Source organism: Amblyomma americanum, chromosome 5, assembly GCF_052857255.1.
Source record: "Amblyomma americanum isolate KBUSLIRL-KWMA chromosome 5, ASM5285725v1, whole genome shotgun sequence".
NCBI lineage: Eukaryota > Metazoa > Arthropoda > Arachnida > Ixodida > Ixodidae > Amblyomma > Amblyomma americanum.
Window position 1 is genome coordinate 43,169,833 of NC_135501.1, and position 72,089 is coordinate 43,241,921.

General features: G+C 47.0%; 1 long non-coding RNA gene and 1 pseudogene across 1 annotated transcript; one reads left to right on the forward strand and one right to left on the reverse strand.

The window, feature by feature from the left end:
• Positions 1-10,567: 10,567 nt before the first annotated feature.
• On the forward strand, positions 10,568-57,721 carry LOC144134657 (uncharacterized). Its single transcript, XR_013315195.1, has 6 exons — positions 10,568-10,624; positions 12,213-12,245; positions 21,572-21,601; positions 35,340-35,361; positions 37,609-37,706; positions 57,478-57,721. It is a non-coding gene; the product is annotated as an uncharacterized LOC144134657 (long non-coding RNA).
• Positions 12,765-17,474, reverse strand: LOC144133611 (uncharacterized; annotated as a pseudogene).
• Positions 57,722-72,089: the final 14,368 nt, after the last annotated feature.

Sequence of the window (72,089 nt, forward strand, 5' to 3'; positions counted from 1 at the left end):
GATGTTTCAGGCGAAAGTCAGCCTTCTTAAAACCTGTATTTTATTTTTTGAAAACTTCCAGTTTCAGTTTCAGTTTATTTCCCCATACATCCACATCAGACTGACAAGCGACATGTGGTGCGGGGAGCCGGGAAAAGCTGGTTGTTACGAACCTGAACAAGACCGGTACGCAACTTGAACGCAAAGAGCCCTGCAGCGACAACGCGGAAACATTGCTGGTAGCCTCGTCGGCAGAGAATTTCCGGCGCAGAACCTGCTCAATGCTATGTCATAATAAGCCCATCGACGCAACACATATCGCCCTCACAAAAGTAATGGAAAGGAAGAGACCCTAGAGTTCCCAGTAAATACTGAGTCCTCCTGTAATAGTAACAATTACCATGTACATTATCTTTCGAATTCTTTAAACAACATAATTTCTAAATTTTAACGAGGGTAGCCTGAATGAAATATACCTAAAATGAGCTGTGTGAGTATTAAAGTAATGAATACATAGAACCATTAGCATAATCGGAAGCAAAATCTGAAAAATCCTAATGAAAACAATATACCATTGAGGAAATTAGAAGCTACTAATATTAGGAACCACTGAATTATATAAAAAATAAAACAGCTTTAATTTAATATATGAGTCAGAACTATAAATTTATTAGTTGAATGTTAACTAATGGTTGAATGTGGCGAAAAAATCTGCCTCGAGATATGCAGTGAATAAAAACTTTAGGAGAGTTTTAAATTTGTGGCAGGATTTCGTTATCTCTAAATACAGTTGTAGGGTGTCCAACAATATACGAAAAGAGACGGCTCTCCTTAATTCTTGGGTCCTTTTGTAATTGAAAGCTGGGCCGAGGGGCTGTAGATCTTATAGGGTGAAAATTTATAAGTTGAGCCTTAGTAATGAAGGATATTGAAGGATGATTGATTACTGAAGAGGTTTACAGTAACGTCGCTGTAGCAGGTTCTAATACAGATGGCAATATCTGAGGTATGCTTATAGAAACGGTGAAAATTGATTTTAAAGAACAGCGCGGGTGACCTGAACGTACTGTGAATTGAATACGTTGAAATGAGAAGCTTGCGGGATAGGGTAACCGCAGCTTGCACAGGACAAGGTAAGAGGAGAGATATGGGAGAAGCCTTTGCCCTGAAGTGGGCTTGGTCAGGTAGCTGATGGTGACGTTGCCGAAGAAGCTGTCGCCACTTTGACCAACAAGCGTCTCACATCTCAAGGAAAGAAGCTGGTTGCACTACAAAAGAGGCAACAGAAACAACCAGATCCCCAAAACTCCGGCTTCATAAAGAACATTGCCTCAAGTCAGCTAACCCCGCATCAATCCTCGGTCCTCGCAAAAGGGCTTGGGTTCAACATGTCATCGATTCCCGCCCTTCTAAAACTTGTCGCGGCTGCCGATGACGCTATGCAGCACCTGGAGCCACAGATTAGAGAAGTCCGCCTGAAAGCGATTGGGGTCATCTCCAAGGTACCCTCCAAACTTCCCAGTAACGCTTCGCCACTGGAACGAAAGGCACTACGGGGCCTCCGAGACGACACCACCATTGTCGTGCTCCCGGGAGACAAGGGCAACTCAACAGTGGTGATGAACCGCCGCAACTACGTGGAAAAAGCATCGGCCCTGCTGAGCAGTGGGACATATGGCAAGGTTCCCAAGGCTGCGACTTCGACCACTTAAAGAACTCCCAACAGATTTTAGCGGACATATTCAAGCGGCACCGTCATTGAAAAAGGCTTTACCTCCACCTCATCTCCAGAAATGGCTCAGCCCCAAGCTTTTACGGGCTACTTAAAATTCACACACCTGACATCCCACTGCGGACAATTGTGGACTTCACTCCATCTCCTCTCCAAAGTCTTTCCGACTACCTTCACAAGGTACTAGCTCCGCTCTCCGGCAGAACACCCACGCATGTACGGCATTCGGGACACTTCGTGCAACTTCACTCGAACCTGATGATTGGAGAAGACGAAAGCGGGGTCTCGTTTGACGTGGGGTCGTTATTCACCAGTGTTCCAGTGCCCCTGACTGTGGCCGTTGCTCACTGCTCACTCCAAAACGACCAAACCTTTCACGTGAGAACACCACTCAGCGTCGACGAGGTATGCCGCCTTCTTGATTTCTGTCTTCGCAGTAATTATTTCACCTATAAAGGAGAATGTTTCAAGCAAACAACCGCAACTGCCATGGGGGCGTCGATAGCGGTCACAATGACTAATTTAATTATGGAGGACGTCGAAAGCCGGGCGCTTACCACCTTCAATCCCAAGCCAAAGTTGTTCCTTCGATATGTAGACGACTGCTTTTGTGTGGTGGAAACGTCAGAAATAGAAACTCTCCTAATCCATCTAAACTCACCTGAACCGGCCATACAATTTACAGTTAAACGTGAGCAGCAGGGCAATCTGCCTTTTCTCGACGTTCTAGTCACAAGGCACGACAAAAGCTTGCGGTTCTCGGTATACAGAAAACCAGCCCATGCGGGACGGTACCTCCATTTCAGTTCGAATCATCCCACTCCCCACAAGGCATCTGTCATTACATCTTTATTGGAGAGAGCCGACACCATATGTTCTTCACATGAAGAAAATAGAAACAAGAATAACCGAGTAGTCTCCGATCTCCAAGAAAATGGGTACCCCAGGTCATTCATTCGACGCGTCAGCCAAAAAGAAAAAAAAACAAAACACCAAAAACAGCTATATTCCTTCCCCAAGCACACGCTAGAACCGGAAACGTGTTTGCATACCATATGTGAAAGGCGTGAGCGAGACGCACGCTCGAAGTGTCGGTAAAGAAGGGGTGCTAACAACGCACAAACCGGCTACCACCATCGGACGCCTTCTCCCCGTCCGAAAGACCGTCACCCAAAAGAACGGGCCCAAGGGGTTGTATACAAGATTCCCTGCTCAGTCTTCCCGGCATCGTACGTGGGGGAAACGAACTTCGCCGAAAGAATGAGGCAACACAAACGGACGTCCGACAAATGAACCGTCAGCGCAGCGCGGTGGCCGAACACTGCGAGGAATGTGGCCATCGAATTGACTTCGACAGCACTATTGTAATGAAAACCGAAGTTAACCAGCGCAGGAGGCTTCTGCTGGAGTAGTGACACATACATCATACACGAAGATATGTTAATCGCTCCCTGGGGGCATTTTCTTCGTCTTACATCCATGGTTTGTGGCAATTGACCCGGAGGTACTCAACACAAGGGCTTAAAAAGCCAAGCTGCGACTGGCCCGTAGTCACACCGTGAAGAAGGGACCGAGCCGGTCCCGAAACGTCGTGTTTTTAAAAAATTAACCTGGTTGGTGTTAGCCATCTTTCTACAAAATTAATTTTCCCAACCAGACAGACTTCTGTGAAATGTTTTCGTTTGAGACTGAGAATTGGGTCGAAATTTTACTTTTCAGAAATGTATTTCAACGTTTTCTATTATAAAGAGAGGGGACACCCTTAAAAATTTGGTCCAATGCACTATGCCTCCTCTCTGCTGCACACGCTGCAGCATTTGCGATGCATGCTTCAGCTGTATCTGTAAGTGTCAGCTATGGGTGATAAAGGCTGTCAAGAAAAAAAGATTGCTGAGAGTATGCCAGGAAAACAGCAGCGCTTATGCAGGACTGCAAGTTGATTGCCTATTCGTTTGTTTTCCTTGAAGCGACCTCTCGGCTTGTCGCGCTGTTTGCCTGCTCCAAGATAGTCAGTGTCACCTTCCGCTGGATAGTCGGTCACTCTTGGCTGAGACGCATCGTTGCAAGGTATACGCGTCAAGTTCAATCCACACACATGAAAAAAAAAATAGCTGTGGTTTAGCTACTGCTGTACCTGGTTGTAGAGCGAAAGCCGAGGTGTATCGGGCAAGTAGACGCGGCTAGGCCTCAGTAACGTTGAGTATGTTACGCACACTGGATAGGCAACGCGCCCACCCTGCCACTCTGGCAGGTGGCGGTTAAATTAATGGCTCACCGCGAGTGCTTGCTCACCAAATGAACGGTGCGGTCTATTACTGCAGTGTCATGTGTCTGCCTCAACGTTGCCAGCGTTAATGCATGCTGCCCACATCTCTCTTTTACCACCGCCACTTACCTCAAAGCGCGATTGAGGCGTCCACTGACCCAGGGAGGAAGTTATGCGCCCTTCCTTTGCTCAAAATCATCGGAGTCTAGAACGTTGTCAACGCAATCGCCAGTGAACACAATGATCGCCGACGGCCTATAGAAACAAAGGCGAGCGCTCGATTTCTGCGGCGGTGGCGGCGGCTGATTGACGTCATAGCTCTCGCGTGGTTGCTCTTATGTTTAAGTTCAAAGGTCAAATTTAAAGTGGCTTTACCTAGCATAGTGAAGCTTTCGCTCCAAAAGCTGGTGTGCCTTACCTCTTTTAGGCAATACCTGATCGGCTGCCAGGTGACCAATCTAGGTTTTTAACTACATTAGACCAAGCGACAGAGAAGTAATCGTTTTTCCGAGTCCCTTGAGTAGTGTCCGAACTAAAAGTGTTATTAATCGAAAAAAAGAGAAAAGGAGCACGCTAGCACGACCACGAGCAAGCAATGCTCGGTCAGCGAATCCGTGGTGACCGAACACCGTATCTGTAGTTTTACACAGTTTCGTAAAAAAAGTTAAAATATTTTCATAGCGGCTAAATACTCCCATTCCGCATTGCTGAGCGTTTTAAAGGCAATGTCGACTGTTATCTTAGCGGAAAGAGTGTGCCTTTATGACATAGGTGAAATCGTAGGTCATTCCAGGACCATCCGGAAAATATTCAACGCCTTGTTAGCGCCTTTAATTTTTCCAGGCGGCATAATTAGATGAAATGTCAACGTGCTGCCTACTTAAAACCGCAGAACGTAAGCAATCGGCTGAAACAAAAAATGTTAAATGAAGATTTAGTTAATGGTGGATACTAACCATCTCTGCGGTCTGGCTCACCGCTCCTCGCATCCCCAGAGGTAGGATAAAGAAGAAAAAGCATGAGGCAGATTTCAGCAAACATGCTGCGCCTACACGATGCGCTAGCGGAATGATGATCAAGGAGAGAAAACGGGCTTCTCCTGTAGAAAAAGACAAAGGTTTACTTTTTAGCGCATTAATCATTTCCATCCGTTGAACAGAACCAACGTAGCGGAAAAATTTCTCGCGGCGCTTTAAAGAGCTATTCAGTTTTCGGCGTCCCAGCAGTTCTTTTTAATGCGAAAGCATTTCTTTAATCAGTGGCGTGTACAGGACCTGTCAGCTGAGCGTGTCGCAGATCAAGCGTGCCACCAGAGCGTGTCCGCACGAAAAAGATCATTCAAAAAAAGAAGTTCGCCGACATTGCGGTTCGAAGCCAGGCCCTCTGTGTGCCTGGAGGGGAGGCGACGCGTACGCCACTAAGGGCCGTTGGTTCAAGCGTATTAAAGGGGAACAAAGCGGGATTGTTGTGGTGTGTACGGCGGAAAAGTTCGTTGGGGATGTGTACTGATGTTAGACAACGGTGATTTGCAAAAGAAAGTTGCTGGCGTCATCCAAGGGTCACGTGATAAGTGTCACGTGGCAACAAATATTTGAAAAAGTTGTCGACGTCATCCCAGGCTCACGGGATGAGTTTTACGTCACAACGATGACCAAAAAAAATATTGCTGGCGTTCAAACACAAACGCTTTAGCATATCTACAATGCAACAAACTGCAGTGCTTACCAATTTTTGTACGGAGTTCAATTCCCTACTAGTTTCCTTCTTGCAGCCTCAGCAATTCTGATCTACCTCTAAAGGGTTTCAATGACTAAAGAATGCTTGTCTGCATCAGCAATTTTCTTCTCTGAGAAGTTTAAATTTTCTGGTTTAATTTTTTTTCCTCCAATTCAATTTTTTTGTAATTCATTTGCGGTCTCCGTACTCCTGCACAATAAAATTTCTGGCTATTTGCAATTACTGTTGTTACTTTCGTTTTATATCACTAAGTGCACTCCAGTTTATACTCGCACAAATCTACAAAGTTCAGGAATGGCATTTAGTAACGATGCATTGTGTGAGCAGCTCTTTTGTCTTTGTATTCATTCGTGACCAGGGTTCTAATATTAGAACTGGCAACTATTGCTGGTTGCTACTTGTCAACCCTAGTCTCACGAGAATAGCTGCCCATGATGAGCAGGCGAAGCAACGAGTCGGAAAGCTAACCATTCCTAAACATAATCCTGCCTTTATAGAGTGCACCTGGTTGAGTGGCGTGCGTCATCGGCGTAACCGAGCACGGAGCGCATCTAGGGAGGAAAAACGGCGATGGCGAAGAGAGTGTATGGATGGAAGTGAAGTGAGTGTAACGGCAGCAGCGTGAGAACCGAAGAGCAGCGCGAGTCGTCGTCTGCTCACCGATGACGTCATCTAGAAGGTAGGCGCTGCTCGCCAGCGATGGCGCCATAATAGCGCATCTGTAAGCGCGCTGGTCGTTCGCCGGATGCGAGGGTCATCGGCGGCGGAGTGCTGTGCATGCTGCCCAAGTCGAAACCCAGAGCCGCCTACGTTTGGCATTGCGTGTTCTCTATGCGGTTGCCTACGGTTTAAGTACACCAACAGCTGCACTCAAAACAACTTTAACGAGAAGTGCAGCGTTGGCAGACTTTATTTCTTTATTTGAAGCGTATAGTACGTCAAAACACAGCTTGGAACATCAGCGGGCAGTACGCGAGGCAACTTTTCCGAAAAAAATTCGTGAAATCGCGTTCGCAATACAAGAATCTTAGCTCTTTGGCGGCGAGAGGAACACATATTTAACATTTAATTCGATTGACAAATAAGAGTTAATTTTGAACAATTTGCTTGTCGCGGATGTGCATATGCCCTGCAGCCTACATATTTTAAAGACCTAAAGAAAAATATTTAATAAAATCACAGGTGTTGCTTATAAGTTCATATGCGATGTGTTTTTTAGCATTGACAATTTTTTGTTTATTTTAAAAACTGTAGGAGACACATTAAGGCGGTCTCTTTGGTTGGACTGCACAGCAAGGAAGGCGTTATGTACCTTGTTGCTCAAGTAATTATTAGACGGATGATTAATTTAAATTACGTGCATACTTTTCATTTTTTTATTTATTGGTCCAAGAGTATAAAAAAGAAAATGGTGGCCGTCAACATCGAAGGTGAGCCCTGTTTTAAAAATTTCTCAATCAGCAGTGTGCTCGAAATATCGAACATCAAGAACGCGCGTTTGAAATATTTTTGAGTTAGCTTTCCCGAATTACTAACTATAAAATGACATAGCTTCGCGTAGTACAATCGCCGAAATCAATTGAATTTTGCTACATCACCAAATAAGCCAACTTCGCCTGTATTTGGTAGATAAGATGTGCGGTAAGCACAATTTTATAAATTTTCAAAGCCTGAAGGAAAGCGTACTCAATGAGCGTTCAAATGCACATTATGAATGTTCAATACTTCTTATCCTATTAGCGATTAAAAAATATGGGGCCACATCTCAGTAGCGACAGGTCGGAGCATGTTGCTACTATGAACCACCGACGTCAACGTTGTGTACAAGGGAAAGAACTGCAATATGCCGCTTTATGTTGTCGAAGTCAGTGAATCCAGCCTCTTGGTGAGAAACTGGTTTGATGCGCTCCTGATCATGACTGACGACGTCCACCTGACTGGAATGAAGGCAACGTCCGGGTACCTTCAAGCAAAGTGTAATACAGGCTTCGCGGATGACCTCCCAGGACACCCGGGACCTCCCGTCGACCTGAACCTGAAAGGAGCACCGTGAACTTGTTCACCAAGCCGTTCTCCAACCAGCTGCCAACGCCTAGGAGGTAGGCGGAGGGAATAATTTCGCGGAGGGAATAATTTCGCCACCTTAGACAAACGCGAGTATACCAACAGCGGAAGGTGAGCGCAACATCTCAATCGCTTACCCTTCGTACGCTGTGGGGCCTCTATACGAAGTCGAACTACAGTCATGTGGGGCCTGTACCAAGTAGAACTACTGCCATTTGGCATTGCAGCAGCCACAGCAATATTCCATAGCACTTCGCGGAATCCTCAGAACCTGCGCATAAGTATATAGTGTAATCATCACCGGAGCATTAGACGAGCAGCTGCTGCACGCTTGGAAGAAGGGTTCCAAAAGCTCGGCACTGCAGACTTGCGGTTGCTTCGCGCTTGATTAGATTTTACCGTTCTGCCAGTTATATTCTGTATAAGGTGTTAGACGCTTTCATGCCGCGGCATTTCTTAATAAAATTTTCGTCGCCTAGGAGTTTCCCGGCATCCTGAACAGTGTGGAATAATGGCTGTGAGATTATCGTTCATTTCTTGAAGGAAAACGTCATCGTCCTGGGTTAATGCCGAATATCTGTTCTGTAGCGATATGCGCAATTCGTCTACTTTCCCTCTTACCGCTACTCGTTCGTGGGCTTCTTCTTAGTTTTGTCCGTTTCCTCTTGAAGAGTAACCTAATTTCAGACCTTACAACCCTGTGGTTGCGTCGCATCCCCTTTCTCAGGGCCTCCACATCCTGCGCGATGGCAAGGTGTGCGCACAGTATAATTTATACTTAATGTCTATTCTCTCCATTGGGGTTTTTTTACGTCCTCCTTTTCTGTTATCAGGTTTGCAGAAGAAGGTATTCATTAACTGTACATTATTCCTCTCCGCGAACTCTGCTAATAACTCCTCTCTACTATTCCTAGAGCCTAAGCAATAGTCGCCCACTGCCTCGTCTACAAGTTGCTTCATGCCTACCTTCACATTAAATTCGCTCATCAGCACAGTGCACTATGTGTTTTGCATTTACAACTTCATAGAAGCTTCGGACAGTCCGGTCATCATGGCTGGATGCAGGCGCGTACGCCCGTAGCGCATTTAGTTTGTACCTCTTAGTAAGCTTAATCACAACAAGAGCAACCCTTTCTTTAATAATAAGAATTTCTCTGTTTCCAGCTATGTCCTGACCGAAGAGGAATCCCATTTATAATTTTCTTTGGTCAGGAATTTAATGTTAGCAAAGTACGTCAGTGCCATCTGGCACTGTATATGCCCCATCGGTCCTCCTAAGTGCCCTAAGCCCTATGAAATTCCATTCAAGGCCTCTTTATCCTTGAAGAACACTGCTTGACTGGCCTCACTGAATAAGGCTCTAACGTTCAACGTTGCCAGGGTAAGGTTCCTATGGCTGCTTGTCCGGATGTGTAAATGCTTGGCACTCTCCCAATGTCACAAGCGTGACAGCCGCCTTAATCATTTGATCCGCAGCCGCTTGGGAATAAGGGCAGAGCGTTCATTGGAGTATTCATACAGGAGGTCGTGGCAAAATACTACACCAGTGCAGTGAAATAGTAATTTGGTGAGCGTGTGCTTTGTAGGATCTGGTCACCGATCTGAGGCGGCACCCAAGACTTGGTTATGTAATTCAATTGAGACGCGAATTTTTTTTATCCTGTTTAGAACTGTGCGACACTACGATTCGTACCACGGTGCATGCGCGGCGGATGCTCTGCCTTTACACTCATCTCTACTTATATGCTCCCCGCTCGCCATATGCGAACTGTCAAAGGTACTAAGACCAGAGATGTCGTTCCGACAAGTAACGGCTTTTAAGATGTCCCTCTGTAGCAGGTGTCGAATTATCTTCACAGTGGTCTAGCTCCGCTGGATGCCGTGACAAAGATGAACGTCAAAAACTCGTCCTATTTCACGAGCACGGAAAAAGCCGTTGATCATGAAGACATGAACATGCTTGTGGAGTCGGATGTGCGGTTGCTTGTATGAGTGTACATGGTGATCTTGCAGGTGAAGCAAGCAAGCGACATGCTGAGGAAGGCCACTCAGTACGGAGAGGATGCCTTTCAATGGAGCGCACCTATTCCAGCCGTTGTGGTTCGCTCTGGGCAAAATACAATTTTTATGTAAGAGCATCTTTTGCGGGCATACTTTTTGCACACCAATAGGAGCCGCCATATCGGCCACAACAGCAAAGGCTAACATGGAAGTCATCGTGAGCAAGGCTTTCACCCCCTTTTTAGCCGCGGAACTAAACTTTGCTGAGGCACATGACGACCCATTCTGTGTCACTTACAGGAAACAAATCAGCCCTACATTTTTAGACCACTCCAATGACACTGAATTATCACTGGACTTTATCGTTAGGGGAGAGGCCGACGTCTCTCTTCCGCTTCTAGGCACCATTATACTGAGGTCCCCACTTACCTTCTCTTCGCGTCTGCCGAAAGTCTACTCTGTCTGGAAGCTATGTAAAAATGAGTTCCATCGGGACTTCCATCGGCGCTTAGAAGCAGGGCGGGAAGGGCAGTATTCTGAGCTGTTTTTAGACAGGCATTTTTTAATGAAAAGGCAGGAAGTGCTTTTTTTACGCGTCTAGAAACTGCTGGAATTCTCGGAGTTCATCAGCCATCTGAAGATAATACGTATGATACGTATACATATGGCTGTACCTTTCCTTATTAGATCCAGGTTTGACCACCCTTTTTTATTCTGGCGCTCATAGAGCCTGCCGGAAGTCATGTGGAGCCACAGACAATGAGCGGGGTATTCGTGACGAGCATCCACCGGGCACTTGGCTAGAACAGTAAGAAGAAGAAGAAGCAAACTGCGACCCCCTATGGGTAAGTTTCTATTGATTTCATCTCGCGTACAGCAGAGACTACCCTGGCCTCCAGGCGGCCTAAGGTAGCATTCGTATTGTCGCAGGAACCAACGTTCATGTGACGCTAAAAAAAATCTTCTTGGCGCCGCCTGGGAGCTGGCACTCTTGCTTCTGAGCAATATGCGTACTTCCTGCGCTGCTTAAACCTGACGCCAATCTGATAGTGATGTCAGCACTCTCACTAGATAACCTGTGTTTGCAGTTTGCGTATTCTAACCCAAGGTGTGCCCTCCTAGAAAAAGGCGGCTGTTACTGCTGGTGATAGACACGCCGTTGATTTCAAGAAACGAACCTTTCCTGACTTTACCAACCGGTGATGATGCACAAAGGAACAACGTAGTTGTTTGAAACCAGTAAAGCGAAAGGCTTCAGGCTGCACTGAACACTCTCGGGAGCGAGCAGTTGCCGGGAGGCTTCTGTAAGGCTAATCCCTCCGGTAGATTTGCACCGCAAGCACCACCGTGGGTGTACCTACGCATATATTCCTGGTGGAGTACGTTGTCGTGAAGGTGTGAGCCAACGTGTACGCACATGGTTTGGAGTGCTTACAACCCTAGGACTAAGGTGCTCTCCTTTTTATTTAAGTATCTATGAGTGTTATTACCACATACCTACATACGGGCGCCCTGTTCGCGGGCCCAGCTGCTGTGGCAAGCGGTGACCGCCCGTGGGCTTGTATGGCAGTACGCCATACATTTACATGTAGGGGAAATGCACTTCTCATTTCTTCAGACTTAGGAATTTGCTCTTGCAAACTTCGTCCATTCAGAAGCTAACTATTCATTAGACCATTACTGCTAACAAACGGTTGGCTTCTTTCCGGGTTGAGCTATCGATAGTCTTTCGTAATGCCTTCCCTTAATCGCAGAGTTCATGGAGAGCAAAGACTTTTGTAACATTTTTGTTGTCGCTGGTTCGTTCACAGTTATTTTGTAGTGCTTCGACAAGATATGGAGAACAGAACATAAAACATAGTACGTGGCCCCAGCCTCGTGGTTCTCTGCCTTCGTGTGGGTTCCCGTGGTTTCGCTCTCTGAGAGGGAGTCACGTCGTTGAACAGTACCTGCCATCAACCGCTTGTCTCAGCATGGTCACAGGGCTGCCTCTGGGAATTTCGCATCATGTGTGGATGCGACATTTACAACTCGTGCCCTAACAAACATTCTGCGTTATTTTACTACTATACTGTGCACTTTTACGTCGGTCCCGCCTTTCAATATTTCAGTTTCTGAATAAGCCGCTCTCTTTTCCCGGGCAAAATGCGCTCGCCGGCGCTGTTACGCAGCGAAAATGTTCGCAGGTTTGAATTGCAATCTTTCGTCGTCCTGCAAAAAACCACAGAGTTCTACTTAGCTATCGCCGCGACCGCATACCATCTATGCCGTCCACCATCCGGCAGAGCTCCGCAGATTATCTCGTAATGAATTTGACAGCCGGGTTCATGTTGGCCTCATATTTTGTGGGCCACGACATATGGTGTTTGAATGCACGTTGCACACATAAATTTCTTCTGCAAAAGTGTTTCATTGAGCATTTCCTTTTGCCAGCGCTCCTCAGCGAGATTTATCATGCATCCCTGCGTAAGTATTTGGCAGTTAAATTATTCAGCATGATAGATTATCGTCGCTTAAGAAAATATAACTCTTCAATTATTATCAGTTTTGTTCGGTTTACAAGGCGCTACACTGAGACAGGCAATCAGCGCCTGGAACGCCGTTTTGTTGCTTTGCGGGCATTGCTGAGGAGTTTGGCGTGCACTGAAAAGTAAAGTGTAATGCTGTAGCATAGCCATGGCGTGCTCGCAGTAACGCCAGACCAGAGAAAAAGCAGCGCAGTCAGTGAACCAAAAATGAACGTTTATTCATAGGTGTAGGGCGTCTTTATAAGTAGCCTAGTGGCAGGAAGATAGGAAGGAGCACGTGCTAGTTGTGATAGTCCGAACCTCTGAAAGATCGCCAGATGAGGCGATAAAAGGTGCGCGCACGCGCACTTCGAAAACACACATGAAGTTGCAGATTCCTTTCTCCTCAGAAATGAAAGCGTTGCACTGGCTTGCGTTCTCTGGTTGAGCGTCTCAGTTTGTTGGGCGACACCTGTATTCAATGGGGCCACCGGAATATCTCGTGCCGGAAGATCTGGGAACCGGTGCCATTTGGGATGCGCCGAGCAGTCATGCCTTCATCCGGGCTCACCGTTTCTGGATGCTGCAGTTGTGTTGCTTGGTCAGGCTCACTGCAATGTGTGCTGCTTGAAGTTACTGCATGGTTATCCCCTGGTACTTCTGCTCGCGGGCGGACCTGGTCTACGTGCCGCTGGACGACTCCGTCCGACGTTTCCACGGTCACCATTCTCGCTCCCGACGTCGTCTTCACATGGCCGGGCGTCCACTTACTCCCCGCACCGTAAATGCAGGCATAGACCTCAGTTCCAAGTAGTGGCAGCCAGTCATCGTTGTTCTCTTTTGGTCCCGGAAGTGCTGGAGGAAAGCATGTGTCCAAGCGTGAGCGTGTTTGATAGCCCAAAAGCAGCTCTGCTGGGGATTTACCCGATTTTCGCGGCGTCCTCCGGTAGTTAAAAAGCAACCGCACTAGGTTCTCTTCCAGGTTTCCTTCCATCATTTCTCGAAGGCCATCTTTTTTAGTTCGCACTGCCCTTTCCGCCGCGCCATTAGACTGGGGATAGTATGCAGCACATTGACGGTGCACAATGTTGTTGTTTGCCAAGAACGACGCGAAGTCTTGACTGGCAAACTGGGTTCCGTTGTCAGAGACGATCGTGCGGGGTATTCCAAACCTGCTCAAAATGTCACGAAGGCAGTTAATGGTAGTCTGCGTTGAAGTGTGCGACAAAGGTACTGCTTCGAGCCATTTGGTATGTGCGTCGACTTCTACGAGTATGATTTTTCCGCAGATCGGACCCGCGTTGTCAATGTGAATACGGGACCACCTTTCGCGTGTTTCAGGCTAGTTAACGGAGGGGGCCACGGCTGGCATCGGCAGATTTTGCACACAGTTCTGGCACAGAGCAGACAACTCTTCAATATTTGTCAAGGAATTACGGAGGCAGGAACTAATAATACCATTTTTTACAATTTTGGAATGACCTGAGTGGGAAGTAAGGAGCGGTTTAGTAGATATGGGGTTGTACTTCCAGCAGACATGATCGATACTGAATCGCAGGCGCAAATCTAAGAACTGCAGCTCCTCCTCGGAAGGTGCCTCGATGGTGAATTCCAGCCCTGCTCCCCATTTTCTGAAAACCTTCAAAATGTCAGCCATGCGCGTTGTTAAGCGATCGCGTTCAGTAAACACCAGGTAGTCGTCCACATACCTAACGGTCTTTAGGTGTATTCCCGATAGTTCCCTCTCGAGGTCCCTATCCACGTACATCAAAAATATTTCGCTAAGGACCGGGGCGACGCTTGACCCGATACATACTCCTGCCTTTTATGAATACAGTTTGCCCTGCCAACCTACGACGGTCGAACACAGGTAAAAACGGAGTAGCTCTAGGAAGCTTTCAACTGACAGACCACACTTCATGACGAAGGCTAGCTCATCATTATCTTCTGTAATGCACATTTTTACACGTTTCAACAGTTTGTCATGCGGGAGGCTGTAATATAAGTCCATGACATCAATACTGAAGGCGACACAGCTTCCTGGGTTGTGATCCTTCAGGAAAGAAACGCGTAGCGGAATCTGGAATCCTTAATGGATCATTCAAGCACAGGGACGAAAGGTGTCGTTGCAGAAAAAGTGACACATGTTGTTGCCACGTGTTCTTCTCCGAGACGATTGCCCGAAACGGGACGTCGACCTTATGCGTTTTCGCATTGAAAAATAACTCGAGGTGAAGTTTTTCTACTTGCCGACCTGTGTGCACAGCCGTTCAAGGCCAAGGGTGTTGAGAAGCGTCGCGGCTTGCTTCTTGGTCTCCGCTTCCTTCAATGGTGATATCTCGAAGTTCTTGACCACTGCTGCTAACGCTTTTTCTTGGAATTGCTGTTCAGAAAAAACAGCAAAGCCGCCTTCTTTATCCGATTGAACCGCCCTTAAGTCATTCGAACACATCCACTTGGCAATGGCATGTACCGGACTAGGCTTCTTCTTTTCCTCCTTCATGCGGTCAAGGACTTGCACACACTCTGTGATACATCGATGTCTTTCATTATCCTCCACCTGTCTTGCAATTGATCTGCAAAAAGTGTGAGGTAATGAAATTGATCTGCAAAAAGTGTGAGGTAATGAAATTGATCTGCAAAAAGTGTGAGGTAATGAAAAAGAAAAAGAAAAATGCACGGCCATCTGGCGTAGCACGAAGGTGCTTTATACGCACAGTGAACAGACCACGCGGGAATTAATGAAAGCCTTTTATATCAGTCAAGAGGCCAGTTGTGTCAGCAAACCGTCAGTCATTCTTTGTGACAAAGAGATAGCCTTTCTTGGTGGTATTTGAGCGTCGTATGCATCTCTGCCTCTTGTTTTATCGCTTTTAGTGTGACATGGCATGTACTTTGTGTACGTGATTTTTTCTTTATAAACACCAGGTGTTGCCTAATAAACTTTAGTTGAGAGTCAGCGCCCGTCCTGTGTCCTCCTTCATCTTGTCCCACGTTGTTCGCGCTGTTTTACTAAAGATGCATCTATACCAACTCGCCCAAATGAACGTTCTACTTAGCCATATTTCTTGTGCAACGGGCTGTTATTTGTGGGAACTTACCTTTCTACAACCCGGCAGTGATCGCGCCACTCATCGCCGTTTGTGTCTGCCAAGCCAGGAAAGCATCTTGGTACGGGAAGCTAGGAGTGGCTCCCTCGGAAGCCCTTGCCGCATGCGGGTTTTTGCAACCATCCGTCGGGCACAGCAGAAGGTTGTGCCGTATCTTGGCCTCGGAGTACTGGCGACAGGCTCGACATTTCAAGGATTGCTTGCGGGTAGCCTGCGGGCTTACGGACGGACAAAGAGCAGGGAGATCGTTCCGTGGATGGTGCGCACCGTCGGACCGGCTCACCGAGTTCCTTTGGAGTACAGTGCGTCCCCGACTGCCGCCCAAGAAGAAAAGGAACTACCCCCAAGAAGGCAAGGTTTTCATCTTTTGCGATGAACAGGTCCCGCCGGACTTAACTGACGTTCTGAAGCTCGGCCCCAAGCATGCCTTCGAGCCTAGACTAGACAAGGCGGAAAAACTTTCAATGTCAAGATCAATTGCAAGACAGGTAGAGGATAATGAAAGACATCGATGTATCACAGAGTGTGTGCAAGTCCTTGATCGCATGAAGGAGGAAAAGAAGAAGCCTAGTCCGGTACATGCCATTGCCAAGTGGATGTGTTCGAATGACTTAAGGGCGGTTCAATCGGATAAAGAAGGCGGCTTTGCTGTTTTTTCTGAACAGCAATTCCAAGAAAAAGCGTTAGCAGCAGTGGTCAAGAACATCGAGATATCACCATTGAAGGAGGCGGAGACCAAGAAGCAAGCCGCGACGCTTCTCAACAACCTTGGCCTTGAACGGCTGTGCATACAGGTTGGCAAGTGCAAAAAACTTCACCTCGAGTTATTTTTCAATGCGAAAACGCATAAGGTCGACGTCCCGTTTCGGGCAATCGTCTCGGAGAAGAACACGTGGCAACAACATGTGTCACTTTTTCTGCAACGACACCTTTCGTCCCTGTGCTTGAATGATCCATTAAGGATTCCAAATTCCGCTACGCTTGTTTCTTTCCTGAAGGATCACAACCCAGGAAGCCGTGTCGCCTTCAGTATTGATGTCATGGACTTATATTACAGCCTCCCGCATGACAAACTGTTGAAACGTGTAAAAATGTGCATTACAGAAGATAATGATGAGCTAGCCTTCGTCATGAAGTGTGGTCTGACAGTTGAAAGCTTCCTAGAGCTACTCCGTTTTTACCTGTGTTTGACCGTCGTAGGTTGGCAGGGCAAACTGTATTCACAGAATGCAGGAGTATGTATCGGGTCAAGCGTCGCCCCGGTCCTTAGCGAAATATTTTTGATGTACGTGGATAGGGACCTCGAGAGGGAACTATCGGGAATGCACCTAAAGACCGTTAGGTATGTGGACGACTACCTGGTGTTTACTGAACGCGATCGCTTAACAACGCGCATGGCTGACATTTTCAATTTTTTCAGAAAATGGGGAGCAGGGCTGGAATTCACCTTCGAGGCACCTTCCGAGGAAGAGTTACAGTTCTTAGATTTGCGCCTGCGATTCAGTCCCGATCATGTCTGCTGGAAGTATAACCCCAGATCTACTAAACCGCTCCTTAGTTCCCACTCAGGTCATTCCAAAATTGTCTTCAATATTTCTGTCGAGGCCTGGCCCCCAGAACAAAGAACGTGCGACAGATTTCATTGCCGGTGAACCCTGGTGCGTTTCATGTAGAAAATTCAGCACTCGCTCCCTAGCTTCGGTTAGTATTATGACCGCAGTACACCAGTTCATGTGCTATGGATAGTTCGAGCTTACGGTCAAAAAACGGCAGTACGGCCCGGGTCATTCCGTTTGCGTTTCTGGGCCACCCATGTAGTATGTACCATTTGACCTCGACTAGGACATGGTCAGAAGACGTTATTGCCTTCAGCTCACGCGTTGTTACAGCGCCATAATTCAGCTGGTTCAGCGACAGCACATATTCGGGCACCTCACTGTCGTTGTCAGCTTCCAGAGATCGCTGCGGAAGTCGGCTCAGGGCGTCAGCGTTCAGCATATGTCGTCCTGGTGCGTACTGTAGCCGTACCGGTAGGCTCCCAGGTGGAGCGCCCTACGTTGTATCCGAGCGGCGGCCATTGGGGGCGTCATCTTGTCTGATCTCAGCAGGCCCAGCAATGGCTGATGGTCAGTCACCAGGGTAAATTCCCGACCTAGAAGGTAGTCACGGAATTTCGTGATGCCGAATACTCGTCCCAGTGCCTCCCGCTCGAGCTCTGAATATTTGCGCTCCGCCTGCGTTAATGTTCGCGAGCGAAACCCGATGGGCCTGTGATCGTTACCAGTCGTGTGAAACAAAACAAGTCCCACACCGTACGTACACGCGTGACATTCAAGTTTAAGTTCCTTCGAAGGTTCGAAATGAACGACAACCTTGGCTATTTTAAGGTTTTGCTTGGCACGATCAAATGCAAGCTAAAATTTTAAGGCTGTTTCCATTGCCAGCGTGCATTATTTTCAAGCAGTTGATGCAATGGAGCAAGTGTGGTTGACATGTTCGGCAGAAACCTCGCGTAAAAAGTAACCATACCCAAAAACGAACGTAGCTCGCCGACATTGCATGGGCTGGGTGCCTGCATGATAGCGACAAGGTTGTTCTCTGTCGGATGAAGCCCATCGCGATCGATGCGATGTCCTAGATAAGTTACTGCTGGACTGCGCAACTTGCACTTATCGAACCTTAGCTTTACCCCACGCTCTCGGAAGCGCTCCACGACGTTTTTCAGCCTCTCACCGCTGTCACTCGCTCTTTCGGAAATGAGCACATCGTCCAGATAAGCCTGCGCTCCTGGATAGCTAGCCAAAACCTCATCCATTATTCTTTGGAATATCGCGGTCGCCGAGGCTATCCCGAAAGGAAGCCTGTTGTAGGAAAATAGCCCTTTTGGCGTGTGAATGACGCTAGCTTTCTTAGCGTCGTCATCTAGCGCCACTTGACTGTATGCATCCCGTAAATCCAGAGTGCTGAAATAGTCCCCATCGTGTAGTTGGGCAAACATATCCTCAATGATTGGCAAAGGGTATTGCTCAGTTGCACACGCTTGATTTACTGTGGCCTTGAAATCGCCGCAGACCCTTACTGTGCAGTCTTTCTTAAGCACTGTGACTATGGGCGTGGCCCATTCAGAGTGTGCCACCGACGATAATACGCCCAGAGAAACTAAACGGTCTATTTCAAGTGGCACTCGCTCACGTAGCGCGTATGGAATGGGTCCGGCCTTACAGAACTTGGGTACGGTGCCTTCCTCCATGTGCAGGCTGGCTGGAGGACCTTTGGTTAGTCCCATTTCCTCGGAGAACACGTCGTGGTAGTCATAGAATATGCTGTTCACACTGGATTCGCTTGCTTCTTTTCTTGACGCTGGGTCTTCGACAAAACGAACCACCGGAGCACCTGCGGTGTTCAGCGCCTCGATTAAATCGCGTCCGCAGAGGCCTAGTCCCGCGCAGTCCAACACAGTCAGCGCATACTTTACTGTCGCCACTTTATGACAAACCCGGAGCTCGAGCTCCCCAAATACTGGAAGGCGTCCTGTGTAGGAGGATAAATTCAGACTGGGCGGTTTCAGTTTCGGCCACTGTCCGCGACGCTCATCGTACAGTTGACGCGGAATAACACAAACGGGGGACCCGGTATCGACTTCCATGCTTAGCTGCACACCGCCCCAAGCAAATGTACGGCGGATCGGCGGTTCCAGACAGCTTTTTCGTTGTGATACCAAAGTCCAAATGTGGGCGGGTTCGTGTTCCTGGTCTGCTGAGGTTTCCGTCCCCAAGAGGGCGTTAGTTTGCGCCGTCCTCGCCGTGCCTTGTCTTCGAGCCCCGCGGCTTCTACATTTCCTTGCGAGGTGCCCTTGTCGTCCACAGCGGTAACAACGAGCGTTAGACCAGAAGCAACACGCGTCATTATGTTTCATACTACCGCACCTTGAGCATTCTTAATGTGCGGCAGCCCTCCTCTCGTCCAGCAGAGTTTCCTTCTGATGCGCCTGTGCTTTTAACGCAGGTGTCGTTGCCGGTCCGATCACGCCTTTTACTCCACTGTCCGCAGCCTCAGCTGCAAGGGCCATTGTCTCAGCGTCTTGTAGCGTTAATTCCTGCTTTGCCAGTAGCTGCTCCTGCAGGGCTTCTGACCGTATGCCACACATAATGCGGACTCGTAGCATGCGATCCAAAGCACTGCCAAAATTGCAGTTGTCAGCTATACGGCGAATGTCTACCAGGAATTCATTAATCGGCTCGCCCTCCGCCTTACAACGACTGAAGAACTTGAAGCTTTCGGTGATTTCGTGTCTCTTCGGACTGTAATGCTCACTCAAAAATTTGACGGCTTCTTCATACGTAAACGCATTTGGTTTGGCGGAGTTACCTTTCCTGCCAGCACTTGGATCGTATGCGAATTTAAAGCGGCAACCAGCAATGCTCTTTTCTTAGTCGAGTCTTCAATTGCATTAGCTTCGAAGTATGCTTCTATCTTAATAAGGCACGGCTGCCACTGATCTTTGCCTTCTTCGAAGTCCGGAAGGTGGTAAGCCATGATAACCTTGCTTTCTCGGTTCTGCGTGGGTTCCTGTTCAGTGTCGACTTTCACTGCATGGGCGATGTCCATCCTAGTCGCCACTGTTGCGTAGCCATGGCGTGCTCGCAGTAACGTCAGACCAGGGAAGCAGGAGCGTAGTCAGTAGAACCAAAAATGAACGTTTATTCATAGGTGTAGGGCGTATTTATAAGTAGTCTAGTGGCAGGAAGATAGGAAGGAGCACGTGTTAGTGGTGATAGTCCGAAGCTCTGAAGGATCGCCAGATAAGGCGATAAAAGGTGCGCGCACGCGCACTTCGAAAACACGCAGGAAGTTGCAACAAATGCCATAACTACCGTTTTATTCACTGCAAACGTGTGTACACAATCAGAAATTGCAATAGAATTCGGCCCAAATTTTTCCAAATTTCCTTGCCTACCTGTCGCAAGAGCATCATCTTACACCCACTAATATTACTGCGGAGCTCCAGCAGTCGCGAGAGTGCCACTTCCTTTGTGACGACCGGAGACTGCTCAAGAATGCGGAAATGAGCAGCCATTGAAAACAATTTCCGTTTTCGCGATAACTACCTGTCCTAAAATGCAAGAATTTGCTCCTGTATCCCTCAATAATTAGAGGCTATGAAAATAAGTAATGAATACACGTTCTAACGATAGTAATTATTCCCCTTAGTTTCTAGACTCGGTATCCTTTCTTATCACGTGCTATTTCAATATGGACTCTCCTACACTACTCTTACGAGTTTATGTGTTCACAAGTTGCTCGACTAAATTCTTTTTTAGTAAGGTACACAACTGTCAGCGAAACTTCTTTTATTGAATGACACATTGGCAGTAGGTTCGTTCATTACAAATTTTAGTAATCTTCGGAGACCGTAGCGATCATCGGAGACCTGGGCTCCTAGACCCATTTCATGAACAGATTAAGTTTGGGCCGCTGTTTAAGCGTTGGCCGCTACCTTGCATGAAGTTTTGATACGGAGGTTTCTTGCCGTACTTGATTCCTTGCTGGGGACATTCATGTCTATATTAAAGCCTGCATGCAGCAGACTGGTAATCACTTGGATTCTCCTGTTGGCTGTTCCTTATACCTAATTGGAGTTTGCGTCCCACTTCACACCACTTCACAAATGTGTGTGCCCTAAGGCGGCTGTATTCAGCCACTTCTTTTAAGTACGTGACCGCTAAAATTTTGACTATATCAGTGGACTAAAATTTTCTCCTAGCGTAATCAGCATTTTCTGCCGATGAGAGGTAAGAAAATTGCTACAGTATTACCGTCATTTATTTATTTGCGTTAGCGACTTTTTATCAGCGGGTGTCGTTGCGGCGACAGACGGCACAGTTTTATGGTATAACTGGTGGTGTCTCTGTTCAGTTATAGTAGGAAAAATTGACTTGCATGCTTTCTGGTCATTTAATATTTGTTGTACTTTTTTTCACTGGTAATGACAATATTTCATAACATTTTGTTGTGTGACTATAATCTTCCTAGTAGTGCGTTGTGACTAAGTCAAATGTGTGCAAATAATGAAGACTTGATGAATGCCTGCACAAGCTTTACAGCGTCATCCTTCTGACGTCAGAAGTTTTGTGTACTTAACAGACATGTTCGTCTATTCCTTTTCTTTCCATAGACCCCATTCAGCCCGGTGAGCCATTACCAGGTAATAACACTAGCTACAATACGCAACAGGAGAGGCGCTATAGGAGTTTCTCCTCACAACTTTCAGCCATGACTCTGTGCGCACGTTCATAGCATTACGTTGTAATTTTTATTTGTGTTTTGAAAATAACTCTGTAATTTAACGTTTTCTCTTTTTGCAAGCTGAGCGAATCAATCAGCCTTTAAATATGACACTCATTAAAGCAAACCTCCGAAAGAAACGAGTCATTTTTCCTTTCAAGACTTTGTCTGCACCTCTGCAGTGTTTTCACAATAGAAAATATTTGCAATATTTCATATAGATCGGCTGAATTACCACTACTGAACTTGTCGCGTCATCTGCGTCAGTGAGTTTTTTTTTGTTTTTTATTGAGAATTCGTCTTAACTCACTTACAACAAAACAATACATCCTAAACAAGTTACAACGCAGCCTCAGGCGTTTTCAACCTTTGGAAAAAGGTTGGTTATAGTTAATAGTCTTAATACGGGGAAGGAATACATCTACTTAGGGCAGGTAGTGACCGCTGATCCGAATCATGGGACGGAAACAACTAGAATAATAAGAATGCGGTGGAGCGTATATGCCACCTTCTCGAAGATCATAAAAGGCAGTTTACGAATATCCCTCAAGACAAAAGTATGCAGCAGCTATATCTTACCGGTACTTACCTTTGAGGTAGAAACGTGGAGGTTCCCGAAAATGATTCAGCTTAGTTAAGGACAACAAAGTGAGCTATGGAAGGAAAGCTGATATCTGTAACATTAGGAGAACGGAAGCGGGCAGAGTGGATGAGGGAACAAATGCAAGTTAACGACATCCTGGTCGAAATCAGGTGGAAGAAATGGGCTTGGGCAGGGCACGTAATGCGAAGGCAAGATAACCGCTACTCGTTAAGGGTAACAGCGTATATTCTAAGAGAAGCCAATCGTAATAAGGAGCGGCACAAAGTCGGGTGGGCGGATGAGACTAAGTTAGCGGGGATACGGTGGCCGCACCTGGCAAAGGACAGGGTCAATTAGAGAGACATGGGAGAGGTCTTTGCCTTGCTGTGGGCGTATTGAAAATGATGAAAATTATGATTACGGCTGTACTTCTGGTTGCTGCATAGATAACAGGCGCATGCACATGCGCCGCACTCACGCCTACATACTCACGCGTGTATGCATGCATGCATGCATGCTTTCACGCACGCATGCTCGCACTCAAACATTAATTTAGACTACGCCTAAATAGCTCTACGAAAAGTTACTTATTCCTCACGTGGATAAAGAAGCACTCACCAAGACCATCGAAGAAGCAGTGAAGTTAAAAGCACTAACTTTTCGGCAGGGATAGGAGTTCCCTACTTCACATTGGGACGAAAATTCACGGGTCGTTGCTTATCAAGGATTTACGAGTAGATTACCCCACTTCCTTTTTTTTCTTCAGTCCTCTCTTGTATCTGTAGGAACTTGATGAGGAGAGGATAAATATTTTTTATTTTTCTGGATTACGCGCGGAATGCTGCTCATTTTTGCGGTCACTGTTTTGCTCTAACTGAGAGTTAGGAGCCACAGTTCTATTAATGCAAAAGCACTATTCCGATGGGTAATCTCCAAGCAACATATTGCGATGTATGTGGGTTTACGCCAAATAAATAAAGAAAATTCATATTCCCGCAACTTGGTTTCGAAAACCGCGCCTGCGCGAACCGATAAGCTTCAGTGGCCCGTGCACGAGAGCACTATTGTAGTGCCGAGCCAATGACGCCTCGCGTTGAACGTACTCTCGCGCGGTGCATCGCACGTCGTTGTCTTTATCAATTAATACTACTATCACACTAATATTTCCACCAGACGCGCCGACGACCCAGCAATGCAAATCCATGAGCCAACCCTGCGAAACACATGCTTTCCCACGTCTGCTCGGTTTAACTACGTTGGCTACTACTTTTTCTTCACGTCTCGTTCATGTTCCTTCAAATCTTGTTTGAAATCGCCTCTCGTGCCTACCCATGCTCTTTCGCAGCCTCCGCAGTAAGTTTTTTGCGTCATCCCAGGGCAGTTTGCTTTAGGGAGTTCACCACACCTACAAGTCAGTCTCCTAGAATGCTGAATGAACATGGGCCACTTGGACTTCGTCTATCAAGGTTGAAAGAAATTTTCGTTGACGCCGTGGGTAGAGGGGAATGGCCGCCACTTTTCATTTTGTGTTGGCTTTGGTCGAGGGGCAGCAGCAAGAGGGTCTTGCGATAGAAGCATCCCCGTTACCTGTTTCTTGTACGACTTTCTTTTGTTTCACTGGTTTTCTCCGGTCGTTTGTTCGGTCTGGAGCACAAGAGGACTCCAGCCGTTGCACCGCCGACAGAGTCGACGTCCTGTCCTTCTGTAAGCCTCGACCTTCAAAAATTAATGTGAACCGCATAGTGTCCGTGCTAAATGAGCAGTCCCTTTGTGTCCTCCCTTCCGACAAAGAGGGAGGTTTTGCTGTTTTCAGCCATGATTCCTTTAATGAGAAAGCCCACCTTGCTGTCACACAGGTTTTTAACAGCAGTAAAAATGGTTGTTTTCAAAAGCTTAAGGCTCAAGCTAAAAAGCTATGTGAAAATCTCAATCTTGATAAAGTGGCAAAAAAGCATTGATAATAGTAAGCACCTTTTCCTACAAGTATTTTTCAGCGCAAAGACTCATGAGATTGACATACCATTCAGAGTCATCATTTCTGAACAAGTCCCTCAGCAGAAGTCTGTTGCTGTTTTTCTTAAAGAAAAGCTAAATGTATTGTCCGTTAATGGCCCATTTCTTGCAAGAAGTTCAAACGAAGTCGTTAATGCTGTGAAATCTCTGAATGACAGGAGTTTTCTCGGGTTTTCCATTGATGTCAAAGACTTGTATTACTCTTTTCCCTATGATAACCTACTCAGCATTGTTGAAGAATTCATTCTTCATCACGGTGCGGTTGCTTTTCAAAATGAATCTGGCTTGTATGTTGAGAAAATTTTGGAATTGCTTTCGTTCTATCTCCACTCCACCTTAATTAATTGGCAGGGCACTCCTCATATTCAAAAACAGGGAGTGTGTATTGGGTAGTGCTTGACCCCTGTACTGAGCGACCTATACCTTGCACATTTGGATAGGATTCTTCAAGATCGACTTGCCACTTCATGTGTGGTAAAAGTTTTTAGATATGTTGACGATTTTTATTCCTTATTGACTGTACTCCTTCGCTCCTTGAGAAAGTCTCAGCGGACCTTTTTGCCATTGCACAGGGGTGCTTTCTCCCGCTAACGTTGACAAGTGAAATTCCCACTGACTCAGAGATCCAGTTTCTTGACATCCGCATTAAGTTCATGGACAATCACGTTTGTTGGTGCTATTCACCCCTAGCTAAGAAACCTCTTCTGCCTTACAAGTAAGCTCATTCAATACTCGTAAAACGAGCATCATTAATCTATTCATGCAAAATGCTCTCGAAAAGTCATGCCCTCATCTTAGCAGCTAGAGCTTTTGAGTACAACTTAGAAGATTCCTCTAAGCAGGGTATCATAATGATATCTGCGTTTCAGTGGCAGAAGGTTTGCTTAAGAAGAAGCTTCAGAAAGAAGGAAGAGTGACAGATAAAACGCAAGGCATGACAGCTGTCATCCCCTATACCCATGGTCTGTCGCACAACCTAAAGAAAAGAGGAAAGAAGGCAAATGCTCAAGTGGTTTATACAGCCCCAGATAAAGTAAGTGCCATTTGCAAAAGGTCCCTGCCCGCCGAACAACGTTCCCATTATGCGAAGTGTAACATTCGACACCGAAAAAGATTTGTTAAGTGCACTGAGTGCATCGTTTACAGCATCCCGCGGTCCTGTGGCAAGCAGTACGTGGGACAGTCCGGTAGGTGCCTCAACGAAAGGCTTCGTGAACACAATAACAACATAACAACAAGTCGATAACGGGCAGCAACATGGCCGTGCACTGCAACGAGTGCGGGTGCGTGCCATTTCAGGATAAATGCTCTGTCGTTGGCAGAAGTAGAGATAAATTGACTGGAGAAATCTTTGAAGCTACACAGATAGCTACTTTGCATGATCTGTGTGTCAGCGAGCCTTCCATATTCTTATCTAAACGCGAATTGAGATTCTTAGGTTTCCAATAACCTTTATCTTCTTATGCCGTTTTTCCTTTGAATTTTTTCCTTACATTTTTTTTCCGGTTCCCAGCCTTGGCGCATGCGCTTGGTCGTTAGGCTCAAGTCCTGGTCGACACGATTTTGTGTTTCTCCTTTAGTCGGAAGTTAGCGCTCGTGCTGTGTGTTCTGTCTTCGTCGTTTTGTTTTCGCGCTCCTTTTCTCATGGACAGTCTGATATCTCAGTTGAATGAAGCCAAGGCGACGGATCACGACTGTCCGATTGAGTGCGTTCAAAGAAAATTTATGTATCTCCTTTCGAGTAGATTTCTTGTACACAGACGTCGGCAAACGATTAGTTGATTGCTGGATTAGGACGTCGTGGGAGGGAAGATATCCGCTGACTTCTTTCGTTGCGAAGTGTGTGCTTTCTTGAACTGAGTTGAAAAGCTACGGAATCCTTTCAGCGTTCAGTCGTCGCTTGGTGCAAAAGCAGTCATCTGCGTACCATAGAAATAACTCGGTCAGCTAGACGAATGAAGCAAACGTTCAGCTCAAGATGGTTTCCAGGACCAGGTTGGCACAAGCGAAGAAAATAAAAGCCATCTTTGCAACCAGAAGCCTCATTTATAGACAGTCTTGCTAAGTGTAAAATACTTATCCTATAGGGAGAATTTGAGGACCCGGCAAAGGTCGTTGTATTGCAATGGGTGTGCGTTCCGACAAATAGTAGTCGTTGATTAGAGCCTATGTGTATACTCAAATTCTAAGCCGAATTAGACACATATGAACGTAGATTTAACGTCGAACGACAGCATGGAGTCGGCTTTTGCGTCTATCAACGAGTCAATATAATGTATTGAATATTTGTCGTGGGAGTACGCACGTCCGCTCAAAGGAACAAGCAGCCTGTGCAGGCAACCACGCATTGTCTACAGACTGGGTAAGATCAACAACGAGATGTAGCGGCTCATTTCTGGTGTAGCTTGAGTGCACCAAATATGCAAGGCGCCGAGCCGTTGTGGCGGAGGACCTGACAGTAGAGGTAGTTTTTATCAGGATGGTGGAATTTTAAAACATCTTGGAGAAGTATGTTTACATGACTTCACGCAGAATAAATTACCACAAAATTTGACGAAACGGAATACACTTGCGCGCATTAAAAACTGGATAGATATTTGAGCTGACAACACGAGCATCTCAAAAGGACCCAACGTGTCGTCTGAAAATAACATACAGTTAACAAAAAAAAGATCGATCAAAAACCAAGAAAAAAATGGTGCTGCAACAAAAGAAACACCAGTCTTACCTTAACAGGCAAGCAATATTCTTTGGCTGCAGAAACAAACATGCGGTGCTGAAGTTTACATCGCCTTTCAGAAAATGCACAATGCTTCAAAAATCTCTCGCCTATTTTCTCCATTGTCTCTTTTCTAAGTATTTGCAATGATTGAAAATTGGTTTCCAGGCTTGATTGGGTTGGGTTCAATAGAGTGATTTAGCATACCGGAGGAGCATACTAGGGGACACGTACACCGGTTTTACGCACACGAGCTGCGCATGCGCAGTGGTAAGCGTGCACCCGGATAAGATCACTGCGCGTGCGCAACAGGCGTCCGTAAAACCGGCATACGTCACCGCCTTTATGTGCCTCCGGTATGCTAAACCTCCCTAAGGTGTGTCTAAGTGGCTGGTCGTGCCACGCTCTACATGCCTCATCTGCTACCGCAATGGCTAGTTCATACACCTTCCCGTCTGTTCGATACAGCATAGCCCGCATAACGGCCTCCCTCTTTGATCGTCCTGCATTTTTCGCAACATTTCTTTTTTTCTTATCTCCTTCAGAGCATTTTTTGCATCTTTTCAACTATTCTTTATGTGGTGTCTTGGCCCAGCGTGACATATGTCGTTGCAACCAGCAAGAGAGCGAACGGTGTTTAATTCGAGAGCGTCAGAGCTTCGTGATACAGAAACCCCTGCCATGTTCGATGTCACAAAAGTCGCCGATTGATGGAGAAAGGTCACTTGACCTTGTCACGTAATCATAACTTGCCCTAACCATCCACCACGTTGATTGGTTCAGAGAGGTTACGTTATCTTGTGACGTGATCACAGCTTGTCCAACATATCGTGAGCAGCCTAGTTTCAAAGCAGCAACCTAGGTCGAGAACTGAAGAAAAACAAATCCCATGGAGGTGAGTGTCGCCATCGTCCGAGCATTGCGAATACCTGCCACTGCAGCAAACAATTAAAATTTTCTGGTTGATAGAACTAAAATTGTATTGAAACTGACACAAACAGGCGCAAAAGTTGCAAAAGAAGATGGCACAAAATGTGGTATTGCATTCCACTCTCCAGGTGACTTAAGTGTCGCTGTAGTGTTTTCACGTATTCCACATAGTATAGAGCGACTGCAACCTGTTAAAACAACGACCAAAGCAATAAACCGGACGCGAGATAGTCTGCTTGGGATACACATGCGCTTCACAGGCATCTTTATCGTTGATAAGCAATGGGGCATTACTTTTCGTCCCACAGTGAACAAGCCAACCCTGCGAATGCAGATACGTCAGTGATTTTGCACCTCTTTCATTTTTCTATTCCCATGGCGAGTCCTTGCGCCTCCATATGCAGGAAGAATTGAACCAGACAGGCTTCCGTCAGGAAGTGTATTATAATGTGTGGCTTCGTCATACGCCACGGAGGATTTCGTGCTTTTAACCTTCACCGTGGCCCAGAAACGTCCTGTAGCTCATCTTTGAAGCTACGGAGATCGGGTGTGGTAGATGCATACTCATCAAGTCGGGCAAAAAGTTATAAACTCGTTGTGTCAAACGGGAGCCACGCGTTTAATGTTCCATCAAGGTGTGCAGCAGTACAGCCGGCCAAATCTTCAGCTTACGGGCCTGACGGCTGCGTTTCACGTACTACTGCAGATTTCGTCGAAGAAAACTTGCGATAATATCAAGTCTAAGCGTAGACTCACTAAGCCCCTGCAAAATTGAGCTTTCCGCAAGTTTAATTGCTTCGTCGCAAAGCGCAGGAGAGCAGAAAAAGTGGCAGTCACGCACGCCAGGTAAAGATTTAGGCGGCTGTAGCTCCTGAGTGCGCATTTGTTTTGTTACGGCATCTCTGCTTTTCGGAACACTGTGCACAAGCTCTGGCATACTTTAGCCGCATGATACTGCATACCAGGGATTGTGTGGCCTTTCTCCGTCCATCTTTTGCATTAAGAGTAAAGGTGAAAAATGAGGGATTATGACCCGCTATCAGCCAATGAGAAAAAAAAAACTCTGATTGTAGCATGCCTTTAGCTAACCATAAAGAGCTAGACATCAAGAAAAATAAATAATTTTAAACAAAATCTTTATATTAAGTCTGCCCTCTTAGAGTCAAACGCTGCCCTAAAGAACCGCTGTAGTGCTTTTAAAACAATATTGCAGCAGAGCTTACCGGCTCAGCGCTCTAACCAGCGAAAGCCCTTACAGCTTGGTTTAGCCATGTGGACCTGTCTTAGTCCGTGGAATGAACTACATAGTCAGTCATGGGAGAAAGCCTAGCCATGCTCATCTGAATCAGTGAAATTGCAACATGTCGCCACCTAACTCATCTCCCTTCTTTTTCTTACTTGCTCTCTCTCTCCATTCTGAACAGAAAGAGGGGGATTTCCTTCTCTCTACTTTCCCACCTGCCAACTGTGGCAGGTGGTGAAGGTTGCTACCGCTTCCAACGGTTGGCACTTGGTAATTGAAGTCGCCTAAATTAAAATAACTGTATTTATATGTTGAAGTGAAATAATTCAATAAGTAATTAAAGTTGACGGCATGTTGTAGATTCTACGGTAGAATTCTGGGTTATAGGTAAACTAAAGCCATAAAGGACTTCGATTTAAAACGTCCGTGCACATGCCACCATCACCATTTGAACCCCGTACATTCTTCGTTCGGTACATGTGAGCTACCGCTATTGGACCACGATGGCCGGCTATTACCAAACGACGTACTTCATTGACTTACGTTTTCTTGATAGTGTGGCCTTTTTGTATTCTCTATTTGCAACGGAAAATTAAAGCATGCTTGCGACATGCATTGGCCGCTGCATAATTCAAGTGCTAGTGCCATAAAACATTGACCACATTTTGTTATTGTGGATGCATTTTCGTCCACGAAGCAGTAACTTCCCGACGTCTTCTATGTGTACCGCTTTCTAAAGAACACAAAGTTGGCAGTCTAACGTTTCGATGATCCTCAGTGTTGAGATGTCTTCCCACTGAGTGCCCTTCTTATCATGCCTTCCTTTTTCCTCCAGACGACACGAACTTCGAGCAACCACCGGCGCCACACGCCCTCTCCTACTTTCCTTCCTTCGTGCCCTACGCCAACCCCTTCTACGCTCCACCCGTGCCTCCTTCTTTCCCTCCACCACCTCCTTTCCTGCCTCTCCCTCCTTTCGCCTACCTTCCTCCTGAAATGGATCGCCCTATCACCATTCATGGTACGCAAATCCGCCACTTACCGGCCTTACCTGCAGACAAAGGAAAATTGTCGCGATTTTCATGTGGAAGTGCTTACGCGTCACGTTAGTGGAACTATGGTTTCTAAGATAATAACAAATTAAAGAAGGGAGGGAAAACCTCAGGGTGCTTGCCAACGTCTCGACAAGAGGACTTGTCTTCTGGGCAAAGCGCTCATGACTGGTGGGGTTTAAATAGGATCATTCCTCCGGGCAGGAAGGCCCCCTGAGGGGAGGGATGACCCTAGTTAAACCGCGCCAATAATGAACGCTTTGCCCAGACAAAGACAAGTCCTCTTGTCTAAACGTTGGCAAGCAGCCTGAGGTTTTCCCACCCTTCTTCGCTTTGTGATTATCAAGAACAGTATAATTAACCGCTCTCTATCATGGACTTGTTCCCAAGATGCGCACCGATAGGGGGAGATTGTGGGTCAATTTCGAGAAAAAAAAATCTCAGGGATTTTTGTGTAGCCTCCAAGTATCCTTCACTTGTGTCTTCGGTAGAGAGAAGTTGGTCACACGTTCTTGATAATCACAAAGTAAACAAAGGGGGTACATCAGAATGCATGCCCACGTTTCCACAAGAGGATTTGTCTTTGTCTGGGCAAAGCGTTCATCGTTGGCAGGGTCTAAATAGGGTCATTCCTCAATTCCTCAGAGGAGGAAGGACCAGTGAGGAGGAGGAAGGTGTGAAGTGGGAATAATGTTAGGACGGCGAGGGTGAACCTTCTCCAGGAATGACGGCTGCTAAAGTTTATTAATCTGCTGACCTGCAAAACCGTGAAAAGAAAAGGAACAGCTCAAAAGAAAGGAATCCGGGGATCTAAAACGTGAACAGATAGCGAGCGTGGGCTTGAAAGGCTTTGTGTACATCTGCGACAGGTGGCTTGCTTTTACTGGCTGCGTTGTCCTGAAAGTGTCAAATAAGGAATTAATTATAATGGCGAAACAAAATACCGAAAAATATAAGAAAGGAAATAGAGAAAACAGAGAAAGCATGAAAAGAAAGGGCGGGTGGTCGGTAAAGCACCCAGGAAAAAAGTATTGCTCAGAAGCCATGAAAGCAGAAGCAGGGCACAAGGGAAAATAAAAATTTAACAAAGACAACACAAAAAATTGTTCTTGAAAATTAAAAGAATGGATCTGGGCATAGGGTGGAAGAAATGATTAAGCGGCTGTATACAGTGCTGTCAAAGCACTACTGACTTCAATATGCCCTATGGCATCCTACTTAATGCGCGCTAGCTTTTCGAACAGCATTGCTTGACTAGCCTCACTGGATAAGGTTCTATCGTTAAACGTTGCCCGGTTTATATTCCAGTGGAGGCCTGTCCGGAGCCAGTGGTTATTAGCACCCTCCTTTGGGTCACAGGTCTCACCACCGCCTTGGTTAGTGTCTCCACAGCAGCTGGGGCCTGAGGGCCATCCCTCCGAGGAGGGAAGTTGTGGCCAAGTACTACACCAGGGTGGCCAAATCCACCCTGTTCAACCATCTAGGAAGGAAACAGCAGTTCACAATTGGTAGCAAGGTTCTGGAATGGGTAAAGGAATACGCCTACATAGGGAGGCGAACCGGATCATGAGAGGGAAATAACTTGAAGAATAATGGAATGGAGCGCAAATGGCAAGCTCGCAGATCATGAATGGCAGTTTACCAATATCCCTAAGGAGAAAAGTGTACAAGAGCTGTATGTTACCGGTACTTACCTACGAGACAGAAATGTGGAGGCCAACGAAAAGGGTTCAAATTAAGTCAAGTACAACGCAGCGACCTATAGAAAGAAAAATGATAGGTGTAACGACAAGAGACCGGAAGCGGGCAGAGTGGGCGAGGGAGCAAACAGCTTAATGGCATCCTAGTCAAAATCAAGATGGAGAAATGAAATTGGACAGGGCATGGAATGCGCACGCAAGATAATCGCTGGTCCTTAAGAGTTATGGAGTGGATTCGAAGATAAGGCAAGCATATGGGGAGAGAGGGGGGGGGGGAGGGCAGAAAGTTAGGTGGGCGGGTGAGATTAAAAAGTTTGCGGACATACAATGAGCACAGCTGGCAACAGGCAGGGTTAATTGGAGAGACATGGGAGAAGCCTTTCCCTTGTAGTGGGCGTAGTCAGGCAGATGATGGTCATGAAGTGCAGGTAAATGCTCTGACAATGTGCTAGCCTTGCTTAATGAGTTTCGCCAGCGACGGAATCTACCTGATAGATCTAAGTTTCTTTCAGATGTCTATCCCTGTTTTTTGTCAGGTTTTAGATTTGTAAATTAGGAATGCCTCTCTCTATTTTCTGTTCAAATCTGATTTGAAGAACGATTGAGGAATGACCAGATTAAGTTCGTCGTTGTTGTGACCGTGTTGATAAAAATGTTCCAGCACCATCTTCTGTAGATGGCTTGCTGTGATAGCTCGATGACCATTTAGTCCGGTGCTCATTGATGTCCCGGTTTCTCTGATATAATGTATCTGACAATAGGAGTATTAAAGCATGTAGAAAGCATTAGACGACGCACAGTTAAAGCTAGCCTTTATACCGAAGCTGAAGTGGCTTGCCGTGCTCCTTGTATAGCATCGATTTGTAAATGCTTGCATGTTTGCATCTAGGACGAGAGCATGGAATAAGTGTAGCTGGTGTTTCTTATCAAGCCAAGCGTGTGCGAGATTGTCTCAGGTTTGCGTAGCCTCTATATATTCTACCCCTGGTGTGTCGGGAAATAATTTTTTGAGACGATCATAGCCAGTTAAAATAGGTATTTCCGCAGAACATTCTTTGTGTTCGGAAGGGCGTTCTACTATTTTGTTAAAATTCCAGGACGCCAATTACTGTTAGCTTCTGTTCGTTTTTTAAGTACCTCGCCTGGTTTAAGACTGGTTGCTGGTCGGAAAGCATTATTTCTCTAGGATGGTTCCTAGCAACTAGGGCGTTCTTTAGGGAGTGGAGGTGTTTAAAATAGTCGTCGTCGGAACATATTCTGCTCAGGCACGTTGTCTGTCCTACAAATGTGCCTCGCGTGCAGTGTTTTGGATGATGGCTAGTGAAATTCAAGTACTGCTGCTGGTCTGTGGGCTTTTTCTAGAGTGTGGTTTCAACCTGGCTGTTTTCTAAACGGACCGTAGTGTCGAGAAAATTGACTTGAGTTGTAGAGTAATGCTCGGTAAATTTAATGTTACAGTGGAAGGAATCAAGTTGCGAGACGAATGCGTTTGAAGCCTCAAATCCGTGTTCCCCTATCAATAAAAGATCGTCTGTGTAACGCAGGTATATGAGCGGTTTTTCTGAAAATGGCTGCCGAAGTTTAGACTCCAGTAACCACATAAAAATGTTTGCACGATAATAATAAACACTTTATGGGGCTACTGAAGTCTAAACTTCTACTGTATTTGTTACTGCTGCGCCGCAAATTTTCCAGTATGCAGAACCAACTAGCCAGTCACTATGTTTTAAACTAAACTTCTACATTCATTTCCAGAAAAACCGCTCTTATACGTGCGTTAAATAGACGCCATTTATATGTGGGAACACGGATCTGAGACCCTTTGTGAATCCGGATTACTATTGCGGCCTGCCATTCTGAGGCCTGTGCGGCTGCTTGAACCGACGCCATAAAAATCATTCTTAAGAACTAGGCTAGTTGTTCGACGTATTATTTTAGGAATTTATCGGAACGGTCATCGAGACCGGACACCTTTTTCGTGCCGATAATTGTGTAGAGTTGCCATATACCATGCTCTGTTATAACGACATCGCTCATCACTGAAGCAGATTCACCCGCAAAGTGGCTTCGAAAGGAAAAACGTGTGAACACAAACTGGAAATGGCCGTTGAAAGCGTTGGCGGGTGCGCGTGCATCCTATGTGAGTGATGAAGCAAATTCTCTTTGTGCAATAGGCTTTCTGTTATTTTTTATATATAGCGCCCCGAGTTTCGCAGATGGCGGCGCATGAAATTTCTTACAGTATCTGAGAAATATTTGTCTTGGTTTCACCGACTGTAGTACTAGTGTCAACGTAGCAGACAGGTGAGCTATGGCGAACGGATTCTGTTGCAGAAATAATAGATAAATTTCTCCATTCAACCATTTTGAATGGTGTCTGGTATCCTCCAGGCTATTCTAAAGGGCGCTTATGGTCGACAAAAAAATTCCAGCGGCATATCTCGTGCCCATACTTGATATATACGATAAAAATTGCCTGAAGGGAAAACAAAAGATTGACAGGGCAATGAATGCAAGCGCTTGTCAGTGTTTTCCGATCCGTATTTCGTCTGCCCTTAGAGTTCTTTCTCATCCTGCACTTGAGTAAACTGGCCCCGTCTTTGAGCTTGTAATTGATATAGTTGGTAAAAGCGCGTCCTTTCAAACATGAAACACTTCGGCTACACTGGAGGACAACCATGCCTACAATTGCAATCGAAGCTACGAGCTTATGCCGGCAGGTTGCAAACCATTTGGTGGGAATTGGGCATGCGAAAAAGCACGCTTGCGGAAGTAATCGTCACCCGCCCGTGCATCAACCTCAATGCCGCAGACAGTTTTCCCATACCGTAGCATACTCTCTTCATGAGACACTTGGAAATTTGAACTCAAGGAGCTGCACTGCGATGCCCACACGCGTAATTTATTTGTTTTTTGATGAACCTACTCTGTGGGAAGAATTCATCTCCACAGGATGTTGATGAGGCAGACCGAAATTTAAATTTAGAGACCACAATCTGTGCCTTGAAACTTGTATTTCTTCAGGATGTGTTGTTGGTGCAGGTTAGAAGGGAAGCGTGAGAAAGGTTAATTTTCAACATAAGAAAACATCAGAGAAGTTTTTCAAAATTTTACGTTGTAGTTTTCAGCTATTTTTTTCGATGTTGCTGTGTTTTACTGATTGTTTGCTTGATCAACCTGGATTTCGAAGTATTTCCTCGCGTTCTGTAAACTGCACAAACTCACCTAAAGATTCTTTTTACATCGATTGTTTTTGTAGTGACGTATCAATGACGAATTAAAATTTAACGCTTGTGACTGCCATAAGTGCCGCCTTCGGGTTTTGGCACACTTACCAATATACGTGTTAGCAAAAACATCCACTTATGCTGTCTCTTTTAGCACGACACTTATTGCTGTTTGTTTTTCTTCTTTTCAGTCCCCGCAAACACGGACAGCGAGTGAGTACGATGGATTTGCATCTCGTGTCGCGCATGACGATGGCATCCTGAGCGTAGTTCATGAGTGACTCTCACGACCCCAGCGCAGCTAGCCTTCTAGAACGAGGTTCACGATGGCATATAACGAACGAACCAACGACACCTTTCGGCACACCATCCCTCTCTTGCTGAGACACTTTGAAATCTTAACTTCAAGGAGCTGCACTGCAATTTCCACATGAGTAATTTATTTGTTTTTTGATGAACCGAGGTTGTTTTCCAACAGTTGCCATTCGTACAGGCAAAATAATTTGTCTTTTGGAGGAAGGGGAGGAAAAACTTCACTCAACAATAAAAAGGAGTTAAGTGAGCTTGTTTCTGGGGTCCTTCTCCAGGGCTGTACTGGTTTGAGATGCCCTGCAAGAGATGAAGGCCCGTTTGAGGTGAAGGCCGGTTGGCCAGTCAGGCGGTCGCCGGTCAGCAGAGCCTCCCACCGCTCAAAAGACCTACTTTACGTCTGTAAATTGTCTCCTAGTCTTGTGGAAAAGCAAATCCTAGAAGCTATACAGCATTCCTCCCATCACGCTACTGGTTCGCTGCAGGCAGTATTCTCATCCCAGACGTCTTGCAGTAGACAAAACGGAGACCCACTGGACGGCACAAAATTGCAATTCTCTTCCCGTCCTAAACAGACCATGTAAAGAAGTTTGCCCACCCATCTCTATTGTTGGTTCCCTGAATTAAACTTTGGTTGGCACAACTCGTTGATTAAACAACAAAATTCCAACTGCAGTGACATGTAGGGCACCTAATTTTTTTCGCAGTAGCTCTAGAACTTCATTGCATGTAAGCTTGCGATTCTTGCTTTAATTCCAGGTGGTTCTGCAAGCATTGCATTGTGTGCGTTTAGTTTTCGAGACGTAATGGACGCTTGCACGCGTTCGGCCACATTGAGCACATTGAGGGCCCGTAAGAGGTGCAAAAGTTGGGCTTATTGTAAGGAGTAAGCGTTCATGCACTTTGAGAGTTGCAGCATCGATGTTCACGTCAAATGATCTGTGTTTTACCATAAGCAATAGAGGGAGTGCATTTGCCTAGTCTCCTACATATAGCGCGGCTCAAGCACGGTGTTAAGGAAGACAGTTTCAGCAATACAACGCTATTTTCAATTCTTAAAAGAAGTAATCATTTTCTACAAAAACTATTATATCTAAGCTTACTGGATCAATGGATTAATCAGCGAAAGCTTATTGGCATTAGCAGCCGAGCGGTATGGAGTGGCCAGCTCATTTTGGTCTTTCGCATGCGACTGCACGGTTGGGCGTCTATATGCTCGCGTGCATACTTGGCTTGCACTAGCACGGCGCTAGCGAGTGCTTTGGCACCCATACTGTTTGTCGAGGCGTGGCGACCTTTGGTCACGCGGTCGCCACCCCCCAAAAACCAGCGAAGTTAGCCGAGCGCGCCATCGCTTGCTAAGAAAACGAAATAAGGGCGGCTGATAACGTAGGCTCTCCCCAAGTCTAGACAGCAGCTACTGCCATCTATGAGCCACCCTAGAATAAACTGCATCTCTCCTTCAGTGAATTTTATGCTTACATCTCGTTGTGCCATTCCATGACGGTAGTTATTTAGACTGATTTCTTTTTTTCCATTTGAATACTTGACCATTTTTGCAAAGAGCATATAAGCTTAAATGTTTCTGCAGTATGAATTGAAAATTCGCACAGTTCAATTTTAACAATTCAGTTATATTCTGTTAGCTTTTCGAAGAACCGAGGCAAGCGCGCAAAACCCGATAGCAGGGATTCCATCGGGAATGCACCACGGTATACAGCGCAAAAAGTGGGCGTCGCTGCGTGCAAGAATGTAAAAATAAGAGTGCTGTTTTCATTAAAATCTGGGCAGTGGAAACTTAAAAAATTGTGGTTATTCGCGAATGAATAGAGAAAAATTCACTATCTAAATATTTCACAACTTCTCTAATGCACACGTTCCCTCCGCAGTTATGCTCAATTTGGTACATATATTTCTTGATATTTCACGTTACGAAATCCTGTTATTAACGCTTGCTGTGTTTTTGCTCGAGAACTTTCCACTCGAAGCATTTGAATAACCTCCAAGTCAAACTCGTGTTGTGCCTTAGTTCTCAATATCTCTTCGTTTATTATACCTTAGTCTATTTCATTGGATGTCGCGAATTTGTTTCAAAAGTGAATGGCTGGTGGCAATCTTTCACCTGTTACATGCACGCTGTCGTTCACACAGCACATCCAGCGATGCAACTCTGCTGGCGTTGACGGTGCTCGCGCTGATCGCATTGTTACTCATCATCTTGACTATCACGGTTGCCTGGACCATAAAAGGTGAGAGCCTGAGGAGCTAAAAAACATAATTTGCCCGCCCTACGGGACGCAGAAATGCTGCATCTGGCATGTTAAGCATAAATCATACGGTACGCGCGTCATAATAACCACCTAATAAAGTAACTGTCCCACACTTTTTCTTCTTGGATTGACCCTGAGGATAAACTAAAGTTGGTCTTCGTCGACGCTCTAGTGCTCCATTATGACAAAAAGGCGAAATGCACAAAAGCGCAGCTTCCATAAGCTACAGACGGTCGAAGGACAAAGTACACGTACCACGCCTATCTACAAACCTTTAGCTTGAAGCCCATTTGATCCGGGTGTTACTTTGTGGTTCTGGTGGTAGGAAAATATGTTCATATGTCCTGTTTTTCAGTCCAATTTCATTAAGACTGAATGCGCCTTTTGCTGCCGGACGAACATCAGCATTAGATTCTTTTAGCATAGCGAAGACATACTAGTGTGATGTGAAGGCCTTTATCCCGAAGGAATTTACTTCAAGGCCTTCACTGAGGTGAAGCTTTCTCACAGGCCTTCGCGTTTACACTAGTAAAGACATTTAGGTCAAAGTCCTTTGTGATAAATGATTTTAGGTGAAAATGCCTTTGGGTATAGGTCTTATTGTGAAAACCTTTATGGTGAAAGCCTTCATGGTAAATGTCTTCCGGGTAAATGACTTTATGTGAAATTGCTTTAACACGCAAGGACCTCATGACCCGAACGTAACTATTGCGACTGGATGCAATTTCGCGCTTAGCCTTGTTAAACCGCCTGCTGTTTTTTCTTCATGTTATAGACTGGCTAGATCAGAGAGCTGGGCGAGTTGGCTTATAGTTACAAGATTAAGGGGAATGGACGCGGACCGAGGGATGAGCACAGGATGACGAATCTTCCTGTGAAAGGTTAGAGACTTTTTGGCTGTTTGGAGAATTTGAGGTGGCATCATTTGTGTTGTCAGGGCAGAGAGGGGCCAACAAGTATGCGCCAGCCCGTAGCAGTTTGTTTATATGCCGAGACAGCGGTGAAGTGTTTGGTCTAACTTTTCCGGGGAGGGAAACGTGCAGTCTTTATACACAGACGCCATTGGCAAGTGCGTAGGCAACAACGGTGAGTGATGGAGAGGGCGGACTTGCACTCTCTTTAACAACAGTCATTTTCGGGAGCACCACCGACAAGGTCAGCGCCACTAATTGTTGGCGTCCACGACTAATACATTTCTGCCGAACGGCAAAAACGTGCGAAGGAGGCAATTCGCGTTTCTTCAGGTTTGAGGTGTAGAGGAAGCTCTCACGTATGATATCTTTTTGAAAGCGCACGGTAATTTGGTCATGGGGCAGTTTTCGTTTTTTGGACTGCTAGGCCGTTGAAAATTCGGGAAGGGCACGAGAGGACTGGAGGCGCGGCAGTGCATTGAAAGGGGGAGAACACGTACAGCGCACTCACAAACACCGAATTGTGCCCCACATAAAAATTATAATTGAATTTCTGATATCACTGCAATAAATCGTGGTGAGTGATCTGAAATTAATCAAAAGGCCACATATGTTTTGTTTTCGTATAATCCTGACATCAAGACTCAAGTTTTTGCATTAGCTTTTCTACCGCAGTGACATCATGAATAATTTATTTACTTTCGCAATAAATTTTATGACATGACTAAGAACAAATATTTGTATTTTTCCATGAACTTTGCAGATGAAAAAAAAGCTGAGTCTTCACAATATGAGAGCAATGTCTTTTTCAAGCGCCGCTTTAAACTTTTTTTAATTTCTCTTGTTATAATGATGATAATAATAATTGGTTTTGGAGGAAAGGAAATGGCGCAGTATCTGTCTCATATATCGTTGGACATCTGAACCGCACCGTAAGGGAAGGGTAAAGGAGGGAGTGAAAGAAGAAAGGAAGAGAGAGGTGCCGTAGTGGAGGGCTCCGGAATAATTTCGACCACCTGGGGATCTTTGACGTGCACTGACATCGCACAGCACACGGGCGCCTCAGCGTTTTTCCTCCATAAAGACGCAGCCGCCGCGGTCGGGTTCGAACCCGGGAACTCCGGATCAGTAGTCGAGCGCCCTAACCACTGAGCCACCACGGGTCTTATAGTGATGCACATTACAGAACTTTACAGATAAATCTCTTCATTTGTACCTGCCGTATATTGCGTGTATGACGCCAAAATTATCTGGGAAAACTCTACTTATTAATGCGAAAGCAATTCTAGGCTATGTCGGTCGGGTCGTGTCGCCAAAACGTGTCCGTAGCAGTTGTGACGTTCTCAGAAAAGGCAGCGTCAAACGAATGATTGCAATCGATAGAGGAAGATATGAGGATGATGTCTCAAAATAGTTTTCAATAGGATGAATAGTTAATTAAATAGAGCAAAAAATATCAAAACTTTGCAATAGCGTGGACAACGATAATGTGCGTGGACTGGAAAGCAGCAATGAATGGTAAAATCGGAGAAAATTGTGCAAAAAAAAAAACGAAATCAAGTTTGAATTGAAGTGAAAAGTGTTTAACGAATGAAAAGCAGTCAATTAACAAGTTTTCAATCAATTAAAAAGTTTGATTCATGTGCAGTCATTGAGGAATTATTCGTAGGCAAAATTCAGTCTACGGTTCAATAGTCTGGACGGGTATATAGAGAGTGAGCGGAACAAACTACGGCGCCAAATTTCAAAGGTAAAAATGGGTGATGGAGGTGAAAAGGGGATAATTAGAATAAATCGATAATTAATCGATTTGGATAGTATATATGGAAGTGAGAAATAACTAAGGTTTAAGTGGACGCGAAAGCAACCATGGCGCCAAATTTGAAAGGCGAACAGTTTCGAAGAGGCGTCAACGCTTTCGCATTCCTCCAATGCGGCCAGCAGCAGTGATTTCTAATTTTTAACAGCTGCTCTCTAACACTTGTTAGGCGGTGTTTTATCGAGACTATTTAAGCAGGAGCCCTTGCCATGAAGAAGTACTTATGAGGTGAGTGTAGTGGTGCTGCATGTAGTTCCTGAAATTGTAATGGCGCATTTTTGATCTTGTTACTTGCTCCTTTCAGAATGTCGATGGAAGCTGTTTCCAGCACTTATTGGCAGATTACAGCCCTGCACTGTTTCTCGTTTGAGTGAAAGTGGTGTATACAGTACATTATGGGATGTTTACATCATATGAAAGCGCGGTTTAGCGCTGAGGCTTCTGTGTGATATTAAAAAGCTGCTAAAAGAATAAAAATCACGACATTTTCTTAGTTAGCCATAACACTAGATTGAATTTATTTATTTATTTATTTCGAATACTTTCCAGGCCTGAAGGCATTACAGAAAGGAGTGGTATTGGTACTTAACATAAAGAGTGCATATTATACATTATTATTTTACAAAGCGGCAGAAAATACAGTGGTCTTGAAGTTGTTAATGTCAGAAATGGCAGCGATGGAGGGAGGAAGGTCGTTCCAGTTTCCGCTGGTTTTGGGAATAAATGAATTATGACACGCTTTTGTTCTGAAACATGGGACAGCAACTTTTAACATGTGGTCAGAACGGGAGGATATGTATGATGGGCGAGCAAAAAGATGATCCTTTAACACAGGGTTATGATGATACATTCTATGAAAAAGACAAGGTCCAAAGCATTTACGACGCGAAGAAAGGTCCGGCAGGGCAAGGGTGCTTTTCATGGAAGTAATGCTGGCGTGACGGGAATAGTTAGATAGGATAAAACGTGCTGCGCGATCATAAAGCATTCATAAATGCGTTATGAATTCAGTATGCATGCAAAAGACATGAACCAAAAGATAAAAAGGAAAAATACATCAAGTATTAATCAATCTTGGTGGCCATTATTATTCACCAGTTGATCAGAAATTTAACTCAGAAGTCATCAGAAATACTTAACGAGCGTGATGTCTGAAATTATTGATTTTATCAGAAACTACTCACAAATTTTTGTAATTTTTGTAACCGATCTCTCCACGGAGGTCGCTGACCCCCGGGGGGGGGGGGCTTAAATAAAAATAAACAAAAAACTGAGCATGGTGGCAAATGCCATCACCCTGTTTCAAAGGGGACGCTCGTACCTCCCACTTATCCATTACATTGGGGAATGTGGTTCTATGGCTAAGGGCAGATGTTCAGTCGCGATTAGATGTAAATCAGAGAGCTGTTAGAAGATTAGCCCTAGGTGTCCAAAAGAAAACCACAAACGAGGTAATACAGGTGGTATGGGCTGGGCATCGTTCGAAGCACGGGAAGGTCAGAGTAAAATACTATACGAAGAACGCCTGAGGAAATTGGACAACAGGTGGGCTGCTAAGATATTTAAATACCTATACAGAAAGAGCGTTGACTCACAACGGCGGAAAAGAACTAGGTAGCTAACCAGTAAGCATGCCAGGCACGAGGACGAAGAAAGAAAAAGCATTGAACAACATGTTAAAAACGCGGAAGGTAAAACTTGGATAGATTCAATGAAAAAGAAGCATATAGTAGAACTATATCGATACTGGAGAAGGCAGATCAGGAAGGAAGCGGTTTATGATTACTCGACAGGCAGGGCCCTACTCTTTGAAGCTAGATCAGGACGTCTTATAATGCGCAGCTACAAAAAGAAATTTAACGAAGAAGATGGCACATGTGCTTTTTCTGGTAAATCTATAGAAACCAAAAACACCTCATACTCAAATATGATGGTATCCACCCCTATTTTGATGCAGGCACAGTCACTCTTCCTGAGGCCCTAAGGTTTAGGGATAACTATAGTCATGTAAATAAATCTGCAGTGGAAATTAGCTAAAAGCAATTGGAAGATTGGTGGCTCAAGAGCAGAGAGGTAACATAAGGTTAGAAGTGTACGAAGACAAATTAAAAGAAAATGGCGAGTTTTTTAATAGCAACTTGTTACAAATGCAGTTAAACAAAAATAAAGGAAAAAAGCTGAGCATGCATGGTGGGAACTGTGATCACCTCGTTTCAGGGGGGACGCTCGTATACCTTCCATCCATCCAACGGAGCGTGGCGGCGCTGGTTCCGACAGTCACATTCACCGTGTAGACAAAGTGCAAGACCGTCCGCAGTGCATGTGTCACGTTTTCGTGTTCTTGAACATAACTCACCACCTGCCTGTAAATTGTAGTGGGGTTGGTTGAGCCGCAACGCCGCATAAGTTTCCACGGGTTTACTGCGGTCATTCAGGAGCAAAAGCGAGGAACTGCCGCCGTGAAGCGGGAGAAGTTCGACGAAGGATCGGCTTCGCGGCTAGCATTGCAATTCGGAATCGAAATCTGATCACTTAGTTTGTGTCTCTTAATGTTCGTGGATTCTGTTCGGCCGTGCGACGAACAGTGCGGCAGTTAAGGCTTGCAAGTCATTTGTGTTCTGTCGTCCTCTCGGTATGAGGTGCGATATTAAATTGTGTGCGTGTGACGATAAGTTGAACGCATGTGGCCGTTTTCAAATGACATTAGCCCCGACTACGTGCCGAGCACCTTCTATTTGCGCGAAAAAGGCGAAACAGCTTGTGCCAGTCGCCTTAAGCACCCAGAGCGGGCAGCCAAGCGCGACGTTTCAAGTAGCACCGGAATCTGGGAGCACCATTGACTACGACGCGTAGTTGTTTCCATACTTTTGCATTCGCGGGCTCCAACAAGTCTGCCTTTGGGCACCAGTCCAACAGAATCTCGCCAATAGGATTCCACATTCAAGGTCTATCAACCTGGCGAACACAGCAAATACCACCCCGAGAGTCACTCTGGCCAAGCTGAAGGCGAGCACTTCAATGCATGCGCTTGTGAGGCTCTTCCAAAGCCAAGGGCGCAAAAAGAGCGCATTAATGCGGACATTATCGGTGGAGTGAGACCTAGACTCCTGTCACAAATGTCCAAATGCGCTGCGCGCACGAGAAAGTTTCAAACAACTGAGAGATCGCGTTTCCATTGTTGAAAGTGGCTGTGTGATTTTCGTGCTGACTAATTTTCTGCTTCTCCGGATTAAGCGGCTTAGAGGAAGTAGGAAGCACAACGCAAGGTTTAGCACGCAAAGAAACTGCTTCTCATCGTGGAACGCACCGTCCTACTTCTCGCACTTTAGCGATCGGGTACGCTGTATTGAACCAGGATTTGAGAACTTTAGAGAACTAGTTACTCTCTCCATACCTCGTGCTTTCTTTGTTTCATTTAATCAGTCAGCGCCAGATATAAGAGAGGGAATAAAGTCGACGCAGCGCTCCGCCTAGTAATTCCAGGTAGAAAAACGCGCAGCTAATCTTCAGGCTTCAACAGAAAATTAGCCGGGGTTTAACTGTGCTTAAACCGTTGTGAGACGTGCTTAAACGCTGTGACGTAAAGTGCGACACGACAAACGATACCATAGCAACGAGATGGCGCAAATAAAGCCGTGACTACTATTTCGAGGGTGGCCTGGGCCAAATTGAGGGTAATAGCCCGGGCCAAATTCGGAGGTCGTCTTAATGTCGGGAACGCCCGATTATGTTTGGAAATCGATTTGGTCCAAATCGGCCAAGGTCAAATTTCGGGGGTGAACCGGGCCAAATTTTGGAGATAATCCGGGTTACATTTGAGGTCGCCTTCATATCGGGCACCCTCATTAATGCTTGCATATAGATCACGCTCCAAATCATGCAAGGTCATACTTCGGGGTAGCCCGGGTTAAATTTTTGGAAGTGACCCGTGCCAGATAGGGAGGTCGCCATCGTGTCGGATGCAGAAAATAATGGTTGGGCATCGATTTTGGTCCAGATTGAACGAGGTGAAATTTCCGGGGTGGCCCGGGCAAAATTCGTGCCTCTTGGCGTCTCACTCACTACAGCAACGAGAGATGCACAAGCAAGATACACACAGCAGCTATAATATATAGGGTTATCATTGCCATCACAGTTGCTACGGCACGAGCAAGATTCTGAAGGGAAAGCTTTAGTGGCCTAGTGCAGGAATTTTCTCCGCGCGTGACAGTTTCAGCTTGAAGTGAAATAGGGATACCACGTGACACGCCGCAGCGGCGCGTCGGCGCTGCACCGACCGTTGGCTCGCCAGACGTGACAAACCACGTGACTCACCGATCGCTTGGAAGGGAGACGGCACAGCTCTCTCTGCCGCACGCAGTTTCTCGCTGTAGCCAGGCCAGTGCTTCAGTTCAGCCATTGTGCGATGAAAGGAGGGAGAGAGGACGCTGGTCCGTCTGTGCCGAAGTTATCTGCGCGGTCCCAGTGCCGAAAGCGGCAAACTGCGTCGGAACATCCTGCTTTCGCTTGCAGAACCGAGCGTAGCAGAGCTAAGCCGCAGCCATTTTCTTTGACTGGGTCTGACGATCGTAAGAGCGCTTTCGAAAATGAAAATTAAAATTGGTTTTTGGGGAGAGGAAACGGCGCAGTATCTGTCTCCCATATCGTTGGGACACCTTAACCGCGCCATAAGGGAAGGGATAAAGGAGGGAGTGAAAGAAGAAAGGGAGAAAGAGTTGCAGTAGTAGAGGGCTCCGGTAAATAATTTCGACCACCTGAGGATCATTAACTTTCACTGACATCGCACAACACACGAGCGCCTTAGCGTTTCAACTCCATCGAAACGCAGCTGCCGCGGTCGGGTTCGCACTAAAATGTTTATAACCACAAGGAACGCGCATGGTGTGATATATTCGCAGACGCGGGTTGGTTTCGAAGTAAGCGTCGCTTGGCGCAGTGTACAGATGCGCTGTTGCTTGCCACACCCCTCGTCGCAGCCCACCGCCGCGCCACCTTTGTTTACATACATGACGCTTGTCTATAGCGGACGCCGGCCTCGCAAGCCCAGTGGCCGGGGTGTTGCTAGGCTGGGCCACTGCGCGTGCGCAGCCGACGTCCGTTCAGCCAGTGTACGTCTACGCTAGTACAGAAGGCAAAACAATTGTCTAGATAACTGTCCTAGCTGCACATGCTGGTATCAAGCCCATTTTTAACGAAATGTTATCGGCAGATATCGCATGTTCTGCCAGATACACGTCCATAATGTGTTCTAGACAAGTGGTTTGCTCTCTGTACGTCTCCGCTGTGCTAAAAATGCCTACCACCACATAGAGCCAGCCCTACAATTGACTTTTACGATGCACAGAAATTGGGTCGAGTTGCCGGCATTAACGTTTTGTGTGCGAGAAAATAGTATTGTTCATTCACTCCACATATATTTCCCTTGGTTCTCATCTGTAAACTGAAGAATGCACATAACACTGTCAGCTCATCTGCGCGCTCTGTAACCTCTTCGTGGTGTGAAGAATCGCTTACCGTTGGGGTGTTCCTTCATCCTAGTTAATAGATGTCCAAGATCGCGACGCTTACGCTATGCTGTGGACGAGGCAAAAGGATCGCAATTATTACTCCTCGCCAGCATGTGTAACCTCCAGTGCAGCATGGCGGAAATGTACCGCCTAAAATTGTGACTATCGAAACCTGATGACCTCGTAAACAAGTTAAAATTTCAGCATTTATTTAAGCATTTCATTTATCTTTATTCCGACGCCTTAAGGAAAATTGAGAGCTTCATTCAACTTTTTCTTTTAGTAAAAATAATTTATATGGCTCTTCCCGTCTGTGTCGCTGTTTGTTCGGCAGCAAAAAAGAAAAAAGAAAAAACACCGAAGAATTGTTAATTTTTTGGCACTCATATCCCGACACGACGCACGGGCTATGATGGACGCCATAGTGAAGGTCTCCGGATTAATTTAGACCACCTGGCGCACTTCAAGATATTGTTACGTGGTGGCAAGCCAAGGAAAGCACGACATGATGACAGAATGAAGATATGATTTAATGGCTCAAGAGCCTAGCGCGAGCACTCCTTCCCGCGCCACTGCACTCTTCTTCGTCTTCATAACATGACCCCGGTCCTCAGAGCGATCGTCCCGATCGATTGCTTGAATTACGAATGGTGAGGTGACGATGAGGATGATCAGGAAGGATAGAAGAAGATGAAAGGCTTGCCACAAATATGAAGGAGATGATCTGGTGGACGGTTGCCCAAGGAGCTTCAGGTCCAGCGGTCGGTCACCCATTGCCGAAGGTCAAGGGTTGAGGGATCGCCGCACAGCCTGGGCGGGGGTACCGTCTTGGTTCGGGTCATAGTCGGGTCATCGTACGTCAGGTCCTGGTCGTCGTGTCTTGTGTTCGGGGCTGGGGACGGGGCGGGGGAAAGCGGCTGGTCGGTTCTGGTCAGTTCGAGCTGGGGTTGAGCCGGGCGGCGGAGCCCAGGTCCCCTCGGCCGACGACGAAGGCGAGCAGAAGGCGGCGATGCTCCGGGGACTAGGATGACGATGAGTACCCAGCACCTCCACCAAATGTTACGTGGTGGCAAGCCAAGGAAAGCACGACATGATGACAGAATGAAGGTATGATTTAATTGCTCAAGGGCCTAGCGCGAGCACTCCGTCCCGCGCCACTGCACTCTTCTTCGTCTTCATAACAATATGCTGACATCACACAGCATGCTGACATTTTTGGAATGTCACCTCCAGCGTAGTGCGGACGCCGCGGCCAGGATTAGAACCAATGAATGCCATCACGCCGTGGTGACTCGGTCACCGCGGCGAGTAAAAGACCCTTTAACAATGAGGAAACTGAACTTTAGTACGGAAGCTTCTTTTTTTATCCCGTCACTTGACTCCATTACGTTCCAAAAGAAAGCGATGGCCACCAACAAGCAGGGCATGGTGTTGCCTCCGAGTCTTAGGGATCCGTGCCTTAATCTTTCTTCACATTATTGCAGTTTGTTTAAAAGAGCAGCATTCGCTGCGGCTGCAGGAATTTCATACCATACCACTGAGTGGACCATAACGGGGAAAACTGTCCGGCGTCTGCGTCTGTGTTGGCCGCTGGTGTTTAAGGGGATTTTCCATGCTCCACCTGCAACGGTCCCCGTCTTCCTTCCCAGAATTAGAGGAGAGGTGAGAGACGCCGGAGAAAGAATGAATCGGCAAGAATAAAACTGTCCAAGAATGATCGGCGTCGCTATTTGTGTGAAGCTTCAACCTGTGAAGCGTGGAAGGCGGTGTTTAGTGTAATATCTCTCTCTTCACCTGCCACCTGCCAAGCAACTCCCCACCGCTGCCGCTTCTCTACGTGTAGCGGAGTGGAAGGAGGGGCAAGACAATGAATGACTCAGCAAAAACAAAAATGACTAAGAATGACTGGCAGTGCTGTGAAGCCTCCACGAGCCAAACGTGGCATACAGGAGGTGGTGTTTAGGGTGATTTCCCGCTACCTGCCTGCCACTTGCCGGCCTGCCACATTGAACCCTTCCCCTCCCTCGCAGAACTCGTAGAGAAGAGGAGAGAGAGGCCGGACTAAGAATGACTCAGTAGAAATAAAAATGACTAAGAACGGCTTTGCAGATATAGATAAAGGGACAGGGGAAAGGCAGGCATGTTAACCAGAAAGCTTCCCCGTTAGAATAAATCAGTATAGGATAGACTCAGAATAAATCAGTATTGGAATAGATTGACCAGTGATATAAAATTGCTAACCCATTTCCACCGCATCAATCCAATCGATCATCCCTAAATGATTTTTATTTCTTCGTTAGCACCTAAGAAATCCGTTTTCGCTGTAAGTATCCCGGTCGTTATTAGACCGTATTGATCTATCGATGTTGGCAAACTTCATTTTTCCCCCGCAGGGGGGCGCCTGCAGCTTGCAGGCGTCGCGACGGTGTGTGGCGACACCGCGGGTTCCCGAGCATCCGCAGGGACATCCCCGCAAGAGGATGATGGTGGACAGTGCATCACCACGGACCCGAGCACCCACGTTTCGCCGTGCGTGGCATCGCCGTGTCCGGGGAAAAGGGGATCCTGGTGGCTGAGCCGATGCCGAGCGTTTGGACCTTTAAGGCCCCTCGGCGGAGGCAACACACCACTTTGGCCCCAGCTTCCTGTAGACGGCACCTTCGGCCTGACCCGACCGGGGGAAATCGGCAGTCGCCTTTTCCTAATCTCCACTTCATCTTTCACTTTCCTACCCCTTTCTCACAACTCTCCCCTCTCCTACTCACTTCTTGGTTTTTTCCTTTTTCCTGGCGGCGAGGGTTAACCTTGTGTAGCTGACAAACCATTGTTACGCCATATTTGGTTATAGTGATGGTGTACAGCTGGCGTGGACAGGGCTTTTTAAAGGCACCTGTCTCGTCCCCATGTAGGGCTCCATGGTGGGTGGCTGCCACCATTGCCGAACAAAGAACACATTCCATGGCTTCTCATTTTTTCCAACCCGATCTCCCTCGAAAAAGAGGGCGCACTGAGACATATAAATTCTTCAAAAAAAACGCTACAAGCTTCCCTCGATTCCACGTTGTTCACAGCGAACACGAGGAACAGACTTCTAGACAAGCGTCACCATTCATTGTTACCAGGACTTTAACAAGTGCCATAGGAGAAGGGTACAAGATCAAAAAACTAGCAAACGGAGACCTTCTTTTAGAAGTTTTATACAACCACCAACAAGAGAAATTGTCAGAAGTGAAGTCATTTGGAGATATACCGGTCACAATCAGCACACACCGATCTTTGAATACTGTTCGGGGAGTTATCTCAGATAATGACCTCAAATATGTAACTGATGAAGAACTTCTGGAAGGTTTGAAGGAGCAAAACGTGAGCAACGTGTACAGGATAAAAATGAGACGAGATAGTAAAGAAATCCCCACAAAGCACATTGTCCTGACATTTGCATCTAGTATCCTCCCCGACTCCGTAGAAATAGGCTACATAAAGCTCCAACTACGACAGTAAATACCAAACCCACGACGCTGCTTCAAATGCCAACGTTACGGCCACAGTTCACAGAGTTGCCGGGGCCAACTCACATGTGCTAAATGCTCTTCCCATGAACACGATTCTGAAAACTGTGCAGTTGAACCACACTTATGTGTAAATTGTGAGGGCAGCCATCCTGCATACTCATGCGCATGTCCAGTTTGGAAACAAGAAAAGGAGATATTCACAATCAAAGTCAAAGAAAACATAACATTTAGGGAAGCGCGGAAGAGGGTAGCTTCGATACACAAGCCTACTTTCTCCGATGTGTGTGCAAAGGGGCACAGCACCACAGCCGCTTTCGGCTCCCACTCAGGCCACACGCAGTGAGCCTGTAGCGGGGCCACCCGTGCGCAAGGTGGCAGCAGCAAGCGCTGCGCCACCACCCACAAAACAGGACGCGCGGCCTCCAGGTCCGCGGGCCCCAAGGTCCCTCCCCACACGGAGAGTCCGAACATGAAAACAAACGTGCGGCTCGCACGTTCGTCCAGCGTGTCGGAGGATCCGATGGACACGATGGACACAAGTCAAAGTAGTCCTATGGCGTCGACGTCGGAAGCGCGGCGGGGCTCCATAGACCGAAAAAAAAAGAAAAGCCCCGAATAAGGGCGCCTGAAAACCCAACCTAGTTCCTTTCAGTACCCACATAATACAATATGGTTTTTATACATTAGAACTGTAGGGGACTCTTACATAACCTAAGCGACATAAAAGACATATTATCCACATACTCAACTGTCGCCTGTGTTTACAGGAGACAAATTTAGGCTCTAAACACGAAAACATTCCAAAACACTATAAGGTCTTCCGCCGTGACCGAGAGCAGGCGAGCCGGCTTTCGGGTGGCGTAGCCATCATTGTTAACAGTGGAATCGCAGCCCGAGAACACAAGATTAAAACCAAATTAGAAGCTGTGGCGGCCATCCTGCACACATTTAAAACACTCAGTGTGCTGTGTTTATATAGATCCACATCTTCAAATAACACTCCAAGACTTACAAGACCTCTTAGTGCAACTACCAGAACCGTTTTTGATTGCCGGAGATTTTAACGCCCCCTCCAGTTTTTGGGGCAGTAACAAAACCGACACTAGAGGCCAACTGATTGACGATTTTATACTCTCCAATAGCCTTTGCCTCCTGAACACTGGCAAGCAAACCTATTCTTCCCCCAGCTCAGGAAAGTTTAATTGCATAGATTTGTCTTGTAGTTCGTCCTCCATTTTACAGATTTTAATTGGGATGTCTTAGATAACCCATATGGAAGTGATCATCTCCCCATACTAATTAGCTTAGCACACCGAAGTAATCCCAACTAAACCACAACGATGAAAACTGCACTTAGCCGACTGGGCACTGTTCCGTGAAAAAGCCAGCCTAGATAGAATAGTTTCTGACGACGTGAATGTAGACGAACTAAACGAATTTCTCACAAACTGTATTATTGCCGCTGCACGCCAAGCTATTCCTCAATCATCTGGAATAGTTAAACAAAATCACAAATACTGGTACACAAAAGAATGTAAAGAAGCAAAAAAGAAACAAACCAAAGCCTGGGGCGTTTTTCGCAGATACCCTAAACAGGAGAATTTTATGAAATTTAGAAAGGCGAGAGCAAAAGCTCGGTATATCCGTCGTAGTGCCGAAAAATCTGCTTGGAAAAATTACGTGTCTTCGATAAACAACTCAACCACATCAAAACAAATGTGGGAGAAGGTCAGAAAACTAAAAGGCAACTACCCTCCCTTCACAGTCCCCCTTCTTACCGCTCCCGGTGTACAGACTAGTCTAGAACAACAGGCAGATATTTAGGCGAATATTTTTCCGATGTTTGCAGCTCATCCCACTACAGCGATTCCTTTTTAAAATACAAAAAGACAGCAGAGAAACAAAGACTGCCGACAGGTTGCGGTACAAATGAACCGTACAATAGTTTAATTACAATACAAGGAATCCAAACAATACTTTCTGCCGGTAAACACAAAGCCCCCGGCCCAGACCAAATACATTGCCAAATGCTAGCCCATCTTTCTGAACCTGCCGTAGAGGCACTTCTAAAGTTCTTTAACAAAGTTTGGATATCAGGAAAAATACCGAAAGCTTGGAAAGAAGCTTTTATTGTGCCGTTTCTTAAACCCGGGAAGCCACCAACCTCCCCGAACAGTTATAGACCCATAGCCCTTACCAGTTGGCTCGCCATGTCCTTTGAAAGTGTCCTAAACATAAGATTAACTTTTGTCCTTCAATCCCGTGAACTTCTCGACAGCCATCAATGTGGTTTTAAAAAAGGATGCTGCACCACAGATCACCTAGTCCGCCTTGAAAATACTATCAGAGATGCGTTTATACACAGACAACACTGTCTTGCAGTCTTTTTTTACTTAGAAAAGGCATACGACTCAACCTGGAGGTTTGGGATTCTGCAAGACCTTGCCGAGCTTGGCGTCCGCGGCAGGATGTTAAATTGCATAAAAGACTTTTTATCCAATCGCTCATTCCATGTGCGCCTAGGCTCGACCCTTTCAAAGAATTTTATTCAGGAAAATGGGGTACCCCAAGGATGTATTTTAAGTACAACTCTCTTTGCCGTAAAAATGAATTCTATTAGGAAAATAATCACAAGGTCCATTATGTATTCTGTCTATGTTGACGATCTTCAGATAGCATGTACATCCTCAAACATATCCACTTGAGAAAGACAAATACAGCTAACAATAAATAAACTGGCAACATGGGCAGACAGGAATGGTTTCCAGTTCTCTCCACAGAAGACAGTGGCCTTACTTTTTTCACTGAAAGGGGGTCTACAGACAGATCCCACATTGCACCTAAACGAAACCCAGTTACCTTTAAAAACTGAACACAAATTCTTAGGCATAACATTTGACCGAAAACTAACTTTTCTACCTCACATGAATGCGTTGAAAAAGAAAGCTTCTCGATCGCTGAATATACTCAAAGTGCTTTCACACAAACACCGGGGTTCTGACAGGGCAAGCCTTCTACACATCTATCGCTCTGTGGTACGGTCCTGCTTAGACTATGGTTGCCTGGTGTATGGTTCTGCAAGGCCATCCTACTTGAAACGACTAAATCCAGTGCATAATTTGGGGTTGCGTCTTTCCACTGGCGCTTGCAGGACGTCGCCCATAAACAGTCTTTATGTCGAAACAAACGAACCATCACTTACAGATAGAAGAAGCATGCTTACATGCTCATACGTCCTAAAAATCCGTTCGCTTCTAAAACACATCTGTTATGAAATAGTTACAAAGTGTCCAGCCAGAACAACCTTTAACAACAAACCGCAAACCACCAGGCCACTGCTCTTACGCTTTGAAGAGATCTGCCAGAATCTCGGCGTACTGAACACATTACCCAGCATTGCGCAAAGACGAGGTCCACTGCCTCCATGGTACGATTTCCCTACACTGTGCGATTTAACTCTCACACAGTTCCGCAAAAAGCAAACTCCACAACACCAAATAGTACAAGAATTTCTGGCACTTGAGGAAAAATACAATGGTTTCACAGCCTTTTATACTGACCGTTCGAAAACGGATACTTATGTAGGAAGTGCAGTGGTGCGAGGGAATTCGGAGACAACAATACGACTTCCACAGTACGCATTCATCTTCACTGCAGAATGTTACGCAGTATATGTGACCGTAGAAAAAATACTCGGCGAGAACCTCAAAAACGCTATTATTTACACTGACTCTTTAGGTATACTTACAGACCTCCACTCAAGAAACGCAATCACTCCTATACTTGGTGACATTATACACAACATAATAACAGCCACAGCTAGAAGACAAAACATTAAACTCTGCTGGGTCCCGAGTCATGTCGGCATAAAAGGCAATGAGCGAGCAGATTTCTGTGCTGCTCAAGCTCGTGGCAAGGAAATAAAAAAGCAAATATACCCTTGAATGACTGCATGAAATTAGTACAAAGGAAGTTAAGAAAAAAATGACAATCGGCTTGGAACAGCGAATTGAATAATAAACTACACTTTGTAAAGCTGATTTTAGGAGAATTTAAGTCATGTGTGCACCAACAACGTTTTAAAGAAGTGATTTTATGCCGTCTCAGAATAGGCCACACGCACCTTACGCACAACTTCCTGCTAACAAAACAAGATAAACCTGTTTGCGAGGAATGCGGAGGTAAACTTACGGTTAACCACATTTTATTCTCATGCATGAAACTAGAAAAACTAAGAAAAAAGTACTTCACTCAATTTTATCATGAATGCATTCGTTTCCACCCTACATTGCTTTTAGCTGATAATGCCATTGTTAACATACCTTCCATTTTTAGCTTTTTAAAAGCAGCAGGCGTACTTGAAAAGCTGTAATTTTTTAACCACTGGATCGCTTTTATACATGATACACCTCAGCCACTTTCTCATCCTTGAGAAGTAGGCTGAGGCTCTTTATTTGATTGGTTGGGAGCCCCAGGATCCTTGCAAGCCAAGGAAAGCCGCTAAGGCTGCCTGACCTTCTTTAAGGCCTTTACCATTAGCCATTTCCCAATTTATTCCCTTCTTTTATTACTAGGCAGTACAGTCTTTTTAAGTCATCTGCACCATCGCCTCTTTTTCATACTCCAAAACATTCTGTAGAAAAGCAATTCTATACCTTGTGCTTGGCGCATGATGGCCTTAGCTGCCTATGTGCCATAATACCCAACACAACACAACACAACACATCACACAAACTTCATTTTTTCTGAGACTTTCATTATGAGAGCAGATAAGAAAATAACTGCAAGCCAAGACCATGAGCCGGAAGTGCAGTTTCCTTTGCGTGCCTCTCGCCGCCTTACAAAGAGCGATCGTTTACGCATACACGGTTGGAGTTTCTAGAAATTATAAGCTCTCATTCTTTTTTTTAACGCGACAACATCAACAGTCTCGTGTCGCTGAAAATTTTGCGTCGAGGTCATTGACCTTGAGCAAAACATAAGCGAAAAATCCCCAGATAAGCAGCGTATGTGGCAGGTGAGCCGCCGATGTAACGTGACTTTGCAGCGTCATCCCAACCTGCTCACCAGATTGGGAGAAATCTGCCCTTTGTTCGCTAGTGGCGGTTAAATTAATGATCGCTCACGAAACAGTGCTGGGGAAGAGCGGGCTGAGTCACACAAGCCCCACCGCTGGCAGCCCCTGCAATCTCAGGACAGTGCCCCGCATCGGTTAACCTCGGCGCCATTGCGCTAGTAGGGGTAGGAGGGCTAGCAGGGATCTAAGAATGTAAAGTAGGGAATGACCAATTCAGCAGAAATGGGCATTAACCCATTGACCCTCTCACGTCGTACCCTTCTTTTGTTTTTTTAAATACCGAAAAACCATCCACGGGGAAATTCTGCCCACCAACGCCGAACCTTTATTCATTTTGACGCGAAAAAAAAAAAACCAGCGAGAAAAGACGCAAGACCAGAGGAAGACGCACACAGACTGTCGCAGACTGTCTTCCTCTGGTCTTGCGTCTTTTCTGGCTGGTTTTTGTTCACGTCAACATGTACCAACTCGCCCAACAATTCACGCTTCTGAACTTTATTCATTGACCTTTACCTACATGTTCCGTCGTTGCCCCTTTTATCCTCCGGTCGCGAGTCGCCGAGGGCTCAACGCGTACGTCTTCTTGTCTGGTAAGAATGCCATGTAATTTATTTTGTATGTTCCAATGCTCTTAGCCCCTAAATTTATCGCTCTCAATTACACTGTAGAGGGGCCGCCAATGAACAGCACCAGATGGCGAACGTCAGTAGAATTCCTCCTAGTTGTAAACGGCCTAAACTACAAGCAAGGCCTCTGCTGTATATTTCAATGATGTGTGAGGCTTAGAGCGAGCCTAACCGCATGGGTACAATGGACATGATTCGATGCATCTAGCACGAGCTGGATGTCCTGGACTAGACTCCTGCGCCATTTCCATTGTCTGGGCACTAGCCTACCTATAGAGCCGTGGCCGCAGCGCGACTTTTTTGAGAGGGAGAGAAGGAGGTGGGTGGGGAGGAGTGCATATGAACGTTAGATGGGATGTCTAAACCCCGTCTCGCAGACGTAGCCTCTAAAGAATCAGGTGGTGAAAGCAGAACTGGTTTCACTCCCTCGCTCTCGCTTGCATGCCGTTATCTTGACTCGACAGCGTTCGTGCACACTTCGTCCGCGGTGTCCGTTTCGAAGCACTGAGTTCGACGCGCTTGTGACCACATGCGGCCGAGGGCCGTGCCCAGCCCAATTTTTTCCGAGTCTCTGTGTGTGTGTGTGTGTGTGTGTGTGTGTGTGTGTGTGTGTGTGTGTGTGTGTGTGTGTGTGTGTGTGTGTGTGTGTGTGTGTGTGTGTGTGTGTGTGTGTGTGTGTGTGTGTGTGTGTGTGTGTGTGTGTGTGTGTGTGTGTGTGTGTGTGTGTGTGTGTGTGTGTGTGTGTGTGTGTGTGTGTGTGTGTGTGTGTGTGTGTGTGTGTGTGTGTGTGTGTGTGTGTGTGTGTGTGTGTGTGTGTGTGTGTGTGTGTGTGTGTGTGTGTGTGTGTGTGTGTGTGTGTGTGTGTGTGTGTGTGTGTGTGTGTGTGTGTGTGTGTGTGTGTGTGTGTGTGTGTGTGTGTGTGTGTGTGTGTGTGTGTGTGTGTGTGTGTGTGTGTGTGAGCGCGTGTGTGCATGTGCGTGTGTGTCTGTGCGTGCGTGTGTGAGTGCCCTCATGTGTGTTCGTGTAAGCACCCTGAGTGTGCCCCGCCTCGTAAAAAGATTTGTGAGTAGATCAGGAAGCCGAGAGTGAACGAAACCAAGGAACATAGGAGAATGTTTCTATTTCTTATATAATTTGTGGTGTTGATCAATTGGAGAAGCACAGTGTAATTACCTTGTCGCTGAATGATAGCTGTTTAGAAAGCGGAATAAAAAACAACCGCATTCCGCCGGTGGGTTGGGTGGCAGTCATGATAAATTTGAATGACGCAAAGGAACAAACACCGGAAGACACGGAGACAGAAAGAGCGCCTAATACCAACTGAGTGTATTGCGGGAAACCACCACCTTTACACGCTAGTGCATTATGATCGTCCGTGCGCTGTCATGGCTAGAGCAAGCCAACAGGAAAAATACGTACAGAAAGAGAGCACGAATTACTAAATTTTTTATGCCTTGTTCTCTGAGTAGTAATTCACTGACTTTTATGCACAAACATAATCTTTTTATGCACATATTTTTACCTTTTGTGTTCTGGCTATGACAACGCAATGATGATGATAATGTACGGGTGTATAAAGGCGGTGTTTTGCGCAATAAACTCAGTTTGTAGTAGGCGCTCGTTCTCTCTCCGTGTCTTTCTGTGTTTGTTCCTGTACGCCATTCAAATTAATTATTAGCCAACTAGTCGAACAGCGAGTAGTTCGGCAGTCATGTTGCCATGGGCAGCATAAGAGGATTCTCGCACAGCTTCCGCGCTCCCCCAGGATCACGTTCCCCGAGACACTAGCGCCAATAAAGCACGTGTTACGTTCGCCGCTATGGCATATAGGGTAGCGCTGGTGAACACTATCATGCTTAGTTAAACTCCCGAAAGCAGAAGTCGGAGCAGAAGTCGAAACACTCCCGAAAGCAGAAGTCGGGGCAGTCGCCACCGTAGGTCAGGTGGTCACAAGACGCGGAATTCAGATTTCATAGTACTGGATCCAACCGGCGGCATTTAGTTTTTCGTTTGCTTTCTAATCAATTATTTTTCAGCGGTAAAATTATAAGACTACTGATCACTGACTCAAACAGAACGAATTAAAAGAATGTTAAAAACATTCCTTGACGCTCCTTTCACTCGTTGATTGTTTGCTTCCTTCATATGCACGTCATAACGGGCCTCTACTTTACATTTCCTTGCCTGCCTATTTATCAACAGGTTAGTTTTTCCTGAAACAAAACGCAAGAAACGCAAGCGATGACCAGACGCTATCTGTATAAGAACTGTCGGTGCCTATGTTGCTGCTCCATGCAGGGATGTCGCTGTTTATTGCGGGCGTGACGACTACGGAAGATTTCGCCTGATGCTCCAGGATCGTCTCAAAGGATTTGCACCTGCCGATGTCCGCTTGCCGCTGCCCGCGCTTTTCAAAAGCAATCAGCGGCCACGGGAACAAAAACATGATGCGGGCGGCGCCATCTGCGGGCGAAATTTAGCGCTCGCAAACATCTATTTCCTTTTCATGTACATATGCGTATACTGTTCCGCCACAGCCAATGTCCACCAATATGAACTACTCACTGTGTACCAAAATGCAATGTTTTCTTTGTGATTTCTAAGTACTTCTCATTTAGTTGAATGAAATTTCTCGTGAATCATCAGATATAATGACTTGCAGAAAAACTATGTTTCTATTACTTTCGTCATGTACTCGCACTTTCATCATAGCACTCCAAGCACCTCGACCGAACGTCTAATCAAGCTTGGAGTCCACAACACCTTTGAGGAGATCAGAGATGCAATCTTAGCATCGCAGAGAGCCCGACTGCAACAGACCACCACCGGAAGAGCCATTCTTCAGCGCATTGGTACACCACGAGATCTACAAGAGCTCTGGCGACACACTTCCCTACCTGCAAGCATAAGAAGACAGATCTCGGTGGCTCCGCTCCCAAAACATATGCATCCAGAAATCCACAAATGCAGACGGGAGGCTAGGGTCACTCATCTACGCCGGCGTCAAGAGTCAGATCACAAAGCAGTCTATGTAGACGTGGCGGCGTACACTGAACTGAGCATCTTTGTTGCAGTCGCCCTTGACCACAATTTTCAACTACTGATGAGTGTTTCACTCCGGGCTGAGGATCCTGCCGCGGCGGAAGCCTCCGCCTTCGCCCTTGCCATAAGGCATTGTGATCTGGCGGACAAATCAGCTCGCATAATAACTGACTCGAAGTGAGCCTGTCAATATTACATTACAGGGAGAGTCCCAAAAATGACAGCGGCTCTACTCATACCGTCAGGCCTATCACCTACACTTCAACGCCCCCATAACATTACTTGGACCCCGGGCTATTCAGGTCTTGAAGGCAACGAGGCGGCAAACGATCTAGCTCGTGAGCTAAAAAACCGAGCTGATCCTTGCCCGTACCTCACCCCTCTACCATCAAACTATGGGGAACGCCTGGAGATGCTTAGATTAGATCGTAGAATATATCCCCCTCCCCATAATAAACTCAGCACAGAAGAAGCCACATTTTGGAGGCGAATACAAACGAATACCTTCCTAACCTGTACTTGTACAGCTTCATTCACCCTTCCATATACCGCCCCTTCTGTCCATGGTGCGGCGATAAGCCTACGCTGTTTCACATTTCCTGGAATTGTCCCCAAAAACCACCTCATCTAAAAACACTACAGACATCATACGAGCAGTGGGAGGCAGCCCTGACCAGCAATGGTCTGGAGGACCAGTGTCGCATCATCAGACTGGTCCAGGCATCCGCCCAAGCCATTGGAGTCCTGGACTGAGGAGTCCGCCTACCTGACTCGTAGAACACTTCAATGAAATAAATGTTTTATCTCTCTCTCTCTCAAAGAGTTGCCGGCGCCACCGGCTTTGAATGTGTGCGACTCGCCGTGGAAAAATCTCTAACAGAGATAGCGCACACCGCGAAACGATTGCTGTTGCTCCCTCTCTCTTCGAGCACGAGGAGCTCTTTCAACTTGTCAACAGGCGCGGCAGAGCCGGCTCCAACACGGCGGCTGCCACATCGGCGGCGTCCCATGCCAAGCAGCAAGCCCTCACGCACGGGCCTGCCTCATCGCGTACAAAACAAGCCCAGTCGCGTCAGTGGAAACCCCGCCCAATGCCACAGATGCACCCTGAAGACTACGTGGTCATAATCAAGCCCAGGGTCACCGCCGACCTACGGAATACGTTCCGACGTGGTGAGTTGGGCAAAGCCCTGAACTCGCACCTCGGTATTTCTACTGCCTAGCACGTTATAAATATCGTCCCCGCCTGGGAGCAGAATCTGCTCGTTGTGGGCGCACGGAATCCACACCTTGCCGATCGCCTGCTCGGCGAATTCAAGTTGTCGACAACCAAAGGCACCCTGCCCGTACACGGGCATTTGAAACAAACCGGGGACGTGTGCCGCGGCGTCATCGGAGGCATCGCCGACGAGGAAACAAGCGCAACGCTCACCGCCCAAATTGCCTGGCGAGGCGGCCAGATTGCCAACATTCGCCGCCTCGGAAAATCATCCATCGCGGTGATCACCTTTGTTGGAAAGGTGGTCCCGGGGTACGTCCACTACAACGGGGAACTCACCCCCGTCCGAGAATACAAGCGCACTGTGCCGGCCTGTGTGAAGTGCGGTACTGTGGGACACCGCGCGGACATTTGCCCCACGCCTAACTCGCCCAAGTGCGGCCTTTGCGGCCAAACTGTGACTGTGACGCAGGACGGCCGTGCGCCACACGAGTGCAACCCGTCCTGTGCAATCTGTGGACTAGCCCACCCCACGGGCTCGAAAGATTGTAAGGTAAAATTCCGCAGACTTCATCTTGCCGGAGCCAAGCCCTCCCAACATAGGGTAACCGAGAAGCCAGCGCCTGGAAACAGGCAAGGTGCCCCCGTCGACGAAGCCAACGGCGGCGCGGTACGCGGCAATCACGCCACCGGCTCGCGCGAGGGAGACATCAACGCGGCCTCCTCCTCTCCCGGAGTGAAGTCAACGGGAGAGAAGAAGCGAAAGGAGAAAATGAAGAAGAATAAGCAGGCGCCACCACCGCCCCCTAGCGGAGACGACGCCAAGCACTTCCCCGCCCTCAAACCAAGTGGCGCTGCCGGAGCCCGCGCCCCGGCGCAGCAGCAACACACTCAGGTGAGCAGCTGGGCAGAGGTCGCCTCCTCCCCTCCCTCCTCCTCACCCTCTCCTCCCTCCTCGGCTTACGGCATTGATGTCGAAAGCCGCAGCCAAAATGAGCAGCTAAGAGCACAGATCGGGCACTTGCTCAGCAAAATTCAAAATTTAGAGGAAAAGCTAGCTGCTGCGACGGGTATCCCGAGTTCCGACGCCATGGAGAGTGAGTCCGAACTGCCGCCCGCGTTCGAGTCGGCAATGGCCGCAATGGAGGCGCGTCTCACCTCCCATTTCCAGAAAATGCTAGAAACGGCGATGAGCTGCATGGAAACCAAATGCTCGGCATCGGTCCCTGCAGCTATCAGCCGGTGCATGAAATCCAACACCACCCGAACGAGCCGGCTGTTCGAGGGGATCCGAGCCTTCAACAGGCACAAGAAAATTATCGGCACTCCCAGAGACGCGGATTCGGTGAACTCCAACCCTACACCCCAACCAGGTGCTGGCTCTGGGTCGGAGTCCCATCAGCCCCCATCTGACACCTCCATTGCTAATGATGGCAGGACGACCTAACAAGCGTTCCCCTCCTCCGAAAACACACAAACTGGTAACCGTAACGCAAGGGAATTGTAGAGGCTTCAAGGCCCGGCAGAAACGCGCGAACCTGCGTCTCTACCTAGAAACTTTCGAGGCCTTGCCCGCCGTGGTCGCCCTCCAGGAGCCAGGAACGGCGGCCAAGTTGACTAATTACGCGACGTTCCAGCGAGACCCCTCGTCGTGTCTCCTTGTACACAAGTCGTACACCGCCTCCGAAATTGACCTCGATCTCAATATACCGTACTCATACGCCATGGTAAGGATCCTTCCCCTTCGACGGTCGGATCCTCCCCTACACGTACTTAATGTATACTGCTCCCCGAAACTGAAGCGAGTGACCTTCGCGGACCTCTTTAGCCGTGCACTTAAAGAGGCGGGTTGCGACCCCCTGCTGATTGTGGGCGACTTCAACGCCCCTAGCCAGCTATGGGGCTATCGTAAGGAGGAATTGCGCGGACGCATGCTCGCGGAGTTGGCGTCCACACTGGGGCTCACCCTCCACACTGACCCGGCATTTCCTACGCGCGCGGGCAACTCGGTGACCCGAGACACATGCCCGGACCTCACCTTCAATCGCAACATAAGACACGCTGACCGGATCAACACCGAGGAAACCCTCGGCAGCGACCACTGCATCCTCAACACCACTGTTTATACACCTCCCTCAAGCGCCCCACCACACAAGCACACATCCCCAATTGGACCACCTTTCGCCAAAATTTCCCATCCGACGCCAACACGAACATCACAAAGCAAGGCTACACGAATTGGTCCCAGTTAGTCATATCGCACCATCGCTCCCACGAGAAGCAGATACAGCTCACAGAGGCAGTCACGGACGTGGACAACCACCTATTCCACCTCTGGCAAGCGCGCCGCGGCCTTACGCGCCGCTGGAAGCGCCAGAAACACAAGAAGCTCAAAGCGCGCATTGCGGACCTCACCCGGCAGGCAGCAGAGTACGCGGCCCAACTCGCTGACTCCAACTGGGTGGAACGCTGCAACACGGCGGCTAGGCAAATGTCGAGCCGCAACACATGGCGGCTCTTCCGAGCCCTCATCAACCCAACGCAGACCCGCACAGAAACGCACAAGCAACTACACAAAGCCATGCACTCATTCCAAGGAAATACAACGCAGTTGGCACAGGCACTCCGGGATCGCTACCTGCGCACAACTCAGGACGGCCGCACATCGGCCTTTTCCTACGCAGGCAGGGAAAACTCGGAGTTGGACAAGCCTTTCCAGCTTCACGATCTGCGGGCCAGTCTGGCCATAATGAAGAGGGGCACCGCGCCGGGCCGGGACAAGGTTACCGTAAAACTTTTGGCGAACCTTCCTGATTCAGCGTACCAGTGCCTTCTAGAATACATTAATGCGATCTGGACGGGGGAAACCCCACTCCCCATTGACTGGAAGACGGCCCTTGTCACCTTCATCCCGAAGGCCGGGAAACCAATCGACACAGACAACCTCCGCCCCATCTCTCTCACCTCGTGTGTGGGCAAATTGATGAAGACGATGGTACGGGATCGGCTGTCCGAATACCTCGAACAACACAACACCTTCGCGGACACCATGTTTGGATTTCGCCCACACAGATCCGCACAGGATGTCCTTCTCCAACTCGACCGCGAAATCTTGAACCCCATCACATACCCCCAAAACGACAAAATTGTCCTCGCGCTCGACCTGAAAGGAGCGTTCGACAATGTAACTCACGAGGTCATACTCCCACACTTGAGTCAAACTCACTGCGGCATCAATACCTTCAATTACGTGAAGCAATTTCTCACGGACAGACTATCATACATCAAAATACAGGACCAAGAGCATGGACCTTTCCTGCTCGGCACGAGGGGGACTCCACAAGGCGCGGTGCTGTCCCCTCTGCTATTCAACATAGCCATGATGCGCCTACCTGCCCTGCTGGGTGCCGTCGAAGGGGTCCAGCACGCGCTGTACGCCGACGACATCACCCTCTGGGCTACGCAAGGGTGCCTAGGGGACATGGAGACCAGCCTGCAAACGGTCGCCAGCATAGTGGACCGCTATGCCCGGGACTGTGGTCTGCAATGCTCCCCGCAGAAATCGGAATTCGTGCATCTGCGCCCCTCGCGCACATGCTCGACACAAATAAATCTCTCCCTGCAAAGCGGCCCCATTAACGAATCCAAGGAAATCAGAGTCCTCGGACTCTTCATACACAACCAGCGACGTTGCGACACAACACTCGCCAAGCTCCGGCAGGTGGGGGACCAGGTGGGCCGCATGGTCCGCCGGGTTTCCAACAAGCGCGGTGGGTTACGATGCAAAGACGCCTTACGGCTGGCGAACGCATTCGTGACCAGTCGAATCTTGTATTCGACTCCCTACCTCCACCTGCGGAAACTGGAAGAGGATGCTCTCGAGGTCATCCTCCGCAAAATCATGAAACGCGCGCTGGACCTCCCGGTCTCTACCTCTACCAGCCACCTCATGGGACTGCGGATGGTGAACACTTTCAGGGAGCTTCGGGAGGCCCAGCTCAACAACCAATACACTCGTCTCACAAAGACATGGTCGGGTCGCCGCCTTCTAGCCCGACTTCACATCCAGCACACCCAATTCACAGAGGAGAGATGCCGCCTTCCCGTACACTGGAGACGCGCCCTCCACGTGCGGCCTCTCCCCACCAACATGTCCAAAGAGGACCATAATGGCAGGCGCCAGGCGCGGGCGGAAGCCTTGGACCGCCATTTTGGGAATAAACCAGGAGTCTTCTACGTGGACGCCTCCGGCCCGGACCCCAAGGGATGGTACACGGCTGCGGTCGTCCACGAGGGCAAAACAGTAGACGCCCTTACTTTCAAGGCCCAGTCAGCAATTCACGCAGAAGAGGTCGCCTTCGCCCTGGCAGCCTCCGACTCCTCCTCCAAATACATAATCACCGACTCGCGAGGGGCTTGTCGAAACGTCGAGCAAGGGTGGGCTACTCCCCTGGCTTATCGCATCTATCAAAATTTTAGCCGAGACTCCGATCCTGCACACCGATCTATTATTTGGGCTCCAGGTCACCAAGGCCTCCACGGAAACGAAGCAGCCGACGCCGCCGCCCGCGCGCTCTCTCTCCGGGCGTTTCCCTCGGGACCCGACGATGACCAGGACTCCGATTTCAATCCGGTTTACACTTTTAAGGAAATATGCGATTACTACAAATCCACCCACCAAACTCTTCCCACTCCTTGCAAAGGGCTGGGGAAGGCCAACGAGCGGGTACTCCTGCGCCTGCTGACTAACACGATGCTGTGCCCGGCAACTCTAAAGCATTTCAATCCTCAATTCGACGGGCGGTGCTCTCACTGTGGGGAGGTGTCGGACACCTACCACATGGTGTGGGCCTGCCAGCAGAACCCATCCCTACCCCCTATCCCCAACCCCACCCGAGAGGACTGGGAGGCGACCCTGTTCGGCTGCTGCACCCTCCAGGCCCAAAGGGCCTTAACGCAGCGTGCCCGGGCTGCGGCAACCGCCAATGGGGTGCCTGACTAGGCATCCCCACCTAGTGGTTGTAAGGGCGTGACCCTTCAGGTCACGGACCCCAACACCTCTCTCTATAATTAATAAATGTTTTTACCACCACCACCACCCTCTCTCTTGGATAGTGACATCACTGCGTTACTTTGACTTCTGTAAAATCAAGCCCAGGAACATTATTTCCCAGCTCCCAAAAAGAGCGTGCCTTCTTTAGTTGAAACACATATTCTTATTTTTGTACTACTCTATGCGCTGCCTCTGCTGCCTCTGATCTCTGATACCTGTAGTGTGTTTTCTGTGCTTCTCAGTATACATGAATGAGATTGCTTACCTAAAGCGCGAATTCGGAAACGAGCTCAGCTGAATAATTGCACAGGATACATAAACAAAGACTAAGAAGAGATGAAGCATGAGTGCGCCGAAGTAAAGGAAAATGCTGCGCTTAGAGAATGTCAAGATCAGCTGCTATAAGAGCTTTAAAAACTAAGAAAACAGGTTCATGACAACTCTCTAAGAGTGACAGAACAAGATCAGTGCTCTAAGAACATGAATGTTAAAATAAAGGGTGTTCCGTGCGAGGATAACGAAAACCTGGAAGTGCTGCTTGCTCAAGTGGGCGACGCAGTGGGCAAGCCTTATAGCAAGATATCGAAATGTGCCACAGTGTTCTCGTAAGGAATGACACAGAAAGCAAGAACAATGTTGTTGCCTCTAACCGCTGTGCGAAACGAAATAGAGTAATTAAATTGAAGAAAGTAGGCAGCATTTTCCACAAACGCGTCGGTTTTGTTGAACGACTACATTTGTCCACAGTTTAAGTTTCTGCTGAGAATGAGTATGGCACAAAAGAAGGAAATTATTTGGCGTTTTGCATGTACAAAGTGTTCGCACTGAAAACAGAGACTTCTGGAGTCATCCGGATTTGATGGGAAGCTGATTTTAAAAAATAGCATAAGAACCCCCCCGCCCACCGGAATTCGATATTGCATGCTCTTTCCCCGTCTCTATGAACACTCGAAAAAATATTGCTTGCCTTACCAATGGTGTCTTTGCCCTTCTATATACTAATGCGCAGTCTGCAAAGACTAAGAACGACGAAATAACATTTCTTTATGAATTTAAGTTCAAGTTGCATTTCATAGTCATCACGAAAACATGTGTAAAACACCCAATGAAGTGCTTTATTTGCCTGGTTACAGAAGTTTTTACCTAAACAGGCCCTGCAGGCGCGGTGGGGGAGCTTTGCAATTGGTATCACAACAGTAGTCATGTGTTGTGTTCCCCGACTTCTCGCCTATTACTCGGGATTACTACTCACTGACGCTCCGATGCCAACAGTCTGTTGTTATTTATCAGCGACCTGACGGGAGTACAGAAAAATTTTAGTCAACTTTTAGAAGCTCCTGAATTTTGCGTGTTTCAATAAACTGCAGATTACTCTCGGTGGGTGCTGCAATATTAACATGCTCCAGCCGACTTCAATTTCGCAAGATATTTCTTTGCTTCTGGATACATTTTATTACTCAACAGCGATAACAGAGCCTACACGCTTCGACTGTCACTGTGAAAGTTCCCTTGACATCAACATCAGAAATAACACGAAAGGCTGCATCAAAGCTGACGTTATCCCTGCAGATGTGAGTCATCACTTGCCTATATTTATTTTTTTTTTCAAACCGGGTGACCTGTGTAAGGAATTTGAAAAGCATTGCGAATTAGTTTTAGCTCTAGAAATGAAACAAACAATGCGGGACAATTTTAGAACTGTATTTGAAGAAATCGACTTTACATCTAGCTTGAGTGTGCTACTACTGATGCCTATGACACCTTCTTGAGTGTGCTTATATGGGCCTACACAGATTTCTTTAGATATAAATCTATCAAACAGCCTAAAATATGTCGTAAGCCCTAGATCACTAAAGAATGCATTAGAATTATTTGAAAAAAATAATGCTACGTACTTGCAGTTTTTCGAAACATAAGATCCCAATGGTTTCTCAGCATTTAAGAAATACAGAAACAGTGTAACAGAGGTTTTATGCGACGCAAAACGCTCGTTTTGAAAATCTTTTTGGTCGTGTTCCTATTCATCATCATCATCATCATCATTTATTAACCCTTAAGGGTCCCGTCAGGGACATTACATAAGGGGGGGGGGGGTGGTACAGGAGTGTTCAGCCGTCATACATGCATATAAATAGAATGAATTTAAATATAGAGGGAATATAAAAATACAGAAAAATATAGAAAATATAGAATAGAAAAAAAAAGTAAAACAAGACGAAAAAAGACAGAAGTAACAAATTCAAATAATCACGTCAGGACAGAGTGTAGCAGAAATATAAACAAAAACAAATTGCAACTTTGGAAGTAGCACAGGATGGTCAGTTAGCAGGGCTTGGAAGCTGGCATAGGGTGCAGGAAAAAATTATTTCTCGTTGAGATTGTCGATTAGGAGCTGTCTGAATCTGGAAGGATTAGTCTCAATGACAATTTGTTCAGGGAGGTTATTCCAGCTTTCTATAGCACTGGGAAGGAAAGATTTATTGAAATAATTGGTGGAGCCGTGCAAACGCTGTATGCTTAAGGAGTTAAATAAACGAGATGATCGTACCGGAGCTCGTAGAAGGTTTTCTCGAAGTGCTGGAAAGTTAAAGTACAGTTTGTGAAAAAGACAAAGAATTGAAGTTTTCCTGCGAAAGGCTAATGACTTGATGCCGAGAGATGATTTCAACGCTGTGATGCTGAGCTGAGATTTATACTGTGAGGTGATGAAGCGTGCTGCCCGATTCTGGATGGCTTCGAGTGAATCTATCAAGTAGGCTTGGTGAGGATTCCATATTGTTGAGGCGTATTCTAGTTTAGTTCTAATGTACGTTTCATATGCTAGTTGTCTGGTGGCTGCGGTGGACATGGAAAGTGATCGCCTGATGAATCTGAGTGATCTGGAGGCACTAGCACATAGTTTCGTGATGTGATTAGCCCAGGTTAGGTTGGTTGTTATCTCGATGCCGAGGTACCGGTATGAATTAGTTTGAGACAGCGCTATGGAGTTCAGGGAGTACGAAAAATGAAGAATCGAAAGTTTACGTGAGATGTGCATGAACTTACATTTAGAAACGTTGAGCTGCATTAGCCAGTCGGAACACCACTTCTGAATTCGGCTTAGGTCATCCTGTAATAATTCCTGGTCACTGTTATTGTTCATGCGGCGATAAATGACGCAGTCATCCGCAAAGAGACGGACAGATGATAATATACCAGATGGCAAATCGTTGATGGCTCAGGTTGATGGCAGAGGGGGTGGGGGTGGGGGGGGGCGAACGCTCTCTCGAGCGGGTCGACTAAACTTTTAAACCGAAGTACGCGAAAGTGAGGACAATGATATTGCAATCAATAGACAAATTTCAAAAGGTAAAGACCTAGCAAACAAGTTTAAGGACTAATTTACGACTTTAGGAAAAAGCGACCGTAGCGGTAAAGCATTGTGCTATTTGGGCCTAACGAACGCCGACACTATTTTGTTTTTTATCCAGGTACCATATGAAGTTTATTCTACTTTTATTTCCCTGAGAAACAGCAAACCGCGTGATATTGATTGTCCCATCATCCGCCCCATAAAGTTTCTACTTGACCTCCTAGTACCTGCTCTCACACATATATTTAACATCTTTTGCGCTACTGGTGTTTTTCCACAAGAAATGCGGCTCGCCAGATTGATTGTTGTGTTTAAATCAGGAAATAAGCATCAGTTTTCAAATTAGCGATCAATGTCTGTGAAGCCTGTCATGTCCAAAAGATTGGAAAAAGTAATTTGCAATATGGTTGTGTTGTTTTGTGCCAAGCATTGCATTATATCGCCGGAGCAATTTGGTTTCCGACAAGGTATCTCAACAGAACTCGCCCTTATTACATCAAAAGTATTTAAAAATAAAGGTTTTGAAAAAATTAACACTTGATGCCTTTATAGAGTTGTCTAATGTTGTTGGCAGAACTAACCGCATAAGACTATTTCCTCAACTAGAACACTATGAATGCCGCGGTATACCTTTCACGATTTTACAGTTATATCTGAGAGCGAGACATGAATGCACTTTACTACAAAAATAGACTCATCAACTCTACGGAATGTATCATGTGGAGGGCCACAAAGTTGTAAGCTAGGACCCATTCAATTTACAATTTATGTAAATGATATATTAAGAGTAAGCGGCCGGGCATTCTTCATGGTCGGCGCAATGACACTAGTTTTTTTCATTGTCAGAATTCTGCGTAGTCTTATTCATTTCGTTCCGCCTAGGATTAAATTAATGCTCTATGATCCCTTATTTTCCCCAACACCGATTTCCCCACATGGTTGACCACGTGGTGCGGAGCACCTTCCGGCAGCCCGGTGCCGTGGCTGGTCACGTGGTTCGTCTCGCGGTTCGTCACGTGACCACACGTGGTTGGTCACGTGGTGAGGTTTACAGAAGATGTGCAAACTGGCGAGGCGCGCGCGGCGGCGGGTCTGTCATGCCAGCTGTGCGGCTTGTGACGTCACTGCTCCTCGCGCATGCGCAGCGCGGCTCTCCAGGAGCCACGCGACACTGCTCAACCTGAGCCAGTGTAGCTTACGCAGCAAAAAAATTGGCAGTGGCTTAGCTCAGCTATGCCAGGATCAGGGGCGTAGCCAGGGAGGGGGGCTTATGGGGCTTCATCCCGCCCCCCCCCCCCCCCCGAAATGTTTTCGACCAGTCACGCACCGCCCACCAAAACCACCGGCGCCGGAAGTCATTATGGATTTTGCCACCTGCAATGCCTTTTTCAGACTAGAAAATACATTTTTTGCGCAAGCATTGCTAGCGCGGGTTGGATTTCATGGTAACTCCCATGCACACGGAGACACGCAACGCAAGGAGCCCCATCCTAGCACAAACTTTCAAGGGCCTATCGATGGCAAGCGGGCTCGCCGCGGCATCTCGCGGCAGCCGCGGAGTCTACGGAGCCATAATCATCATCATCATCATCATCAACAGCCTGACTACACCCACTGCAGGGCAAAGGCCTCTCCCATGTCTATCCAATCAACCCTATCCTTTGCCAGCTGCATCCACCCTTTGGCTGCAAATATCTTAATCTCATCCGCCCACCTAACCTTCTGCCGCCCCCTGCTACGCCTACTTTCTCTTGGAACCCACTCCGTTACCCTTAAGGACAAGCGGTTAGTATGCCTTCGCATTACATGCCCTGTCCAAGCCCATTTCGTTCTCTTGATTTCGACTAGGATGTCATTACCCCGCGTTTGTTCTCTCACCCACTCTGCCCGCTTCCGGTCTCTTAACGCATTTCAATTCCGAAACGTAATGGATATAAAGTTCCCAAAAATTTTTGGCGAGACAACTTCACATTTCAAAAGTCGTGCTTTAGATTTTCAAATCAGGAACTTCAATTGATTTATTATTCTGGTAAACTTTTGACGCCAAAAGTGCCCTGACAAAGGTCCCCAGGGGGTTTTTGGGGACGTAGAAGGCTATAAAACTGGACTGCGAGTGTAGTGATATTGTTGCCTCATGTGTGCCCCTCTTATGATGCTATTGTTGAGATAATGCTCTCATAGGTCCTCTCTTCGGAGAGAAGTTCTTTTGCTCCTGTAAATAATGTAAATAAATCCCACGAGTAATCTTTCCTCCAATAATCCAACTCCTTCACTCGTCGGCCTGCCTTGTCCTAATGGTGGTACCAGCGGCTTCGGAGCGAGCGTCGTTTAGACCCGTGGCTCCGTCAGAACGTCTCCGAATCGCCACATCTAACAGCCACACAAGCCAAATCAACACACTGTGAGACAAGTTCACAAACCACACAGTGAGGTCTGATGAGACGAAGGGTTGTGGAGATTCGTTTGTGCCGTCATGTCACAGAAGAGGATATCAATATTTTTTTCACCTGTTAAAAAGCGCCCATGCCAAGACACCGAAGCCAGCAAAGGTAATCATGTTCATATCTATTTTTTTCTACTTTGACTTGTATTCGCGAGGACATATTGAGCCTCTTCAATTTTCTTGCACTCGTTACTCGCATGCTGCCACAGCCACATGGTCAGAACCACAGAGGTCACATGGGCTTTAAATTAAATGAGGTTGCAGATTCTTTACCAATGGAATCTCTGTCACATATAATAAGGAATCTAAAATAAAATTATGAAGGAAGGAGGTGTGAAGAAGACGACGTGGACTAACCGAAGAATAACGAAGAAGAAGCTTTCAGTGAGGTGGAAAGAATGATTGGTGGAGAAGAATTCAGTGAGGTGGAGAGAGAAGATTGGTTGAGGAGAGAAGAAGGAGAAGACGACTACAAGGCTTACGTGGACTAACGCCAAGGCTATAAAAGGGCGAGGGAGAGCGAGGCACGGGGGGGGGGCGCACAGAGAAGCAGATGCTCTGGCGGGTCAGGGACGCTTCGGCTGGATCAGAGCGATGCCGGCTACAGCTACGATGAGCTCGCGTCCTACGGCTTCGCATCGTGGACTTCCTGCTGTTCCTGAGCCCGTTCCGGAGAGTCATACAAGGACGCTACCACCTGTTACGGGCAGGGGTGTCTCCAGCGCTGTTGCCAACCATCCGGGTGGTGCCCCCAACGCCAACAACACCGGCATCACCTCCACGGGCGCTTGGACCAGGAGCTTGTACGACGCAGCCAGCTACATCAGCCCAAGCACATCGAACGCTGCCTCAACGCCGGCTATTGGATCCATACAACGCCGCAGCCGCACCGAACCAACTGTGAGCATGAACGCCGACCGCTACCAGATTAACGCTAGAAGTAGACGCTAGTAGCAGTGTTAACCGGATCGTGTGTATTGATAGTCTTTGTGTTTTGTGTTAGTTTTGTTAGTTTCGTGTGAGTTTGTGTGTGTCACGTAGGGCGTATTAAATGTGCATCTGTGTGGGTACACCTGTCGCCTAGTCCATTCCTTCGGTCCGAGTGTTATTCGGGGCGATCCGTGACAAAGTGGCGAGCTTGTACCAGAATTCATTTCCTTGTTTCTTTTTCGCTTTGTCTTGGATTTTTTCGATCTCTCGACGGCAGAAAGTATGGATTTGGCAAGAACGTTAGAACTGGCGCTCAAGCTAGGGTTAAGCAAGGAAGAGGCGATGCATCTCTATGAAAAGAAGGGAAAGAGGCATACAGAGGAAAGGGCACAAGCACGCGCAGACGCTCGCAAGGCAGAAGAGCGAGAAGAGAAAAGAGCTCGCGAGGCAGAAGAGTGAGAAGCTAGAAGAGCTCGCGAGGCAGAAGATCAGGTGAAAAGAAGGATAGAACGGGAGAAGAAGTTTCTTTTGTGGAAACAGGCGCATGTCGCGGGAGGATATGAGGAGATCACGGACAGTGATCAGTGTTCCTTAGCGGGTAGAGAATCTCCTAGACCGGCCAGAATTTGTCCAAGGAAACTGATGGCTCCCTTCCATGACAAAAAGACGATCTGGATGCATATCTGCAACGATTCGAGCGGATAGCTTTGGGGCAAGGCTGAGAGCGCAGTGAATGAGCCACGGCATTGAGCATGTGTTTAGTCGAAGAGTTGCTGAATGTGTTTGGAAGGATGCCTGCTGCTGATTCCATGCACTACGAGAGTTTAAAAAAGGGACTCCTCCAAAGATTCAGGCTTACGGCAGAGGGTTT